Source organism: Camellia sinensis, chromosome 7 (assembly GCF_055761805.1).
Source record: "Camellia sinensis isolate YWXY chromosome 7, ASM5576180v1, whole genome shotgun sequence".
NCBI classification, from domain to species: Eukaryota; Viridiplantae; Streptophyta; class Magnoliopsida; order Ericales; family Theaceae; genus Camellia; species Camellia sinensis.
Genome location: NC_138967.1, coordinates 136333007 through 136405095, shown reverse-complemented (window position 1 = coordinate 136405095; position 72089 = coordinate 136333007). Strand labels below are relative to the sequence as shown.

The following is a 72089-nucleotide window of genomic DNA, read 5'->3' as shown; positions in this document are numbered from 1 at the left end:
TGCATGCTTTGTTTCTTAAATTTCAAGATAGAATGTGAGTTTTTTTCAAAACCTTGGGCCATGATTTTATGAAATGATCCTAAATTCTCCATGTTTTGCAAGTTTGCTATGTTATCTCAAGTTTTGGGGCCCAAGAGATGTGTTTTGGATGGTTGAATTCGAGTTTTGAGCTTGGTGATCAAATTTGGAAATTCCAGAATTTGCATCCACGTTCGAGCGTGGGAGTTCACGCTCGAGCGACCACTCTAAGTGCGTGCACTCCGCTCGAGCGACCACTCTAAGTGCGTGCACTCCGCTCGAGCGACTAAAAGTCCGCTCAAGTGTGAATTGCAAGCTCCCAGAAGTTTCATGTCGTTTACAGATCGCTCAAGCGAAGGAATGTACGCTCGAGCGACCCCTCTCATTTTGCATGTCCGCTCGAGCGAGGAAAGCTACGCTCGAGCAGGGACCTTATTTTCAGAAATTTTGCCTAAGTGTTCCAACTCATGTTTTGGCATCCTCATTGCATCTTAGGCATTCCTAAGCCTTAATTAAGCTTTGATAATGAGGTTATGGATTAGAAACACACTAAGAAAAGAATGTACCAGGTTCCGAGACTGCAAGTGTGTGTGTGTGTTTTAATCAATGTGCTAAGTATGAACAAGAACTAACGTAATGAAAGTTAAGCTGTGTTGGCCATGTGAATGTGTAATAATGAGATATATTGTGTTATGTACTTTTGTGATTGTATGTTGAAGATTGATTAACTGTTTATGAGAACCACTGTGAGTAACGTTATCGTAAAGATACGTTTATATAAATTATGTTCCAAATGAAATATGATAAGCTATAATTTCTGAAATGTTATCTATTTACGTGAACGAACATTCCAAGTTTGAAATCTATTATGGCATCCTTAGATAGTCCCAAGTCATGGGGGATGGCATGAAAATGTAAGTCCATGACATACAAGTAATTACGAGATCTCGTTAGCCACTTCATTGTGGTGATATGTGTTTAATTAGTATCCGGAACCGGTTACTCTAGTCAGAAGACGTTCTGTGATGTGTTCTATGGGCTGTACCATTATTATGTTCTGATATGAAGATGATTATGCTATGATATATTTTCCGCTTATGATATTGTAACAAGCCCGCGGGGGACCCTCGCTACAGCTCGGACTCGACTTTTGCAGTCACGGTTCTAAATCTGAACCAAAGAGTCCAAATCCGGCAAATCGTTTTAAGAAAACAGATTTTTGAAAGAAGTGCCAAACATGGACTGCTTTGCCAGATACAGAGTCGCCACCTAAATATTTTATTTTGGGAAATTTAGGAAACCCTGACTCGGTGCCAAAAGGCCACGTGTCCGTCATCACCAAAGTTGCCTCGGTTCGGGAACTTGGGTACGATTGGGGAAGGTCACTTCGTGAGCACCCCCGCTCGCCCGGTCATAGACCGGCCTCTACTAACCATGAAATCAATTTTTGAAAACATTGTATGCTCTTATTCCGGTTATTAGCCTAGGTTACTATGTGATGCTCGCAGCATATAAATATAGACTGGGTCGTCCGAATTGGAACAAAACATTTCATGCTTGTTTATTTGAAAATGGTTTGATGGTGCTACCCGCAAGTAGGCTAAGACGTGGATTTGCCACCCTCGGGTGGGCTTAGAAAACATGATTTTGCCACTATCTAGTGGGCTTAAAACACACATTTGATGAATTATTCCAATTCAAATAACCCAACCTTCACCCACAGGCATTCAGGCAGTTATATCACATTAGCAATTAGCCTCATGGTAAGCATGCTATTCATGGCAGTCACTCACACGCATGCAAGGATGCTAAAGCATAAAACTTACCGAGTACTCCAAGCCAAAAAAAGGAAGTTAATTAGAAATCATGCATGATCCTAAGTATACAAAAATGCCTAATGCAACACATGCAAAATGCAACTATAGCAGGCTCGGCTATTCTAAGATGGTATATGAAATGCTACAACTATCATGTATTCAATTTAGAATTGAAAGTACAATGCAGTTAGTATGATGTGCCGAGCCCGGTGCATGCAATACAGATGGATGATGCAAACATGCTGTCATACTGTATGCTAATTTAAATATGCCCTAATCTAACCATCATAAGCGGATAAATAAAAGGGAGAAAGACGTGGGGTTGGAAGACATACATCACACTCACGCACACTTATTACAGTTATGCCCTCACTCGGAGGGTCCAAATAAATATACAGTCCAAATATTACAGTCCCAAATAAAAGAATATTACAGTCTAAAATATTACAGAATTCTAATTAATTAATGAATTAACTAGAAAGCAAATAAAAAACTGGCGTGCAAGCCAGGGACTGCCTTGCTTCTGGTGGATGATGCATGTCCGGATTGTCTTGCGCGGAAATCCACCGGAATGCCCCAATTAGCCTCTGTTTACACCTGTTCTTGAAATGCGTGCCAAGTCCCAAGAAGTTGCTGATTCTGCGCTTTGCTGCAGCAGAGAGCAGGAAAGGGGCATAGCAATGTATTTGCACAGATATATGCATGTCTCGAACCTCGTGCCACCAATCACGCATACCGAGGCATGATGGCCGAGGAGTCGAAATGCACTACTCAATATAGGATGAATGCACATGAAACTACAGCTAAAACCTAACTCCATCATGGATAATCCGGAGTGTCGGTGACTGGGAATTGAGACACATTCCGTCACTCGAAGTACGAAATGTACTTCGTTTCCCGTGCCCGGGCTAACTCCTATTCTGGACACGATGCAATATGCATGATATGCATGAAATGCAACTAAGATATAACCCTAACATACACAATACTATGGAATGACATGCCTCGAAATGCGTGTACACGGGCACGCGAATCGAGAAAATGACGGAATGCTGAAAATGAGATGCCTCGAAGTGCGTGCACACGGGCACGCAAACTGAGGCGATGACAGATACAATGAAAATGAGATGCCTCGAAGTACGTGCACACGGGCACGCAAACCGAGGTGATGATAAATGCGGTGAAAATGAGATGCCTCGAAGTACGTACACACGGGCACGCAAACCGAGGCGATGATAAATGCAATGAAAATGAGATGCCTCGAAGTACGTGCACACAGGCACGTAAACCCAGGCGATGATAGATGAAATAAAAATGACATGCCTCGAAGTACGTGCACACGGGCACGCAAACCGAGGCGATGATATGTGTCTCGAAATACGTACACGCGGGCACGCCAACCGAGGCAATGATATGTGTCTCGAAATACGTGCACGCGGGCACGCAAACCGAGGTAATGATATGTGTCTCGAAATACGTGCACGCGGGCACGCAAACCGAGGCAATGATATGTGTCTCGAAATACGTGCACGCGGGCACGCAAACCGAGGCGATGATATGTGTCTCGAAATACGTGCACGCGGGCACGCAAACCGAGGCAATGATATGTGTCTCGAAATACGTGCATGCGGGCACGCAAACCGAGGCGATGATAGGATTTGATGAAATGATATGGAAATGACAAATGGGCTTATACCAACATGAGTGAGCCTCAGCCACACTCACATGGGATGCCGATCGGATAAAAATGAAGTGCCTCGAAATGCGTGCACACGGGCACGCAAACCGAGGCAGTGATAAAATACAATGAAATGGCATGGAAATGACAAGTGGGCTTATACCAACATGAGTGAGCCTCAGCCACACTCACATAGGATGCCGTCGGATAAAAATGAAGTGCCTCGAAATGCGTGCACACGGGCACGCAAACCGAGGCAGTGATAAAATGCAATGAAATGGCATGGAAATGACAAGTGGGCTTATACCAACATGAGTGAGCCTCAGCCACACTCACATAGGATGCCAGCGGATAAAAATGAAGTGCCTCGAAATGCGTGCACACGGGCACGCAAACCGAGGCAGTGATAAAATGCAATGAAATGGCATGGAAATGACAAGTGGGCTTATACCAACATGAGTGAGCCTCAACCACACTCACATCGGATGCCAGCGGATAAAAATGAAGTGCCTCGAAATGCGTGCACACGGGCACGCAAACCGAGGCAGTGATAAAATGCAATGAAACATGGCAAAAATGATATGCAAGCATGCCAATGGAATTTCAGCAACAAAATATGGGGGAAAACAGTCCCGAAATGAAGCGAAATGACATGAAATACAAGGAAATGTCCCGAAATGCAACATTAGGCACCCGAAATGGCCTATAGCTATGCTAAACATGCACAATATGGACATGCAATGCAAAGACAGAAGCTAGACAGTCCCAAAAGATGCACTTTCACAGTTATAAACATGGTCAAACTGCAAGTATAGGTAGGGGAAAAATAGCATGCAAGAATAGGGGCCAAAAGAGGGGTAATGAAGCAAGTGGTATAAGCAAAACCCAAACTGAAAAATTTCCTTCTACAACACTGAAGATGGACCAAAAATATGAACATTTACAGTATATGGCAGCCTCAAAATCAGTATAAAAACATGCTAAAAATATGATGCAAAATGAGGCTCAAAAGGTGCTAAAACATGAAGTATACAAAATAATCACCAAACAGAAAAAAAGTGTGAATGAAAAATGAAGTATAGGCCAAAATAAGGCCACTTTCAGTTCGGACCAAGGTCCAAAAACAGAAGCAAAGAGGGCTACCAATTTATGCAAAAATGGAGCCAAACAAGGGATATAACTACAAGTGATACATGGAGATACCAAACAATGTTGAGCCCTTCTCCAATGTTTAAGAGGGGCTCAAAATAAGCCTTATATCAGTTTATAACATGCTCAAAAACAGATTGCTCATGGGCCAAAAATAGCATGCAAAATCATGACATACAAGATGATCAATGAAGCAAGTATATTATGGAGGGCTCAAACAGGGTTGAGCCCTTAATGAGAAGTGAAGATGAGCTCAAAATATGGCCCTTTTCAGTTAGGGTCGGAGCTTGAAACCAAAAAGAAGTGGGGCTTAGAAATAGATCAAGGAAAAGGGTCAAAAGGATCAAAGTGTAACTTACCCTTGAAGATACAAGCTTTTGTTGCTTCTTGGGTTGATTTGCAGCTTCTTTAGCCTTCAAGAATCTTTTCTTGTTGCTGGAAATGAGATGGTGGTGGTAAAGCTTGGTGGTGTAGAAGGAATGAAGGTTATGGACTTAGGGTTTTTTGAAGAATTGAGGAGGAAGAAGATGGAGTTGGCTATGGAAGCTTGAAGAGCAATTTTTCTAACCCTTACAAAGGAGGCCACCAGCTGGTTATATGGACAAAAAGAGGGTGTAAAGGTGGGGCAAAAAGGAGGGTAAAACTCCCCCACAAAATATCCCCCGGACACAGAAAATATCTGGGGGATATTGCCCCACAGCTGTAAAGTGCACAGTGCAAGGAACACGGCCGGCCTATCACTTTTTCTGCAGGTGGCCGGCCAGCCACCCCTACTAGCCGGCCAGCTAGGGGTCAAAAGGGTCAAGTTGAATTAATGGCCGGCCACCACTTTTTAGTGGCCTCCCATGTGTGTACATCACAAATATGTGGTTCAAAGTTTAAGAAAAAAGGTCCAAGGGGTTCAACATTAGCCCGGAAGAAAGGGGTCAAAAGGGTCAGGTGACCTTAATGGCCGGCCACCAACTTTTAGTGGCCTCTCAGGTGTGTAGATCACAGATATGTGGTTGAAAGTTGGCAACACTAACCCTAGGGTGTTCAACATTAGCCCGGAAGTGCGAAAAACGGGCGCCGGGAGGCTCCGGAGGAGAGATAACTGGTTGCTGCAACAATTACTAGCCTCCCACCCTTCAGTGACCTTCCTGGTGATAAAACAGAGGTACCTGCCAAAAATGAACAAAAACCGATGCAAAACGAATGTTCGGGGGTCAAAACACGCAGTTCGGGGCCCCGGAAACTGCCCGTTAAACACCGAAAGTGGCGTTCGGCCACGAAGTGGGTTTCTCAGACCCCAGTGTCCCTCAAAAGGGAGAAAATAAGAAGTATGCCAAAAATCGGGGCAAACGGAGATGGTTAGGCGGTCCCGAACCGAGGCACACGGCCTGACGGCTCTGAAAACCGGAAACCGGACTCCGAAATGGGAAAAATGGCCTACGGCCACCAAATGTAGCCTACGGACATTGAGAGATGGTCTGCTGGACCTCTCCCTCCCCTCAGGAAAAGAAGCAGAGAAAACCGAGTCTGGTTCGCAAACCGAGACAGGGCACAGAAGAGGGTTCGGAAGTCCGGAGGCAGGGCTCACGGCCGCGACTCCGAGACTTCTGAACGAGCACATCATGCAACATCACCAAGCGCTCAATTGGTGACGTCTGAGTCTTAAGGTCGGTCAAAAATGGGGTGTCTACAGTTGCCCCTCTTTGACAGAACTCGGAAGTCACAAGTGACGGGAGTGAATGTCAAAGCCCAGAGACGACCCATTTTTGACAAGGCCGAAGACTTAGACAAACATACAGGATAAACAGAGATGCGCCCGCAGGCATGCCCGCAGGCAGGGGGCAAAATACAAAATGATACGCAGAAATATTTTGAAGATTGGACTTATACGCTACGCGAAGCCGATTTGAAAGTTGGACTTATACGCTACGCGAAGCCGATTTGAAAGTTGGACTTATACGCTAAGCGAAGCCGGTTTGACGAGTGGACTTATACGCTACGCGAAGCCAATTTGAAAGTTGAGGATTCATGCAATGCACTGTAATGTAATAACTGAAATGCAATGTAATAGCTAGGAAATGAAGGTACCTCACAGGGGCAATTGGTAATGACTTACCTCATGCTGCTGGGGATCTCTCGCTTATTCTTGGTTGAACCGCAGGTACTACTTTTCTCCCTGACTATGGTCGCAGCTTTCCCTATTCTCCAACAGGGTGACAGACTAGGTTGGATCAGTATCCAGAATTGAGGTGCATACAGATGCTATCTCAATCTATGGGGCTGCCATACAGATTTCAAGCCGAGGATATACCCCTGGGTATTTAAACCAGACTTTAGTCTCGGAAATCCCGAACCTTTGCGTTCTAGGCATAAGCCATTCGAACTCTAGTTTCCACCGTCTCAGTTGGTCTCCTAGGAACTCACCGCAAACACAGGCAGGTGGCTATACCAGACCATGACGAGTCGTTCGGGCACGACTAACACCAAAGGAATTGCACCTTTAGAGGATTTAAGGTCTCCTAGACCGAAAAGTGCACGAGGCGGCGCGAATAAATGCAAATGCGATGCGCAAAACAGCGCGAATGATGATGCAGGATTTAAGGTCTCCTTAGACCAGGGAGTGCACAAGACAGTGCGATGCAGAGTGAATGCACAAAACAGTGCGATACAAATAAGGTGCGCAAGACAGCGCGATACAATGCACCAACAAGTACAGGTGAGATGCGCAAGATAGCGCGATGGAAAGCATGCAAAATGCAAGTAAGGTGCACAAAACAGTGCAATGCGCAAGAAAGCGCGAGTGATTTGAAATGCACAGGACAGTGCGATACGCTAAACAGCGCGATTGAAATACACTAAACAGTGCGATGCGCTAAACAGCGCGATTGATTTGAAATGCACTAGACAGTGCGATGCGCTAAACAGCGCGATTGATATGCACTAAACAGTGCGATACGCTAAACAGCGCGATTGAAATGCACTAAACAGTGCGATACGCTAAACAGCGCGATTGAAATGCACTAAACAGTGCGATACGCTAAACAGCGCGATTGATTTGAAATGCACTAGACAGTGCGATGCGCTAAACAGCGCGATTGATTTGAAATGCACTAGACAGTGCGATGCGCTAAACAGCGCGATTGATTTGAAATGCACTAGACAGTGCGATGCGCTAAACAGCGCGATTGAAATGAAATGCACTAGACAGTGCGATGCGCTAAACAGCGCGATTGATTTGAAATGCACTAGACAGTGCGATGTGAGATACAACCACAAGATGCACAAGACAGTGCTAGTGAGATACAAAGTGTAAGTGCACAAGATAGTGCGAGTGAATGCATGTTCTATGCAAGTGAGGTGCATTTTCTATGCAAGTATGGAAGAGTGCATTTTCTATGCAAGTATGGAAGAGTGCATTTTCTATGCAAGTATGGAAGAGTGCATTTTCTATGCAAAAGATACGAGCATTTTCTATGCAAGAAACAGGAGCATATTCTATGCAATATTGAAAGCAAATTCTATGCAGAATCGAAAGTAGGCATATTCTATGCATGAATCATAACGATGTGCGGCACGCATGCAACAACAGTGTATATGAAAATTCACATTCTATGTAGTAGAGGAGCATCAAATATGTACTCTGGTGCCTCTGATTTACCTCTTAGAGGACTTTGCAACACACTCAGCTCAAAAAGGGCACACCCTGTTCATATTGGCAAGAGATAACATCTGCTGCTGCTGCTTTAATTGTCGTTCTGACTTGAAGCATGCTTAAGCTTGGAGTAGAGGCATACTCATTCTTCGGGGCACTGGCAAGGCCTGAAGAGGTACATATGGAATGCAATCTCAGAATTTTCTGAAGGTGAAACACACTCAGATGCTCGACATTTTCCCTATTTTCTTTTGCTTTGCAGTCCGGAACTTATATAGCTTCAGATAGGTCCTGGTTTTGCTGTTCTGACATGACCTGGGCTGAACCCTGCGGTTTTATGAAAGAATGAATCTTGTTTTGCACAGATGTGGAGAACGGCATGGCACTCGGAGTGCAAAACGATTTTATTTTGAAATTGATAAATGAGCTCTTGACCGGGTATCGAGCCTACGACTGAACACAGCAAGACAACTCAACACGGAAATAAAAGGCACACAACCTAGACACATCGAGTAACACTCAAAACGACTCAAAACAAGAATCGAGATAAAACAAAAAGACACGACACTCAAATGTGCACAGGGAGCCTGTTTCACCGGGTAGTGTTTCCCACCCCTTCTTATTTGTGGTTCTCACATCACTCGGCCCTCAAGCTCTGTTTTTTTCTGAAAAAGCCCCTTTCTCACTTTTTCTCTCATCGTACATCTCTCTATTCTTCAATCTCTCGTTTTTCATCCCTCCCCTAGGTGGTTGATGGATGAACAGGAAGTTGCGGGCTCACACCCAACATAATCAGCTCACGGCTATTTCCTTCGGTGACATCTGTCGATGCGCCGGATGAGGGAATGGAGCATCTTGATCCATTCCAATTCGTGCTTCGCACTCGGCTCGATACCTCGCTGCTTGGAGGATGAGAGAGTTTTCAGCCCTTTGTTGTTAACTTCAGTTGTGCCCTCTTCTGGCAGGTAGAATGCCCTTCTTGGCAAGTATGTTGACAATGGAAAAGACAGGAAGCCTGACTCAACTGTGCCCGTAGTTCATCATTTTGACCATTTTTTGTTTTAGTTTTCTCCTAAAAAAATTTGACCAAAATGAGAGTTAGATTAGTCATGCTTGTTCAATTTTCTGATTTAAAATCATGCAAGTCAGGCTATGAGCACTGAAAATTTTCCTCTTTTGGGTCCAAGAAATGGTCCAGTTTTGAAAATGGAATACTTTTCGAGAAGATTAGTCAACCTCAGTAAAAATTCTCAAAAACTATTTTCGTAAACGACCACTGCTCAACGAGCATGGGACCTACTCTTGAGATGCGCAACCTCGGATCCATGGCAATGGAAAATTGCCCCTTGTCTGAAGGACACTGCATGGCAACGGAATGTTGCCCCTTGTTTGAAATGGCACCGCGGCGTTCTGAATGGCAACGGAAAGTTGCCCCTTGTTTGGATAGCACCGTAGCGCATTGAATGGCAACGGAAAGTTGCCCCTTGTCTGAATGGCGCCACGGCGCATTATAATCAGTCCTCGAAGTGATGATTGCAACCGAACTCTCGGATACAGAGAAGGCAAAGATTATCAGAACCATTACATGGACATGATTGAGTTTGAAGTGTTTTACAGCTGGACTTCAGAATGAAGTTGCCTACGTATCCCAAAGATGGGAATCAAGCCTCACGTAGTTCGGGGTTAAGGTACACACGGGTACTAACCTCTCCTTTTTAGGCTCTAACTTTTGCCAAGGCGCCCGTTGCGGGTTTTCGACCTTGCGAGCTTTGTTCTTCTTTTCTTTTCAATTCTTTTTCCTTTTTTGATTTTTTCGTTCTTTTCTTTGCATCTTTCTTTTTGTTCTCTTTTTTTCTTTTTGCATTTTTTGCTTCTTCTTTTTTGTATTTTTTTTCTCTTGCTCTAACTTTTGCCTGGGTCGCCCTTCCAGGTTTTCGGCCCAGCGAGCCTCTCAAGGGTAAAAGTATAACAAGTCCATGCCAAATGGTTTTGAGATCCTGGAGTCATCTGAATCCAGGAGAATGGCTGCTGCTTTGCTTTGTAAGCTTCTTCTGATGAGATCTGATCTTCTTGACCTGTCTTTGGTGCCTCTTGTTCGAGGGCTACTTCAAATCTAGCCACACAGGCCTCACATCGTAGTTGACCGTCGAACCTTCTGATTTCAAGTTCAAGGTTTGAAAGCGAAGGGGTTGAGTCTCGAGGCTGAGAGCGATCCTAGGCTGCACAATCTCAAGAGCGATTCCACACAGGTCTTCGCAAGACCACGCAAAACATTTTGTTTTTGAAAGTTTTTAAGAAGGCGACAAATCGCTCGCGCTGAAGGTAGTGTGAAACCAGTCTGGATCAAGCCAGGGTCCTTCTCAGTACTCACGCTAACAAGCATGATTTCATTTATTAAGGGCTTAGCATGCCTCTCTTTTTCTCAAATGATCAAAGTTTTGCGAATCCCGAGGAATTCCTTCCTCTTCGTTTTCACCGCAGTGTTCAAAAAGTTTTGAAAAACTCAGGTCAATGCAATGATTTTGGGGTGCAGAAAAGACGGGCGAAGAGCACTGTCATTTCATTCAAACTTTCTAGCACAACTGGCACATGGCAGAAGCAAATATGAGAGTGTGGAAATCACTGCTGTTTCATTCAAAATCTGTTGGTACAACTGGCTCCCTGGCAGAAACAGACCCAAAACAAAACGAAAAGACAAACACAAAACAAAATGATGATGCCCGAGGTAACACCCCCCGGGACCACCTGACTCCTATACAACAGGACTGACTCGATACAACAAGACAGACCCGAAACAAAAAGAGACTGACTCAAAACAAAAAGACAGACTCAAAACAAAACAACAAGACTGACCCAATACCCGAGTCAGGAACTGGCATTCGCAAATGCTCAAAACAGTGCATGCCCTTCCCACATCTGAAGTAAATCGAGTGCTGCCCGCAGGTGGTTCATCCCTCCAATCACATCACATTATCCCCCCAAGTTCACTGATCAAGCGCCGATAGACTTTGTAGGGCCTGGTGCGGGGATGACCCTATTGTCGATCAGATCTTGTATTTCGTGGCGGAGACGAAAGCACATGTTAGTGTCATGGCCAGCTTGCTGATGGAAGGCACAGTAGTCGACTGGGTTGTGCGAGAGAGGGAGGTTCTTTGGTAATGGCTGCGGCTCCAGGGGCTTCAAATCCCCCTCTCTAATCAAGATCCTAAAGGCCGCTGATAGAGACATGTATAGTGGTGCGAACACCCTCTGGCCTCGAGGTGGGTATTTTGAGGTTTGTGGATTTTTACTAGACGCACCAGCAAAGGGATTGGCAGGTGCTGGCCTGGTTTTCCGATCTCTTCTGAGTAGAGGATTAGAGATAGCAGGATCGTCTCTGGTATGACAGTCCTTCTCCCGATGTTCCCTTTGATTCAGACCGCCCCCAACTTGAACAGCGAAAGTGTCATCCACAGCTTTTGCAACAACTGCGAGGACTTGCTCTTTGTTCAGTCCCTCGACTTTCAAAGCCTCAACAGCCAACAGAAGATGTTCATTGGGCTCCATGTCCGCCGCTATCTTGTTCCTCCCACTCACCTCCATTCCTCCAAGGGATTGGCTTTCCTCAAATGCAGCCCGTCCCAACATCGGGGAGTCTCTTGACATGAAGTTCTCGGTATGTGGTGTGGTCGATGATGGAGCCAATGTCCCGGAGGCCAAATCCGTCACAGTTTTTTGAAGATCTTTAATCATTCCTATCAACTCAGAAGTAGTGGGTTCACGGGTTTGAGATGGTTGAGGTTCGGGTGTACCCATCATGCATAAGTCCATGCTTTCTGGGATAAACACCTCAGGCTTGGGTAGATGGGCCGGGGTGATGTATATGCTGGGGTCAAAGGTGGATGGCAGTATGTGGATGTGATTGAGGTAGGCAGGAGATGTTTGGTCATTGGGGTCCGAATGTGGAGCTATCGTCCGGTTGTCGATGAGATTTTGGATCTCATGACGAAGGCGGTAGCAACGGTCGGTGCCATGACCGCGCTGCTGATGGTACACACAGTACTTGGCGAGGTTATGTCTGGCTGGGAGTGGGTTGGGAAGAGGTTGAGGATCAAGGGGTTTGAGATGCCCTTTTTCCATCAAGGCTTTTAGTGTGCTAGTCAGGCTCATATAGAGGGGGGTGAAAGTTCTACCCTGAGTTCGGGCTGGGCCAGCTGTTTGTAGGCTCGGTTTGGCAAAAGGGTTGGTTGTGGTGACTGTATTGATTTCGGTGGGTTTGGAAATAGCGCTACTACCAGCATTGGTACTCCCTGAAATCACCTTCCTTGTTAGTTCCCTTGTCCTGGGAAGGATCCCACTGTTGAACGCATTCTCGACTTGAACCCCCAGTTCATGCAAACTTTTGAAAGTGAATAGTGGAGCGACTATCAACTTTTGCAACATATCATGCTCGAGGTTTCGGACCATCATCTGCACTTGATCCTTCTCAGAGGGGCGACGATTTGTCATTTGTGCTGCCTTTGCTCTCCACCTTGCAACGAATTCCACAAAAGGCTCTGTTGGGTTCTGGCGGGTTGCTTCAAGCTCTTGGATGGTCATTTCAACTTGGGTATTGTAGGAATACTGATCAACAAAGGCCTCGGCCAGTTCTTCCCAGTTTTGCTTCACTGTATCCTCCAATTTGGTATACCAAGTGGCTGCTACACCCGACAGGGTTCTTCCATACAGAGAGAGTTTCTGTGGCTTAGTCAGGCCCATCGGCTTCAGGACATCTAAGAAAAGTCGGATATGCACCATTGGATCTCCAGACCCGTCGAAACGGTCGATATATGGCATTTTGAATCTGTCTGGGAGCCGGATGGAAGCCTCGGTGTGCCCATCCTCAATGCCAGGAATGGAATTAAGGCCCCGTGCCTTTTTGAATTGCTTCTCAAGGTTTGCAATTTTCACTGCAGTCGGATTGAACTCATCAACATGAAAGGGTTGAGTTTTCTCATTAGGCTGCACCAGAGGTCTGAGCACCTGAGCTTGAGCCAACCCTTCTCGAGGATTTAGACACTGCAAGTCTTCAACTGGCGGAATTGGGTCAAAGTTCGGCTGGGGTCCCAAAGCTGGATGTGAGGCAGATGCCCCAGATGGGCGCTGCGTTTCAATACTGGTCTCAGCCTGCATGGCAGTTCCCTGACTTAGCGCTGCTGTCATAGCTGCGAATTCTTCCGAACCTTGTGCCATCACGGTCTGCTGAGTCCGAACAAAGATGATGTGACTGGCGACTGACGGATTAGATGAACAGATGAGCCCTGACCGGCTTTTCTTTACCTTGCCTCAGCGAAAGAACACTGATTGCCCTTGAACTGAATCTCTGACCTAGCAAAGTCTATCAGCACAAGTTTGATGAACCTCAGGGGATATCGGAGCCTTCTGAAGCTATGGTTCCCAGACTACCTTGCAAAAGAGAAAACAGACAGCATCTCAGCCTGATTCCACCTGAATAGATATGAGCCTATTTGAATGAGTGTGCTCTCTACTGAATTCTGCCCCAAACTTCGGCCTCAAAATCTGAGTCTGATACCCACGGGTAAAGCTGACTCCCAAATACTGATAGTAATGCCCGCAGGCATGATGCCAAAATTCGCAAACTGGTGCCCGCAGGCCTGACGCCCAAACTCATATACTGATACATGCATTCCTGTAGAGACGCGCTCTAAAGCACATAACAGATAAGTGAGAGCCAAAACACCCCTATGTTAGGGTAAGGTTTCCCTGTCCTATTTTGTCAGGAGCTAGGGTTTCATTACGCACACAGCGGCTTCAAACAACCTATAAACGGGTAAGCAACCTGTCCTAATTTGGAATGGTCACTATGGATCCGAATATGCACTAGGTCGAATGGTCAAAGAGGGTGCCCCGGTAAAACCGGGGTTTGTGTTCCCATACTGGCAGAGCCCACAACCGGTCAGCCTTATGGTCATGCCTTGACAAGACAAGCCTCCGGAAAACCGTTCAGGAATAGCAGATGGCAAACACGGTGTCCTAGGCGCACCAATGCAAATGCAATGCAAAGAAACACACAAGTGTAGTCAAAAACAGATATCAAGAGTTCGAGTCAAGTTCTCTAAATCCCCAGCAGAGTCGCCAGAAACTGTAGACAAGCCCGCGGGGGACCCTCGCTACAGCTCGGACTCGACTTTTGCAGTCACGGTTCTAAATCTGAACCAAAGAGTCCAAATCCGGCAAATCGTTTTAAGAAAACAGATTTTTGAAAGAAGTGCCAAACATGGACTGCTTTGCCAGATACAGAGTCGCCACCTAAATATTTTATTTTGGGAAATTTAGGAAACCCTGACTCGGTGCCAAAAGGCCACGTGTCCGTCATCACCAAAGTTGCCTCGGTTCGGGAACTTGGGTACGATTGGGGAAGGTCACTTCGTGAGCACCCCCGCTCGCCCGGTCATAGACCGGCCTCTACTAACCATGAAATCAATTTTTGAAAACATTGTATGCTCTTATTCCGGTTATTAGCCTAGGTTACTATGTGATGCTCGCAGCATATAAATATAGACTGGGTCGTCCGAATTGGAACAAAACATTTCATGCTTGTTTATTTGAAAATGGTTTGATGGTGCTACCCGCAAGTAGGCTAAGACGTGGATTTGCCACCCTCGGGTGGGCTTAGAAAACATGATTTTGCCACTATCTAGTGGGCTTAAAACACACATTTGATGAATTATTCCAATTCAAATAACCCAACCTTCACCCACAGGCATTCAGGCAGTTATATCACATTAGCAATTAGCCTCATGGTAAGCATGCTATTCATGGCAGTCACTCACACGCATGCAAGGATGCTAAAGCATAAAACTTACCGAGTACTCCAAGCCAAAAAAAGGAAGTTAATTAGAAATCATGCATGATCCTAAGTATACAAAAATGCCTAATGCAACACATGCAAAATGCAACTATAGCAGGCTCGGCTATTCTAAGATGGTATATGAAATGCTACAACTATCATGTATTCAATTTAGAATTGAAAGTACAATGCAGTTAGTATGATGTGCCGAGCCCGGTGCATGCAATACAGATGGATGATGCAAACATGCTGTCATACTGTATGCTAATTTAAATATGCCCTAATCTAACCATCATAAGCGGATAAATAAAAGGGAGAAAGACGTGGGGTTGGAAGACATACATCACACTCACGCACACTTATTACAGTTATGCCCTCACTCGGAGGGTCCAAATAAATATACAGTCCAAATATTACAGTCCCAAATAAAAGAATATTACAGTCTAAAATATTACAGAATTCTAATTAATTAATGAATTAACTAGAAAGCAAATAAAAAACTGGCGTGCAAGCCAGGGACTGCCTTGCTTCTGGTGGATGATGCATGTCCGGATTGTCTTGCGCGGAAATCCACCGGAATGCCCCAATTAGCCTCTGTTTACACCTGTTCTTGAAATGCGTGCCAAGTCCCAAGAAGTTGCTGATTCTGCGCTTTGCTGCAGCAGAGAGCAGGAAAGGGGCATAGCAATGTATTTGCACAGATATATGCATGTCTCGAACCTCGTGCCACCAATCACGCATACCGAGGCATGATGGCCGAGGAGTCGAAATGCACTACTCAATATAGGATGAATGCACATGAAACTACAGCTAAAACCTAACTCCATCATGGATAATCCGGAGTGTCGGTGACTGGGAATTGAGACACATTCCGTCACTCGAAGTACGAAATGTACTTCGTTTCCCGTGCCCGGGCTAACTCCTATTCTGGACACGATGCAATATGCATGATATGCATGAAATGCAACTAAGATATAACCCTAACATACACAATACTATGGAATGACATGCCTCGAAATGCGTGTACACGGGCACGCGAATCGAGAAAATGACGGAATGCTGAAAATGAGATGCCTCGAAGTGCGTGCACACGGACACGCAAACCGAGGCGATGACAGATACAATGAAAATGAGATGCCTCGAAGTACGTGCACACGGGCACGCAAACCGAGGTGATGATAAATGCGGTGAAAATGAGATGCCTCGAAGTACGTGCACACGGGCACGCAAACCGAGGCGATGATAAATGCAATGAAAATGAGATGCCTCGAAGTACGTGCACACAGGCACGTAAACCCAGGCGATGATAGATGAAATAAAAATGACATGCCTCGAAGTACGTGCACACGGGCACGCAAACCGAGGCGATGATATGTGTCTCGAAATACGTGCACGCGGGCACGCCAACCGAAGCAATGATATGTGTCTCGAAATACGTGCACGCGGGCACGCAAACCGAGGTAATGATATGTGTCTCGAAATACGTGCACGCGGGCACGCAAACCGAGGCGATGATATGTGTCTCGAAATACGTGCACGCGGGCACGCAAACCGAGGCAATGATATGTGTCTCGAAATACATGCATGCGGGCACGCAAACCGAGGCGATGATAGGATTTGATGAAATGATATGGAAATGACAAATGGGCTTATACCAACATGAGTGAGCCTCAGCCACACTCACATGGGATGCCGATCGGATAAAAATGAAGTGCCTCGAAATGCGTGCACACGGGCACGCAAACCGAGGCAGTGATAAAATACAATGAAATGGCATGGAAATGACAAGTGGGCTTATACCAACATGAGTGAGCCTCAGCCACACTCACATAGGATGCCGTCGGATAAAAATGAAGTGCCTCGAAATGCGTGCACACGGGCACGCAAACCGAGGCAGTGATAAAATGCAATGAAATGGCATGGAAATGACAAGTGGGCTTATACCAACATGAGTGAGCCTCAGCCACACTCACATAGGATGCCAGCGGATAAAAATGAAGTGCCTCGAAATGCGTGCACACGGGCACGCAAACCGAGGCAGTGATAAAATGCAATGAAATGGCATGGAAATGACAAGTGGGCTTATACCAACATGAGTGAGCCTCAACCACACTCACATCGGATGCCAGCGGATAAAAATGAAGTGCCTCGAAATGCGTGCACACGGGCACGCAAACCGAGGCAGTGATAAAATGCAATGAAACATGGCAAAAATGATATGCAAGCATGCCAATGGAATTTCAGCAACAAAATATGGGGGAAAACAGTCCCGAAATGAAGCGAAATGACATGAAATACAAGGAAATGTCCCGAAATGCAACATTAGGCACCCGAAATGGCCTATAGCTATGCTAAACATGCACAATATGGACATGCAATGCAAAGACAGAAGCTAGACAGTCCCAAAAGATGCACTTTCACAGTTATAAACATGGTCAAACTGCAAGTATAGGTAGGGGAAAAATAGCATGCAAGAATAGGGGCCAAAAGAGGGGTAATGAAGCAAGTGGTATAAGCAAAACCCAAACTGAAAAATTTCCTTCTACAACACTGAAGATGGACCAAAAATATGAACATTTACAGTATATGGCAGCCTCAAAATCAGTATAAAAACATGCTAAAAATATGATGCAAAATGAGGCTCAAAAGGTGCTAAAACATGAAGTATACAAAATAATCACCAAACAGAAAAAAAGTGTGAATGAAAAATGAAGTATAGGCCAAAATAAGGCCACTTTCAGTTCGGACCAAGGTCCAAAAACAGAAGCAAAGAGGGCTACCAATTTATGCAAAAATGGAGCCAAACAAGGGATATAACTACAAGTGATACATGGAGATACCAAACAATGTTGAGCCCTTCTCCAATGTTTAAGAGGGGCTCAAAATAAGCCTTATATCAGTTTATAACATGCTCAAAAACAGATTGCTCATGGGCCAAAAATAGCATGCAAAATCATGACATACAAGATGATCAATGAAGCAAGTATATTATGGAGGGCTCAAACAGGGTTGAGCCCTTAATGAGAAGTGAAGATGAGCTCAAAATATGGCCCTTTTCAGTTAGGGTCGGAGCTTGAAACCAAAAAGAAGTGGGGCTTAGAAATAGATCAAGGAAAAGGGTCAAAAGGATCAAAGTGTAACTTACCCTTGAAGATACAAGCTTTTGTTGCTTCTTGGGTTGATTTGTAGCTTCTTTAGCCTTCAAGAATCTTTTCTTGTTGCTGGAAATGAGATGGTGGTGGTAAAGCTTGGTGGTGTAGAAGGAATGAAGGTTATGGACTTAGGGTTTTTTGAAGAATTGAGGAGGAAGAAGATGGAGTTGGCTATGGAAGCTTGAAGAGCAATTTTTCTAACCCTTACAAAGGAGGCCACCAGCTGGTTATATGGACAAAAAGAGGGTGTAAAGGTGGGGCAAAAAGGAGGGTAAAACTCCCCCACAAAATATCCCCCGGACACAGAAAATATCTGGGGGATATTGCCCCACAGCTGTAAAGTGCACAGTGCAAGGAACACGGCCGGCCTATCACTTTTTCTGCAGGTGGCCGGCCAGCCACCCCTACTAGCCGGCCAGCCACCCCTCCTAGCCGGCCAGCTAGGGGTCAAAAGGGTCAAGTTGAATTAATGGCCGGCCACCACTTTTTAGTGGCCTCCCATGTGTGTACATCACAAATATGTGGTTCAAAGTTTAAGAAAAAAGGTCCAAGGGGTTCAACATTAGCCCGGAAGAAAGGGGTCAAAAGGGTCAGGTGACCTTAATGGCCGGCCACCAACTTTTAGTGGCCTCTCAGGTGTGTAGATCACAGATATGTGGTTGAAAGTTGGCAACACTAACCCTAGGGTGTTCAACATTAGCCCGGAAGTGCGAAAAACGGGCGCCGGGAGACTCCGGAGGAGAGATAACTGGTTGCTGCAACAATTACTAGCCTCCCACCCTTCAGTGACCTTCCTGGTGATAAAACAGAGGTACCTGCCAAAAATGAACGAAAACCGATGCAAAACGAATGTTCGGGGGTCAAAACACGCAGTTCGGGGCCCCGGAAACTGCCCGTTAAACACCGAAAGTGGCGTTTGGCCACGAAGTGGGTTTCTCAGACCCCAGTGTCCCTCAAAAGGGAGAAAATAAGAAGTATGCCAAAAATCGGGGCAAACGGAGATGGTTAGGCGGTCCCGAACCGAGGCACACGGCCTGACGGCTCTGAAAACCGGAAACCGGACTCCGAAATGGGAAAAATGGCCTACGGCCACCAAATGTAGCCTACGGACATTGAGAGATGGTCTGCTGGACCTCTCCCTCCCCTCAGGAAAAGAAGCAGAGAAAACCGAGTCTGGTTCGCAAACCGAGACAGGGCACAGAAGAGGGTTCGGAAGTCCGGAGGCAGGGCTCACGGCCGCGACTCCGAGACTTCTGAACGAGCACATCATGCAACATCACCAAGCGCTCAATTGGTGACGTCTGAGTCTTAAGGTCGGTCAAAAATGGGGTGTCTACAGATATGTTCGGATTTCGTTCACTAACCTCTTTATCTTAATGTTATTCACTGGGCTTTAGCTCACTGTTCGTATATATATATATATATATGTATAGGTGAGCATTCTGGAGTTCAAGCCCGAAGGCTTTTGTCTAGATCTGTGATCCGTTGTCAGCCAACTGTTGTGCCTCACGTGGAGGTTCCCGAAGTGTCCTGTATTCAAGTTCTGTTGGTTTTATGTATATGTATGACTTGATTTAATTCTGCTGGCTGTACTTAAAATACTCTAATGTGTGTGGGTATAATGCATGGTTGACTTTTGGTTATTGTATATAAAGTTTTTAAATATTTTGTTTCATATAAGTCAGCACAGTTCATTGGACAACTACATTTATGTATTTGCTTCCGCTAGCCCCTATTATTTGCTAATCTGTTCAGAGGCCTTCGGTGATCCAAGGATTACTAGCCGGTTACGATGCTAAACCTATAAGGGCGGGTTTGGGTCATGACAGGGTCCATGATATATATGTGATTTTGAGATCTTGTTAGCCATTTGACAAAGTGGTAATGTGTTTAATTGGTATCCGAAACCGATTACTCTAGTCGGAAGACGATATGTTCTGTTCTATTGGATATACCATTATTATCTTTAGATATGAGAATAATTGTGATATGATTCGTTTTACAGATATGATGTATTTGGAATTCGTTCACTAACCCATTTACCTTAATGTTATTCGCTAAGTTTTAACTCACTGTGTGTGTATATATATATATATATATAGGTGGGCGACATGAAGATCAAGCTTAGATGAACACCATTAGTCGAGCCACTGCCTAAAGCTTTTGAGATCTTAGTGCCTCCAAGTTAAGGCTAGGTCCAGAGAACCGTACCGTTATCTAGTTTTGATCATGGTATTGAGATTTTGTTTTATGTATATATGTACATGAATGATGTATTTTTGTACAAGGTATTAAGCATGCAATATAGGGTGGGTAAATTAACGTTATGTGCATGTGTTATTTCATATAGAATTACAGCTCATTGGACCACTTGTTATATATAGTTTTATATTAAGCTTCCGCTAGCTCCGATTATTTTGATTTGTACAAAAAGACCTTTGGTAATCTCGGATTACTGGCCGATTATGACACTAAATCTATAGCGGCGAGTTTAGGTCGTGATAATAATTTTACCCTCTATCTTAATGACTAAGGAAAGTAGAAGACTAGTAAATATCTAGATATTTTTCTTAAGTCTTTTAGGTGGTTCCACACCAAATTTTTCCCAAAATAATATTTATAAATACCTATGTAAATATTCATGTTCAAACAAATAATAAATGAAAGAAAAAAGATAAAATGTATGGATTAATTTAGAAATTATGAGGTAAAATAAATAAAAACCAAGTGTTAGGGTATTTTCAATTATAAAATGATGTTTTAGGATTCAATTATAATAATATACAGGCAAATTATTTTTTATTGGACCGTTTTGCAAATTTTTACGAAATTAGGGGCTAAAATGCTATGAACCTAAGACTTAGGATTTCAAGTATAATTACTAAAAGTTAAGATCTTTACATAAAATAGTCTTTTGAGCATTTATCATTTCCCATTATATCTCAAACAAACATAAAATTTAATAAAATAATCCAATCCAGACATCTAATCTAATGATTAAACAAACATAGGATACAAATCTAATCTAACCAAATAGTTCGCGAATAATGTATCTAAGACCAACAGTTCAGTAGATTACAATCTCTCCTCATCTAGTCTGTCTAAACAAACATGCCGTTTGGATTGAGCAGCCCGGGTTTGGGCTCGGACATTCTGGTCTATGTCCACATGCTACATATATTGGCTTCGTTTGGGAAGTTGCTATTTTAGTAAGCTATTTTAGTTTTTGGCTATTTTAGTAGGCTAAAATTTTTATGTTTGGGAAAATGATTGGATTTTTTTATGGTTGGATGTAATATTTGTGAGAAAAAAAGTGAAATGATTATGGGTTTGATGTGATATTTTGTCTTATTAATTATTTTAGCCTATTTTATCTTTTTATAAATTTTAACCTAAACTAATATATTTTTTTTCTTTCCAAACACCCCCATTGTACGACACTGGGCTTCTTCACCAGGCTCGGCCCACTTCTTGATTCGAATAAAAAAAGGTCCCTCAAGAGCCGTCAAGCTCAGGTCATGAAATTAGGGTTTCAATTCAATCCCATCATTGTATATAAGCCCCCCTCACCCACCCTTCATCCTTGTACCGCATAGCATTGTATTGCCAAAGGGGTCTGCGTTAGGGTTTAGTCTGCGATTTCACTTCCAGAAAGTTCGAAGATTAGCTTTTCAAATTTGTTTTTCTTCTTGTTCTCTCTCTCTCTCTCTCTCTCTCTCTCTCTCTCTGTCTCTCTCTCCCTATGAGGAAGAATTCCCATTGATAGGAAGTGCCGTATGACACTCCAAACCACGGCGGTTCAGCGGCGACCGTACTTCCCATCCACCAATCGTCGTCCCTCTGATTGCATCTCAATCTCAGGGTCCGTTGGTCGGGATTTACGTGCCTTCGTTGTTCTGCCGTGTGTGTATGATTTGAAAAGGGACTCTGAGGGCTAAACATTAGATCTATATATATATGTGTGTGTGTGTGTGTGTGTGTGTGTGTATTAGGGCTAAACTATATGTGTATATTTTGTTTGAATTGTGGAGGTCCGATGCCACGTCGACGGTAGCCAACGAGCATTGACCGGCGATGCTATGATTGGACCAAAATCAAAAAAACTATTTTTGTTTCGCATTTAGATAGGAATCTGTGGATCGATTCAATGCTGTTCGTCCATGGTGCCGGTTTGTGCGATTACAGTTTCTATATTCTTTTATTTAATTTTTGATGAGGCCAATGAGGATTATTATCTTTTTAAGTTGGAATTACCGACTGAATCACCGTGATGACACAGATCGACTATCTGAGGCCTCGATCATATAAATATGTATTATGTATAAAATTAATTTTCTGATAATTGAAAATAGTAGTATTTTATTTGTAAAATACTAGTTTTGTTTTGTTTTTTTTGTCTTTTTTTAAATGAAAAATTATAATTGTTGTTAATCATCAAATTTATGTATTGAGGGTTACATTTTTTTTTTATAACAAATTGAGTAAAAGTTTTTTTTAATATCAACTGCTTCACAACGAATTTTAAGGTTTTATCAAATTATCGGTCCATCATTGGTTACGATCGGGTGGTCTGAGTGTAAATTTTTCACAATTTTCGGTTGGTTGAGGGTAAATTTTTATAATTTTTTTGTTTTGAGAAATTTTCGGTGGGAAAAATTTAAAGGTAATGAACAATGATTTCATTATATTTATTTTTAATTTGATGAAACGTTAAAAGTAAGCTTTTTTAATAAATTTAAATTTAATAATGGCTGTCATGGAATTTTTAAAATGCTCTCACCAATTGGACAATTGGTGAGAAAGTGGATTGATTGAAGTTTGTTTAACAAATTTTGGACCCAGAAATGGTGGATGAATGAACAAAATAAGAGTTTCGAGAATTTAAAAAGCTTGGGCTGATGAATAGCTTTTAATACAGAAAAAAATGGAAAATGAAGGAAGTGATTTGAATCATGTGATAAGAATTTTGGTCTGTTTTTAAAATTTAGTGGGAGTTTTGAAAGACAAGTTTAAAATAAAATAAGCTAATCTTTCTTTAAAAAAAAAGAAAAAAAAAAGAAAAAGGATGAGATTCATCTTGCTTGTTTTCACTTTTTAAAAAATATTTTTTTTAAAATTTTATTTTTTTATTTTTTGTTTTTTTTTATTTTTACTGAATATTTTTAATATTTTAAACAATTTTTTACTTTTTAGATGCACTTAATATAAATACACTTAAAAAGTAAAAAAATTATAAATTTTTTTTAAAAAATTTATTAAATACCAAAAATATAAAAAAATACAAGAATTTAATATATTTTTTTATATTTTTATGTATTTATTAATTTTTTAAAATATTTTTTCATAATTTTTTTTTAAAAATTTATCTAAGTAAAATACATTTAAAAAAGTAAAAAAATATTTAAAATTTAAAAAATATTTAATAAAAATAAAAAAACACAAAACCAAAAAAGAAAATTCAAATCAAATACACTGACTGTTTTTTATTCCCACCTTTCTAGATATATTGTGATTGGCATAATTTTTTTTATTGTTTTTTTCCTTTCTATTACTTATTGACATGTGGTTAGAGAGTTGTGGCTGTAGCGTGTTGTGGGGGTAAGAAAAAGAGGTGTTATGAGGGTCAAGAAGAAAGAGGTCTCTATCATTTCTGTAAAAAAGATCACATTTTTTTTTTATTTCCACAATCTTTACAAACATATGTCAATGAGTGATAGGAAGAAAAAAAAAATGAAAAACAAAAAGTTAGCCAATTTCAATACATACATATGTCAATGAGTGATAGAAAAAAAAAAAAAAAAACAAAAACAAAAAGTTAGCCAATTTCAATACATTGGGATGATGAAGGTCGAGAAAAAAGGGAGTCTCAATCTTTTTCCAAATTAGAAAGTTAAGAAAGGAAAAATATATGTTTGGTTGTATTTGTAGAGTAATTTTGGAAAAAAAAATTAAAAAAATTTGTTTGGTTTGTAAATTTTCCAAACCAATTTCTAAAATTATTTTCACTCTCTTACTTATCAATTAATCATTTTTTTTTTTACCTACCAATTTCTATCACACACATCTTCTCAATTATAACAAATATCAAATCATTCTAAACTCTTAAATTCCAAAATTACTTTCAAAATACACAACCAAACAAATTCAAAAAATTTCTAAACTCTCTTTCCAAAATAATTTTTAAAAACTACTCTCCCAAAACCAAATTAAACATACCCACAATTTTTCTTATTTACTATGAAATTCTTAGCCATTTTATATTGGTTAATAAAAAATTATTAAGCCTTTTCATTTTTTGATCAAGTTATCGCACTGGTTGGTTCAAACCTTCGTTAGTGACCATTTTTTCATGAATACTATTTACATATTTACTCAATTTAATGACTTTAATAATTTATATAATTATAAATTTTTAAGGGTTAATTTTATTTTTAACTCATATTTTGACTTAAATTTAAGTTGAACAATTTCAATTTCAACTTATTTTTTTGTTAATTTTTAAGATATTGTTAATTTGTATCATAATCATAAAATCATTAATGTTGCTAACTAACTTAATGAAAGGATGCAATTGACTATAATTTTATAAAGTAAAATTTATATTAAATTGTTAAAAACGTAAAATTTGAATCAAATTGTAAGAGTAAAAAGTGGAATTATATAAATCAATTCCCATAATATATGATAGAATGGATGTGAATTACAACCAGAGGCTTTGTATACCCTCTTAAGAACGTGAAACTAGGTGCAAAAGCCATTTTCATTCATTGTTCAAATAAGGTTAATCTTTATGTTAGGACATAATTATTTCTCAATTTTCCGGAATTCTAAGATAAACATTAACAACCACAAAAAAGTGCAACATTGCATTAACTAGAACTTAAAAAAAAATAAGAGTCTGCTACTCAAACCAATAAGATTAGAATGAAAATTATAAGATTACAATATTAGAATGACAATGCTAAGGTTTGAGAATTATATGAAATAAAAATAACAAACATGTACAAACGAGACAAAATTTCATAACTTTCTTCATTTCTTCTTCTGTACAAAAGTCCATTTCATTCACCAAAATGTAATTAGACCCAATCCTGTTCATTTAGTATGATAGAAAAACAAAAATCAACAAAAATTTTCTTTAAAATTAACCAAAAATGAGATAATTTGGATAGGAAATGTTTCTGACCTTCTAAAGGGCTAAAAAGGTTTTTCCAAAACTAGTAAGATAGACTAGTCTCACTATTAGAACCACCACTATCACAACTACAACCATTAACACTGCCACCCACATCACCACCACCGCTGCCACAATCATCTCCGTCTCCTCATCCATCACCACAAAACCCAAGCAGCAGCACCGACAACGAGCATATGCCACCTTGTTCAAAGCTCAAACTTTACTCATTTAATAAACGAGCTTGGAAATACAGCTTGAGCTCAAATGAGCTCTAAATAAGCTGAGCTCGAGCTTTTCACGAATAACTTTAGTTTGTTTGCAGCCTGAACCACTACCACACCACCACCGCCAGCACTTCAACCATCACTACACTACACCACTACTGTCACACAACCAGCACCATTGTTGACGCCACTACCACCACACTACCGCCAGTGTCACTGTCCACATTTTTAGATCACAACCGAACACAATAAAGCATTTTTCCATCAAAACAAACAAAGCTTCAGAGAGAGAAAGAGAGTCCTTAGGAAGACTTAATGCCAATTCTTATTATACTAATGTTTAGAACCTAGAAATACATGAATCAAAAATTCTACCAATCTATTGGGACCTGGCTACACATGGGCCCCCCAAAAAAATGGAGACATGTTGCAGAGCTGGGATATCCAGCTCCAAGGAAAACACTAATCACAATGTTAATTGAATTGTGGGTACAAAAAAAGGACATTGTTGCTTTGATGATTTGGATAAAAAAAACCTTGTTATGTTGGTGGAAAGAACCTATTGAGATTGAATGGCAGTGTGTAGAACTCTTCATTCCGGTTATCTCCTCTGAATGTTCTGAACTTCAACCACCATGGCATTCCTCGATCTTTCTTCGATTTCTCTACCTCTATTGTGTTGTCGAGAAACACTGCAACTATCAATCCCACTGTCGGTGGGGAAGAGAATATGGTATTCAGGAATGCATTGAACTGCAAAAGAAACCGGTTTAATATGTCAAGAGTAAATCTGTCTTATTGTACTATAGTGTGTATTATAGTTGCACTATGACACACATACCCAAAAGGGCAACCACGAAGGAGGTCCAATCACTCTCTAAAAAGGAGACAACCGTTAAGTGCATTAAAACAAGTATGTAGAGGCTCCCTTGATTGTATTTTTTGTTTTTTGCTTTCATTTTTAGGAAAACACATATTAGGTGCTACATTCCAAGACACGCCTCATTATTTTCCATGTTACATGTAACAAGGTTTCAAATTTAGAATTCACTCAAGCTTTTTGTCAGTTTAAGATAAACCAAACCAAACCAAATCATTTCAATCTATTCTCTCTCACCTTATCTTTTTGTCAATTTGATATCTATCAAATAATTTCAACCTGGTCTGATTCAAAAATATCCTAATTCTAAAGCTATTAAAATTAAAAAAAAAAAAACTTGAGTCAATATTTAAAATCATCACAAGACTGAAATTGCACCCGGTTTCTGGCTTTGTTTTCTCATACAGTTCCACTACATCAAAACAACATTGAATTTTGAGAATCAAGACAGATGTCCGAACCAGAGTTTTTATTTTTTATTTTATGTATGGACTTTTCAGTTGAATTGTTATGATAACATGGGTTCAATTATCAGGGTTTGTTCAGATTATACTCACCCATCCAGCGTTGGTGTGAACAAGACCTCTGTGAAAAGTCTGGTATTCATTGAAAAACTGAGGAATAGATATCCCAAGGAAGAATGAGAGCCCTATTATAGTGAGATTTCTTATAGAATTCATGTTAGTGAATTGAAGAAATGAGAGGCCGACTGAACCTGCACACACAAAGAAATCTTGTGAAGCGCAGAAAAACAAAATATGAGCGAGATAAATCTTCTCAATGCTAATAGCGTACCCACAAGGCCAAAGAGAACACAGTACAATGCAGCATATATAGGGAAAGGTATTGAAGCGAAAACAGCTCCAAATTTTCCTGCAAACACACCAAAGCATGATGAACTTACTATGTAAAGTTTTTCAGCACTCAATTGAAGCATTTTAGTAGTTGGGGATTATTTTGTTTTTTGGTTTGTTGTGGGGAGGTTGGATCTATCTTTTGTATATTTTTCCTTTTCTTTTTTCAGATTGTACAAGGATTGTAACCCCTTGGTAAGTTCTCTAATACAAATCTTTGTTGCTTATTAAGAAAATAAATAAATAAATAAATAAAATTTACTTCAGTTCAAATTGCCAAAGTTGTATTTGCTTACCAACGTTGTCAAAATCAAAATCCTAAATTGGACTGTTGGAGAAGTTTATTGGATCAGATCAAAAATCATAAGACCTTACTGTAAGTTTTCTGAACAAAACTGTATATTAGTCTTGAAAATTAATTTGAACAAAGAATACATACATCATTTATATAGAGTACCACTAATTCCTAACCCTACATGAATACATTACTGAGATATATAGAAGTCTAATAGACATAGGACACTTATTCCTAATCCGAGAAGAACACATATTCTCACACCCCCGCTCAAACTCAAGGTGTTTTAGCAGAAAACACTGAGAGTTTGTCAAGAAAAAACCGAAACCGAAACCGAGCAGTGGTGTGAGTCTTAGTGAAGAAGTCAGCAAGTTGCAGAGCCGAAGAGACAAAAGGAAGCGAGATAAAGCCAGACTGCAGATGCTGACGGACGAAGTGACAATCAATCTCAATATGTTTTGTCCGTTCATGGAAGACTGTGTTATGAGCAATTTGAATAGCACTTCGGTTGTCACAATAGAGAGAGGTTGGGGAAGATTGAGGGACGCCCAACTCAGATAAGAGCTGACGAAGCCAGACAATTTCAGCAGTAGCATGAGCCATAGCACGATACTCAGCTTCGGCAGTAGAACGGGCAACAACAGGCTGTTTCTTGCTTTTCCAAGAAATTAGGGAATCGCCAAGAAACATACAGAAACCAGAAGTAGATTTACGATCATTAACATCACCAGCCCAATCAGCATCAGCATAAGCCACCAAGTCTAAGGAAGAAGTAGAAGAGAACAGCAAGCCCTGAAAGATAGTACTGCGAAGATAACGAAGAATCCGAAGCAAAGCAGCCCAATGTGTAGAGCGAGGGGCAGAAACAAACTGACTAATTACATGGACAGCATAGGCAAGATCAGGGCGAGTAACTGTCAGATAGACTAAGCAACCCACAAGCTCGCGATACAACGTAGGATCATCTAGAGGAACCCCATCAGTAGTGTTAAGCTTTACATTAAGTTCAATGGGGGTATCAGACAGCTTAGTGTCAGTAAGTCTGGCACGATGGATAACCTCGTTAGCATACTTAGCCTGGGACAGAAAGTAACCCTTAGGAGAAGAAGCCACCTCAATGCCAAGAAAATACCGCAATGGTCCCAGATCCTTCATTTCGAAGGTGCGAAAGAGATGCTGCTTGACCTCAGAGATAGCAGAAGAGTCAGAGCCAGTGATGATCATATCATCTACATATAGTAAGAGGGCAACAAAACCAGCCGAGGTATGTCTTAGAAATAAAGCAGAGTCGGAAGTAGAAGGATGAAACCCAAGCTCGGTAACAGCAGTCTGAAAGCGATCATACCAAGCACGAGGAGACTGCTTCAGACCATATAGAGCACGCCGAAGACGACAGACTTGGCCAGAGGAATGGTGAAGACCAGGGGGAGGACGCATGTAAACCTCCTCAGTGAGAGTACCATTAAGAAAAGCATTCTTAACATCCATCTGATAAAGGGGCCAAGAACGAACAGCAGCGACAGAAATCAAAGTACGGACAGTAGTCATCTTGGCAACAGGAGCAAATGTTTCCTCATAATCAATACCATACTCCTGGGAGAAACCTTTGGCCACCAGACGAGCTTTGTAGCGCTCAAGAGAACCATCAGAATGAGTCTTGACTTTGTAGACCCATTTGCAACCAACTAGATTCTTACCAACAGGTAAAGGAACCAACTCCTAAGTACTCGTTTTCTGTAGAGCAAACAACTCATCCTCCATAGCTTGAACCCAATGAGGATCCTGACAGGCCTCCTTGTAAGACTGAGGTTCTGCAAAAGAGTGAATAGCAGACAAAAAGGTATGATAGGAAGTAGAAAAACAAGTATTAGACCAACCCAACCTTTTTGGAGGATGACGCGCTCGAGGAGGATATCGGTGTGCAGCAGGATCAGAGTCGTCAGAAGCAGGAGGATCAGCAGCAGGGGTAGAGACAACTAGTAGAGGAGGAGCCTTACGACGAGAATAAACTAACAACGGAGGAGAAGAAGAAAGAGAAGGAGAAGGCGAAGGAGGAGACGAAGGAGGAGGCGAAGGAGGAGAAGTAGTCAGAGGTGAAGCAGAAGGAGAAGATGGAATAAGCTCAGGAGGAACTATGGAGATGTACTCATCAGATGGGACCTCAGAAGGAAATGGATCAATATGAACCAAATCCTCTTTGGAAACTGGGGCGGTGAGAGGAGGAAGCTGAAAGTAAGATAGACGTTCGAGAAAGGCAACATGGCGGGAGACATAAAGGCGACGAGAAACAGGGTCATAACAACGATAACCTTTCTGAGTGAGACTATATCCCAAAAAAACACATAGGACAGATCGGGCACTAAGTTTAGTCCTATCTTTACGGGGTAAAAGGACAAAACACGCAGACCCAAATACACGAAGGAGGGAGTAATTAGGAGGTTGAGAAAAGAGAGCCTCATAAGGAGATCGACCCGAAAGAAGGGGGGTAGGCATACGATTGAGAAGAAAAGCAGCAGTAAGAACTGCCTCACCCCAAAACGGAGCTGGAACGGAGGCAGAGAGAAGAAGAGATCTAGCTGTCTCAAGAAGATGACGGTGTTTACGCTCAGCTCGGCCATTTTGGGCAGGTGTATCAATACAAGAAGTTTGGTGAATGGTACCCAAGTTGGCCAAATATTCACAGAATTCAGTTTTAAAGTATTCCCCACCCAAGTCAGACCGCAAAATTTAATAGTAGATCCAAACTGTGTAGTGACCATAGACTGGAAAGTACGATATATTTGGTAGAAGTCAGACTTATGAGTCATAAGATAAACCCACGTGTAACGGGTGCAATCATCTACAAAAGACACATAATATACTGAACCCCCTTTAGTAAGAACAGGAGAGGGTCCCCAGACATCAGTATGCACAAGAGAGAAAGGAGAAACAGAAATAGACGTACTTTATTAAAAGGTAAAGCTGACATTTTAGCAAGTTTACACCCCCGACATTCATCAATTTGACTAGGAGAAACTTTACCCAATAATCCTGACTGAGCTAACGACCGTAAGCGGTCAACAGACAAATGACCAAGACGAGAATGCCATAAGTAAAACTGACTCGACTGAGAATCTAATTGAAACGAGGAAAGTGCAGCTGGAGAGGTAGATAAGGGGAGATGCAAGCTTTCAACCACATAGAGATCTCCAATTCTACGACCGATCCCAATCTGCTTCTTGGACACCCGATCCTGCACACAACAGACAGAAGAGGAAAAGATAACATCAAAACCAGACGCATCAAGTTGACTGATAGATAACAAACTGACAGATAACTGAGGAACATAAAAGACAGAAGGAATAGTAACAGCAGACATGGCAGAGGGTAAGACAGACCCAACAGATAAAACAGACATACCAGATCCATTAGCAGTATTAATAGTAATAGGAACGGGTGGGGGAATACAATTTTGAAGTAAGGAAAGGTGAGGAGTCATATGATGTGAGGCACCAGAATCAAAAATCCAAACAGAAGAAGGGATACCTGAAGAAGACCCAAGCAAACCTGAATGAAGAGAGGTAAGAGCGGAGGCAGATGGGGATGACTGAGAGGTGGACAAGATATGCTGAAGTTGTGCAACCTGAGCACTCAGGGAAGCCAAGTCAGGATCGGGAGCCGGAGTAGATGCAGTGTAAGCAGCAGGAGGTCGGAAAGTACTCGAAGTAGTACCGTGGAACTGTGTCTGAGAAGACGGAGCAGGCTGACGTCCCTTTTTAGGACAATTGTTCTTCCAATGACCCCTCTGATGGCAGAAAGCACACTCATCTAGCCCTAATGGTCCTCTCTTGGGTTTTGCAGTGGCCTGAAGTTGATGAGAAGGAGGGGTCGATAACAAGGGCGGCTTGGCAGGAGCCAAGAATACAGAAGGAGGCAAAGTCTGACTGGCCGTCTTAAGACGAGTTTCCTCGGAGAGGAGTTCACGAACAATAGCATCCACAGAGGGAAGAGGAGATCGGTGAAGGATGCCACCTCGAATAGCCTCATACTGAGGGGAGAGAGCTGTTAAGAACTGGACTAAACGACCCTGTTCCCGAAACTCAATATAAGCGTCTAGTATCTTGAGACTAGGTGGTTCCATAAGAGCCAACTGATCCTAGAGACCTGTCATCTCAATATAAAAGTCCTGAATAGTTTGATCCCGCTGACGAGCACCCTGAATAGTTGTTTCCAACTCATACCGCTTGGCAAAATTGGACTGCTGATAAACATCGAGTAAATAATCCCATACTTCCTTGGCAGTACTGTACTTGGAAAACATCATTCCAATACGGTCATCCACAGAGTTATGAAACCAGGTAAGAACTTGGGCATTATCACAATCCCAAGTGTCACAGGAAGACAGATACCCTTCTACTTTTGGGTCCGATGGACGAGGAGCAGAACCAGAAACATAGCCCCATTTTTTTTGACCAAGAAGAAAATTTTTCATAACACTGGCCCAATAGGCATAATTGCCACCATTGAGTTTACATTTAATAGCTTGAATTTTAGGGTCCATTATTGTAATAAACTAAAGACAAATGGGTCAAAGAGGAATAAGGGTTTTAATACTGTTGATAACAAATCACGGAGACAGAGATAGAGAGATGAGAACCAGGGTTGCGAGAGAGAGTCGCAATGATGAACCGGCAATGATGAACCGAGATGAAGCCACAGAGAGAGAGAGAACCAAAGTCAGAAAATCGCGAGAGGGAGTTGCGATGATGAACCGAGATGAAGCCGACGAGGACTGAGAGAGATACGATGATGCAAGGGCGATAATTGATCGTGATTTACAGCCGATGGGTTGCGACTGAACAGAGAGGCTACGGCTGTTAGGGTTTCGACTCTGCAAGAAGGCACGGAAGAGGCAGAAACAGACAACCAGCAGGTTGTGACGATGGGTCTTGACCTGAACCCAGATGGATCGCGATGGACAGACGAATCACGATGGTTGGGTTGATTTCGAACCAGACGAAAACGAACAGAGATGGTTGCTAGGGTTTCGAATCCTTCAGATTAGGGTTTCGAACCAAGCTCTGATACCATGTAAGTTTTCTGAACAAAACTGTATATTAGTCTTGAAAATTAATTTGAACAAATAATACATACATCATTTATATAGAGTACCACTAATTCCTAACCCTACATGAATACATTACTGAGATATATAGAAGTCTAATAGACATAGGACACTTATTCCTAATCCGAGAAGAACACATATTCTCACACTTACAACAAAAGAAAAATTACATAATAATTTAATTTAAATAGACATTTCTTAAAAGTATACACAATAAGCCAAAAGTATACTAAAGAGGAGGAAAGATATTGTGAAAAATCAACTGCTCCATGTAATATGTAAATATAATGTTACACAATTAGAAACTCAAAACTAATAGTTTTACATTTCATCCACACAAAAAAAAAAAAAAGGTGAAAGATAAGAGTTTTATAACAAAACACTTGCACACTACGACAATGCATAAAAAGGAAAAGAAAGTATTTAACAAAGTTGGAATTGAATATAAATGGAAAACTCAAAAGAGCAGCTTGGCCCAATGATAAGACTTGTTGTTAGCATCCTAGTGGCACGGGTTTGATTTATGACAATAGTCTCTAAAAATTTGGGTAAAAGTTGTACTTCTTGCCCTCCTCAGACCTTGCTAAGGTTGAGTTTCTTCTTTCGACTAGTTTTTTATTTATTTTTTTTTTTTTTGACAATCGGTAGGCGATAAATTACAAATATGAGAATAATTACAACAAACTGGACAATTATAGTTTAACAATGCATATCCGGAAGCCTAAAAACCACCAAGCCCGACAATCACCACAAAGAATAGCCCATGGGTATAAATAAACTCAATACAACCCTCATAATGAGGGAGCAATAATCAACCTTTGCCTTCGGCAAGAATTGACCCTTGAACTCCTAGACAGGAGTGTACAAGAGAGGCTAACTGAACTAGTTCAAATGGTTTTTTCAGCTATTTAGTTTTCTTAAAATATTGCAACTTGTGAATGTCTATTTTCCTAGTTTGTTTTTCTTATTCTATTTGATTTAATAAGGTTTATTATCTATTTATTTGGACCACGTAAAATTGGTATTTAGGAAACAAACCTAATTTTTTTTATAATAAAATAAGTCATACAATACAAAACAAAACTTACATATTGGATCTAGTGCGATTGGGATTCCACAATCCTTTACGTTGTGTTTGGTTCATGGATTTGGGAAGGGATTTAGAAAGATGTGGGTGAGAGGTGTGGTTAGAGGTAGTCTGGGAAGATGGCGGGCACTTCAATGGTCTGAGATCACCGGAGGTAGAGAGGAGGAGGTCAAAGCAAGCTTGGAGAGGGAGAGGTTGGCAGTGATAAACCTTGAACATTAATGTAGAGGGTGAGAGGGGGTGTTTAAGCGTGAGACTTAGTTGTATTGTTGTTGTGTCTTGTTGCATATACGATACGTTATATAGGCCACAGGAGTATTGGAGCCCAAGCAAACTGTTGGATAGGTAGCTCATTCTCCTTAACTCTGCCAGAAGTGATATAAGCCCTTCTGCCGTCTGTAACTTGACGGCAGGCGAAGAGCAATGTTTCATGACAGACAGAAAGTAACATTTCATATATGTATCGGATGACATGAACGTAAGGTCATTGTTGCCTCTTCTTCAAGCTTGGTTGAGATGGAGTTGTCTTAGCAAGAAGACAACCATCTCAACGATCCCATGACTTCAGCCGCCAGTCCAGTATCCTCTGATGATCCCGAGCAGTCGTGCATGGGTCCTGCTCCTAACTCAGGCATCCAAGTAGATGGATGGGCCAAGGCCCACCTCAGTGTTCAGGAGAGCGAGGGGCTCGCTTCCAAGCGACCAAGTAGGAGAATGGGCCATGGACGTATCTCAATGTTTCCAAGTGACCAAGTAAGAGAATGGACCGAAAGCTTACCTTAATACTTAGGAGAAGGGCTCGCTTCCAAGTGAGTAAGTAGGAGAATGGGCTGCGGGCCTATCTCAATGTTTAGGAGAGCCAGTGTTTATCAGTCCAGTCCAAGTCTAGTGAACTGAGGACTGATTATATTGTTGTTTGGTCTTGGAGCGAGGTATGAAGGACCATGGGCCCTGTGGGCCATGGTGCTACCTGTTGCAGGGCTCTTCATATTTAGATATATTTAGGCTTATATGTATGCTCCCTCTTAGGCTAAGCATATAGTTTTGGTTTTGCGTGGTGCCTTGTGTCACGCCCTGAGAATTTCTGTGGCACAAAGAGCAGCGTTTAAGTGTGCCGAAGGCGCTAGAAGGTTCCGGAAGGTGTGAGAACGGACTAGTATGTTGGAAGGCTCTAGAACCTGGTGGAAGGGTCCGGAGTGGCCTAAAAGATTCCAGAATATGGTGAAAGAACCTTGGAGGGTCCAGAAGAGTCTGGATGGGTCTGGAACATCCTAGAATATCATGGAGAAGCCTACCATGTACTACACTAGAATAGAGAATTCTAGAAGGTAGTAAAAGGGTAGTTGTCCTAGATATTTCTATGGAGGGTTCTAGAGGAGGGCTTGTAGCCCTTGGATCAAAATGATACTAGCCATCCATTGAGGAGGTGGATGGCCATATAAAGGGAGGAGTCTCATTGGTAGGAGATCCAAGAGAGGAGATCCAAGAGAGCTGTAAGAGTAAAGCACTTGTGAGAGTGAGAGCCTTGTAAAGCTTTGTACACAACTATACTTATATAGTGAATACATTCTTCCACCTAAACTTTGTGTTTTAGTTAGTGTAGTCGAATGGGGAAGGCTAACTTAGGTGCAACCAAGTGGGTTGATAAGCATCTAAGGCCGCACGGTTGGCTTGGATAATCCAAGGCCGTGACACTTGGCACATGGGAAATTTCCAAACGAACAATTTCAACGAAATCTTTCAATTTCTTATTTTACGCCCATAGGGCTCGCCATGTATCAAACATATGACATGCCCATGAAATGCCCTATTGGTCTGCCACGTGGGTGGAGTTTTGGTGATATGGCACCCGTAAGACTTGCTACGTATTGGGCTTGATATAACTACATGTAGAAATTTAATGTATAAAGAGAAATAAAGAATTGTATTATTGATTCATGTATTGATGTATATTACAATGATTCATGATTCCTATATATAGAAGAGGGTGAGTGTGTAGTAGGTAAGGAGTAAGTGAAGTGGAGGTGGTAGTGGTGTAGTGGGTTAGGTTTAGTGGAGTAGGTGAGGTGGTAGTGGTGTAGTGGGTTAGGTTTAGTGGAGTAGGTGAGGTGGTAGTGGTGTAGTGGGTTAGGTTTAGTGGAGTAGGTTTAAGTGGGTGAAGTAGGTGGAGAGTAGGTGGATTTTAACAGCCCCCCGCAAACTCAAGGGGGATAGGAACTAACCAACTTGAGTTTGGAGAGAATAACAAGAAAATACATAAAAATAAAAGAGGATAAGAGACACTGTTATGGTCGTGTCAGACCATTGGTGAAGACACTGGATGGTGGTGTCATAACGTTGTAGAGGACACTGTATGGGGGTGTCATAACCATGTAGAGGACATTGTATGGTGGTGTCATAACGGTGTAGAGGACACTGGATGGCGGTGTCAGACCGATGTAGAAGACAGTTTATGGGGTCTTGTCGGACCGTTGTAGCAGACAATGTTGTGACAGTTTACGGAGTCTTGCTGGACCCTTGTAGAAACTAACCGGAATCAATGTCGGGACAGTTTACCGAGTCTTGTCGGACCCTTGTAGAAACTAACCGGAATCTATGTCGGGACAGTTTACAGAGTCTTGTCGGACCCTTGTAGAAACTAACCGGAATCTATGTCGGGACAGTTTACAGAGTCTTGTCGGACCCTTGTAGAAACTAACCGGAATCAATGTCGGGACAGTTTACAGAGTCTTGTCGGACCCACAAAGGAGCTAACCGGAATCAATGTCGGGACAGTTTACAGAGTCTTGTCGGACCCATAAAGGAGCTAACCGGAATCAATGTCGGGACAGTTTACAGAGTCTTGTCGGACCCCTTAAAAAATCGCATCCTCAAAAGGTGCGCCCAATTCATAAAAAGGCGTGCCATCAAAAGACGTGCCATCAAAAGGCGTGTCCACTTTATCAAAAGATGTGCCATGAAAAGGCGTGCCAGTTTGTCGGGCGTCAAGAGGCGCGCGATGCGCGTGGCAGCCTCGGCTATTTAACCAAGACGAAGGCAGAGGCTGAGGCAGAGAAAAAACTGAGAGAAACCTCTGAAAAATCCTTCGTGTTGCTGAGAAAGATAGTTCCGTTTGCGGAGAGAGATAGTCTGTAATACTCTGTTGCCCAGAAAATAGTCTGTAACACTTTGTTGCCCAGAAAATGGCCTCGTCTTCCCGGAGTCTGCTCACCCTCTTTCCCGACCTCAACGAGTCAACAAGAGAGAGAACTGGAGCGGTAGCACTGGAACCTCAACCGAGTGCCCCGGAGTTTACTCCGCTGAACTTTCCGATGCGGTCTGTGGAGCAAAGAATGGCAGTGCAGTCGGATGTGGAAGCAAATCAGTATACTCTGAAGGCATGTGTGGAAAGCATGACGGCGGTCACAAATTTGTCGAACCGGCTGCAGAGTAGGACAAATGAGGTGCAGCATTTAAACTCCCAGCTGGCTCTGCTCCAACGCATGTATAAGGATGCGCGAGCAGAGATAAGCGTGCTAAGGGCAGAAAACAAGGAGCTGAAGCGGAAGGCCACCGTGATGTTCCGATTTGGAGGGACGCCATATGCTGTAGTGGAAGAGCAGGGAGGAGGCAACTTGCTTGGTGGTCTAGGAAGCATGGAGGCTGGGCAGTCACGGGACAATCAAGAGAAAAGCAAGAAGAAGAGACCCGCAGTAGAGTAGAGAAGAAAAATCCCACTGTGGGTGCGGTTGTTTTGTTTTTTGTTTGTTTGTTTGTTTGTTTTTTTTTTTTTTTGTTTTTTTTTTTTGTTTTTTTTTTTTTTGGATGTAAAATGGTGATCGGGGTGAGTCCCGATATGAATAAAGCAAGTGTGTTTGGAAAACTCGAATGGTAGGTGTGGTAATGCAGAAAAATTAACTGGAATGAAATTTTTTTTTTTTTGTTTTTTTTTGATATTGGTATCATGGAGTGGGCGGTGGTACAAAAATATTGTGTAGAAAAAGAGGGAGATGGTGGAAAATTATTGTTTAGACAGAGAGAAGGCATGTGAGGTGTAAAGTGGAGGACAAAATAAAAGAAAAAAAGGTGAGAAATGTGATGATTTCTGTCCCTTCGCACAAAAACAGTACCACTAAAAGATGTTGTGGCTGCAAAGCCTGAAAAACTCAATGCATCAGTGGTTGATGGCGGAGACAATTGGAGTGTGGGACAGAGACAGCTTCTGTGCTTGGGGAGAGTCATGCTAAAACACAGCAAGATTCTGTTTATGGACGAAGCAACGGCTTCTGTCGACTCCCAGACCGATGCTGTCATTCAGAAAACCATTCGCGAGGACTTTGTGTCGTTTACAATAATCAGCATAGCTCACAGAATACCCACAGTTATGGACTGTGACAAAGTGATGGTTATGGATGCTGGATGGGCAAGGGAATATGAAGCCCCATCTCAGTTGCTCGAGAGGCCTTCGTTATTAGCCCAACAATACTCAGATTACTATGCATTTAGAGGCCATGAGGTGTACCAAACACCATTCAAGGAGGGGAAGAAAAGAGGGTCTGAGAAGCTTGATCAGAAGCAGGTTGTCCATAGGAAGTCCATTGATGCATTTGGACAGAGGACTTCACAGTATAGAGGTGTCACAAGGCATAGATGGACCGGTAGATATGAAGCCCATCTATGGGACAACAGTTGTAAGAAAGTTGGAAGAGGCAGGAAAGTGAAGGTATGTGTACAAAATTCCAGCGGGCAGCGAAGGCAAGGTTGCCGGCCGGCTGCCCGCCGGTGAGAAAACAAAATACGGGCCTAAATCTTATGGCTCTGATACCATGTATAAATTTAATGTATAAAGAGAAATAAAGAATTGTATTATTGATTCATGTATTGATGTATATTACAATGATTCATGATTCCTATATATAGAAGAGGGTGAGTGTGTAGTAGGTAAGGAGTAGGTGAAGTGGAGGTGGTAGTGGTGTAGTGGGTTAGGTTTAGTGGAGTAGGTTTAAGTGGGTGAAGTAGGTGGAGAGTAGGTGGATTTTAACACTACACACAAAAGACAAAAAGAAAATGTAGGTGAAATGTGAATGGAATATAATTACATTTCATACACCTTTTTCCTTTCCATTTCCCTTTCCAAATCCCAATCCAAATCTATGAACCAAACACAGGCTTAAGATCGAACTATCAAGATCAAAAGGTCCTACCTATAAGGAATTTTCTACATGATTTGGATCAATTATGCCCAAATGGATTATCTTAATCGGTATTCTGATAACCATGTCGTTTAAGTAATAAATAAATAAATCCAAAACACAATGGACTTGATTTCTACCGATCAAACCATCAATTTTTGATACTCAAAAGACAAAGGCTTATGCATTTCAATATATGGATATGGGCTGTGATAATTGAAACTCTTAACACCTGAATTCAGTGTTTTCATAATTTGCATGTACCAACCTAAGGTGGAGAAGAATATCATGAAGCCAGCAGAAATTTGAACGACCCTGCGACTTCCAACTCGGGTGAGTCCAAGGAGTCCCACATTTTCCCTGGAAACATAGCCCAGTTATCTGTCAAAAGTTTGTATCTTTTACCGAAAGAAACGTGACAGAACATTATACTTGCAATCATAATTTACTTACACTGATATGGTAGAACCAGTGCATGTTCCATACAGACCATCAAGCAAAACACCAATACCCTGCAAAGTGATAATGGAAGGTTTTTTAAATATACACCAATTGGTACATAAACACAGTGATTATTAGCTGCATAAAAGAAACAACATTGGTTAGTGGCAATTATCGACAAAACAAGAGTAGTTGTGCAAGCACGCATTAAGTAGAGAGTCACAATTCATAGGAATGAAATCTGAGAACATTTTTGCTGTTATGCGAAAGGTGCATAAGATGTCCTCTTACTGTATTTGAGCTGAAAAATAGATATACTCAAAGATAATATTGTGAATTTGAGACTACCAATGAATTACACGTCAAAATAGAATACTGTTCAAACATGATATTACTAGGGGTACCACACAAAAAAAATAATAATAATTATATTTCAATTTGGTCATATTTTCCAGGATGTTTATGAGATTCTTGACAAGAAAATGTGTCAAATGAGCTCACCTGCCAGCCAATTCCCCGGCTCAAAACATAGGCGGGAGGTGGAGTGGCAATTGCCAGCCGAGATGCTGCCATGTATGCGCCAGTGGACTGCATCATAAAAATATAAGGAGAATATGAACTTTTGGCCAGTCAGATACTATATCCAAAAGTCATAAGTATGTTATAGAGAAATAGAATGTCATAGATACTTCCACTAGTAAGGCGGCTTATCACCTGAGAATTTCCATCAAGTTGATCTAATGTAGCCAACAATGAAGTCATTTATTTGCAGTTAGCTCTAAGAATAGAATATTTTTTTCATAAAAGAAAAACTGACAATTAGTAGCATACATAAAGGCCAAATAGAGTAAAGTATGAGAAATAAATGTTTATGGTTATTACCACCAGAAGTTCATGGAATCCAGTTATTGTCCCATGGCCACTTATTTTTGAATTAATTTTTTAATCGACCCTAAGTATGCTGGTGATTGAAAAAGGAACTTTTTGATGTTGTGGATGGTTTATGGCGAGCTGGCTGAGGGATGCTCTCTGGGAAGATGCTAAGCACTGAGTTGGCTAGAGTCTAGAGATCACCGAGGTGGAGAAAGAGAGACCAAGGCAGCCTTGATGTGAACCAAATGGTTTAGATTAAAAAAGGTTCTAAACCAAAAGAAAGAGAAGTATATGTACCTAGGGCATTAAGAATTCAATTTCAAGTACAACTTTGGTAGTTGCTTTGATGCATGAACAATGGACATCTTATTCTTGTTATAAATCAATTCAATGGACCAGTTACTGTGTGGTATCAAGCTGTCTGGTTTAGTTCCCAGGCCACAAAGAACAATTTTGAATGTATTACTTCTATATTAGGCAAGTTAGGATTTTGGCAGTGGCGGCTCCAACAATTTTTGAAAAGGTAGACATTTTTTTGTCAATCAATAGAAGGTAAATTACAGATATTATGAGAATTACATCAAAATGAACATTCAATTATGAAATTCAACACACAACCACAAATATATGACAAACCCAACAAAACAGAAGGCAGACAAGGGATGCGTAGGTAGACAAAATCGAATCTCAAACCTCCTAGTGAGATGCATGGACTCTTGGTAAAAGGGCTAACTTTGTAGACATTCAAAAATATTTTAAAATAAAATGTTAGGTTTGGAAGTTGGTAAGAAAGCAAAACTTCATTTTGGCTAAAGATAGTTGTTCACAATTTTGATGAATTTGCTCAAACCAACAACTCAGGGTGTTCAATTTTTATTTTTATTTTTTCAAGGGTTCATAGGGTATACAATTTTTTTTTTTACAAAAGTGACAAATGATCCAAAATATAACTTTGTAGACATTCAAAAATATTTTTAAATAAAATGTTAGGTTTGGAAGTTGGTAAGAAAGCAAAACTTCTTTTGGCTAAAGATAGTTGTTCAAAATTTTGATGAATGTGCTCAAATCAACACTTCATGGTGTTCAATTTTTATTTTTATTTTTTCAAGGGTTCATAGGGTATACAATTTTTTTTACAAAAGTGACAAATGTATCCAAAATATATATTACTAGTATTATTTCTTTATTAGATTATTCAAATGAATACCATCATGGCATAGTGACACCACCCCTGATTGGTGCTTAGGAAGGAGGCTCCAAACTTGAACTATAATATATGAACCCATTATGAGGTAACAATATTGTGTAGAATCAAGTGCTCAAAGATTTAAAAGTGTGCAACTTAAGGAATCTAATTAATACCTCAACCATGGACACGAGAACCGCTGACATCATGGCAAAGGAATGTCCCGCTGAAAAAGTAGGTGGGCCCCACTGCAGAGGATATGGGAACATGAACCTGAATTAGCATGTCAAATGTATTATTAGAACCAGCAGAAACACGTCATAAATTAAAGAGAATAAAAATTACCCACGAACCATGGGGCAGTCGTTATGAGATAAGCTTTGTCTGTACGGCAACTGACTTGAGTCATTGGAGGTTTGTTGCGGTAGGCCCCACATGCAGTCAGTATAACCGCATAGATCCAGATGATTGTAATACAAATCAAGATAGGAAACCGTTCAAAAATGGGTAAATCCTTCAGTGGTCTCACATGCTTCAAATACTGCAATTACATCTCTTATTTATGTTAAAGGAAAGATTTAATTATAATGAAAGAGGCTGAAGACTAACTGTAAAATTTTATAAAAGCACTTACCTGTGACAATCCAATGACCAACAATAGCATGGGTATCCCGATTTCTACACAATTACCTAGCTGAAGTTCAGAAATTGCAACAAATAAATTTGCAGAAATCATTATAGAAAGGCTTGTGATGCAAATTAAGACAATAGAAAGCATACTATATACTTAATTCCAACATAACTTCATTGGCTAATGAACACTTATTAGCATGTAAAAATACCTACCGCAGGAAATCCTCGTTGAAACAACCCAAAACCAACCAATCCAACCACAGGTGCCATACCAAGAGGACTGAAAAAACTGTAAAGAAAACCGCCAATAGCAATAAACACTGTCATTCTGAACACAGTTGTATTATACCATCAAATTCTAGATGCTATAACCATACCGCGAAAAGAGACCCCAAACTTGGCTGTAACCTAGGATGATTTGTATGCTTGCTGCTACAATTAAAGCCCCCTGGATAGCTCGCATTGTTTGTGTAAATCTCTGCAAACCAAATTAGATGTGAAGACCTCTTTCAATACCCCCTTAACAAATGTTATTTTGTACAATTTCTGCAAGAGAATGGAAAAACCTAGAAATCTGTAATTGAAAGTCAGCTTGATGCTGACCATGGATTGTAACCTCACGATCATTACTTGTAAAAGCGTTTCAGATCAATAATGTGAGGGACACTAACAAACATACCAAGTAGACACAATATTAGGTGGGCTCTACATCAAGTGGTGGAACCCACATACAAGGCTTCTATTTTAGTTGATATGTTTGTTGGTGCATTTGTTAGTGTTTCTAGCATTACTGGTATCAGATACCATATGGAGATGGAGTCATTGAATTTTGTCTTTCATAGTTTTACAGATAAGTCCACTGGTATATCGTATAATCTCAAAGACCATCATTTGTATTCATAAACACTTTGCAAAAGAAATCATCTTGACATATTAATAGATAATCTCATGTTACTCTTCTTACCCTCATTTTTTATGAATTAAACAAGTTTGCAACAGAATAGAATTTAAATTATTTATGACCAAGTAGATCTCAATCACTAAAAAATAAATAAAAAATGAAAAGGGGAAGGGGAAGAGGTGCAGCAAGATGGAAACTTACAGCATGGGGTTCACTAATTTGTTGCAGGGATGAGTCATTTATTATGTAAAGTATAGAAATGGCATAAGCATAGGAACCTCCAACAACAGCTGGCAGCCTGGTTCCAAAAAGCGCTTGGAGAAGTGTGTTAATGCCAGCTACAAATAGAAGAGTTTGTATCACCTGTGCCTTATCACCCTGGTATAAGAGAAACAAAACAGTCAAAATAAATTTGAAAAGACAAAGATAGGGTTGAATTATGTGAGGAGGTCCACTTTAGACCTACCATAGTAACAAATCCCACAAACAAGATCTAGGCCAAAATTTTCCTTATATACAATTACCACAAAAATCCCATGTTCTTTGATCTGGAGAGTGTGATAGCAAATGACTGGTCAAGGGAATAACATACATCTGAAATGGCAGCATCTAGACCAAGGATGTCACCTAGGTGGGATCCTACTATGAATAGGTTAAAATTTATTGCATATCTTAAGAAGATGGTTCGTGAAGAAGTCCATAAAATGAAAATCAAGACTTCCTGTAATCACATAATGACAGTTGAACAAAGAGAGACGAAAACTAAACAAAAACAGCTTACATTAGTTCCACCCATTAATGGGACAAGAAATGCAGGGATCATTACAGTTGTGCCCAGCATCAATATGTAGTTCTGAAATGCTAACAGAACAGTTTCAGCTGCAACATAAAACATAAATGAACATGTGAAAAGAAAAAGAATTCAGTATGAAGGCAAACAGTCTCTGATGCCTAATGAGAAAATGATCAAGGTTTCTTATTTCAAATTCAACATCAATGTTTGTATTAGTCCCAAAATTGGTGAATTCTGTTGAGCTTCTAACAATTAAATTTTTTATAAATAAAGGAAGAAGAATAAGAAGAAGATAGTATAGTAAGACTTCCAGTTCATGGAAAAATGGAAATCTTAACTTATACTCAATATACAGAGGTACAAATATATAAACATATAGATAGCAAAACCCCAAGGTATATTTCTTCATCGACCAAAATCTAGTCACTTAAAACAACATAAGTGAGCATACCACTTCATTGCTCAATATGCTTCTATTTGGAAGATCTACTTTCACTATCTATTCCAATGATCCAATCGACACTTTTTGTATCTCTTTGCAAGGTATATATATGTATCTTACGCTTTATACAGAGGATGACAAAACCGTATGTAGTTGCATTTAAGTTCACCACCCCTAACTAAAGAAGCAAACAGTTAACTGATGAAAATAACATCCTTTTTGTGTGCCCTAAGTGGAATTCTAGCTGGCCAATTATGGCAGCCAAATTATGTCACCAAACAATCAATATCACATCATCCCTAATTGTTTTTCTTCTTTTTGAAAACAATGCAAGTAGTCCTAACCCTCTTAGTCTATATGCCAAGTTTTGAACTCGCCTTTCTCAACTGATATTTCCCATGGTTCACTGAATAACCATTAGATGAATAGCTCATTGATCATCCCAAAGGTTAAGACCATGAATCCTGCTTTGACTTTGGCACCATCAAGAGTCATGTCTTTGATTCAACTGTAAAATCCATGTCTTCAACCACGATGCATTGCATTTTAATCTACATTTTTTGCATTTGAGTTCATTCAGATGACGGCCTATCTCAGAGCTTCTACTTGTTGATGCCACTGTTTTCATTGAACATGTTTTGATCATATCAATCAAGACACCGTTAATATAATCTCAACACGGGTCACTAAAGTTCTCCACACTTTAGATTGTCAATAATTAGATTATCCAAGGTGATTCTCCTCATCTCTCCTTAATTGAAACTTCTAGTGTTAACCATATCTAGCTGGCTCATAAGCTGACCCAAAATCAAAGCGATCAAGCCAGAGCAAATGTGCATGCCAAAAGTATTTGGGATGAGCGCATCTCTAAATTCTACACCACATGAAGAGTGACAACTTTTTAAAGTAAGTTGACCTATTAGGGAAACAATTAACCCTAGTATAAAATTGTATCTCTTACTTTAATCAAAGAACATGAAGGATTAGGATAAGCAAAGAAGACAACAAGATCAGAGCTCTCCAATCAGTGATCAAAGTTTAAACCCTTAATTCAAAAGGATCCATTTATCAATACACTAGGGATTATATACCCCCTCTTGGCAGATCCTCGACCACAAGAGTCACTGATGATCACACTCTGAATCCCAAGCTAAGCATTGCAGACAGCCTTCAATTATTCACTATATGATTAAATAACCCTTTCCTCATGACGGATTTTTCTTTCTGTCTTTTTAATTATCCTTCTTGTACCTGTATATATCTTGAACTCTAGAGGTCTTTTCCAAATTTAATGCATCATTCTTCTCATTCACCATTAATTTCAAATTCCATGTTGACCAGATCAAACCCTCATGTTGGAAAGTGATGAAATCATCAGATCATTTCTGAAACAATATCAATCAGATAAACCATATCCCAAAGCAGTAATCAATCCATAATTTATTTCGCATAGTTAGGGGCTAACATGATACACAGACCCATCAGAGGCATAGGAAGTTGTGAAGATGTTTTCTTAGAGAGACAAAATTAATGTTGCAATATTTTCTTAGCAAAGATATAATGTGTGCCTAATACAAATTAAGTAGAAGACAACTCCAATGAATAAAAAGACGACAAAAATACAAAAATACCCTTAACCCAAAAATAAAATAACAATAATACGAAATGAAGAATACATCTTCACAACATTAGTATCTATAGAAATGGTATAAAAACAAGAAATTTTATACAAAAACTCCATCCATTCATGATGATGTGGCAATTGTATTTTTAAAATTATGAGCCATAATGGAGGTTGTTTTTAGGTTCGAAATGAAAGGGCTACCAGCAGCCACATCATTTTGTACATTAGTCATGTACAATCAACCACCGGAATAAAAATTAAAGCTTGAGTAAATAAAGAAAACCAATTAGTAAACATTGTATATTATTTAAAGCACATTATCCGAGCTGCTTCGGGTATACTAGAACACCATATAACTAGGGTCCCCATTTTTTAAAGCAGCATATTAAATATTCTTCAACAAAAGATCTCTCAAATATTCTCCACATAAATATTTAAATCAGTCATAGCATGCTTGTAGACTCCATGACATCTACTAAAGCGCGCCGGGGGGGGGGGGATTTACTATTCTGGGATTTGTCAGCAGTGGAGCATAATTTCTTCCATCAATAACGCCCTGTTTGGATGCAGAGAAAATTCTGGGACACGGAAGAAAGAAAACTAGGAATACCCAAAACAAGATTCCACGTATAGCATCTTTTCCAACAATTTCTTAGAGAATAATAGGAGCCCAAATGAATAAAATGTACAGACTCCATTGTTCTATAAAGAAAAACCAGTCAAGTCACAGCATTATCATCCATTTTCCCTGTCACCCACTACGAACCAAACACCAAACAAGAAAATAGCTTGAAAAAAAAAATGATTTTGGAGTGAAAAATAGAAACAAAAGAGACGCTTCTGTGAAGTTTCACAATGCCGTAATGCCTCAGGCTTCTATCGGGCAAATGGCATTCAAAAAACAGAGACTACTCTGCAACTTCAAAAACCCACAAACCCCACAAACCCACTTCACATTCAGAATGTTTTCAGATGCTATGCATAGATTCTAGTAATCTGCAAGTGTGAATATATATATATATATATATATAGAGAGAGAGAGAGAGAGAGAGAGAGGTGGGGGTTGAGGGGACACATACCCCATGGAGGATTAGAATCTATGCAGTATTCAAGGTCTTGGAGCTGTTCCATGGGAGGATGGGTTATGTCTGCCATTGTTGAAACTTCGCGAGCTTTCTTTCTTTCTTCTTTCACACAGAATCAAAATAAAGAGAAAGAGAAAGAGGCAGAGAATAATAAGAAGAGAAGAGGAATGAGCGAAAGAAGGGAAATACTATGCTACACACTCATCAGCATGTGTGTACAGTATATATTGTATAATTAAAAATATATATATAATTTTATATTTTTTTAGTTATAATTAAAAAATAATTATAATCAAATATTATATAAAAATTATGAGTTATAATTAAAAAAAAATTATAATTATAAAAAAAAAATGATTATAACTAAAAAAAATTATCATAACTTAAAAGGTGTATAAATTATAATAACTTAAAAGGTGTATAACATAGGATGTGCATAGTAAAATTTCCCGCGAACAAAAGGACAAAGTAAAAGCACACTGGCACACACAGATAGGAAGTGAGAGAAAAGTTGAAAGAGAGAAGGCAAGGCTTTCATTTATATTTTTATCGGAAAATGTTAGGCGGTCTGAATTTTTGTAATTTAAATGATTTGAATATGTTTAAATGATGTTATTTTATATTTAAAATGATGTTGTTTTAGGTATTTTAAATCATTTAAATTATGATTTTTCAGATTACTTATCATTATTGATTTTTATATATCTGGATTCATGTTATTCGTCTCACATTTCAATTCCCCAATAAATTTACATTTAAATAATTTAAATTTATTGAACTTTTGGTTGGCATTCCAATCTTTGACTAAAATAATTATAAAATGATAAAATCAATTAAAAAGCTAATAAAATAAAAATATTATATTTAAATTATAATTATTTTATTTTTTCTTTTATAAAAGTCAAAAAAATTAAAAAAATTATTTCAAATAAAACTTTTTAACTCAAATTGAAATACTCAAAAAATTAACTCGCATCTCAAAAGGCACCTTAAAAAATTAATTAGCTCTTTCAGCAATACACAGATTATAAAATTAGACGTAATTTTTTTATATAAATGTGAAAAGAGTTTATAAAAAGTGGGACTTATCCATGGTTCCATTGTTATGTTGGGAAATATTATGATACCCATTTTTAAAAGGTATGTATCATATATATTAGTTGTGTTCGCGGATCGGTTTTGTGCGGTTTGCGGTTCGATTTTGACCCGTCCGCATGTATGCGGTTTGGGAAAAAGTCAACCCGCAACCGCCCGCAGTGCGATTTGCGGTTTGTGCGGATAGGGTTTGTAAATGTGCGGGCGGTTTGCGGTTTACACTTTTTTCTTTAAAAATTAATTTTTGAGGTTTTTTTTCCCAGCGAATTTAGGCATCATATTCATTTTATATATTTGTGATAACAATTTTTTGATGAGTTTACAAATAAAAATTGAATATCAATGCATTAAATGAAAGTACCCAAAACAAAGAGACCCTACACTAGCATTTTTGCCATGAAAAAAATGTATATCAATGCATTAAAGGTTGTACTCAATTAGAATTGCCAGTTCAGTAATCAATAATCAAACTATAAGTTCTATCGACCATTAGAAGGAAAATTTTATTAGGAAAAAGTGGATGAATCACCAATGAAAATCATATAAGAAACCAAGTTTAGAACTTGATAATTCTACGACATTAAGAAAGTTAAGAAATACTTAAAAATAAGGATCCTAGTGTCATAGAGAATATAATGGTGCTCCTGTAAAAGTTACAAAGTTGGTATATAAAAAAAAAAAATAATAATAATAATTAGAGTGCGGGCGGTTTTTGCGGGTTGCGGGTTTAAACCGCGACCCGCCCGCAACCCGCAAATTTGTCATATTTCAAACCGCATCCGCCAGCATTATGTTTGCGAAACCGCCCATTTATATGCGGGTTGGGCGGTTTGAGCGGTTCGGATAAACCGTTGCCCACCCCTAATATATATCCTATAATTAAAAAATATATATCATAATTTTATATTTTGTAAGTCATAATTAAAAAAAATTGTCATAACTAAATATAATATGAGGTATAACTAAAGATTTCATGAGTCACAACTAAATAAAAAAATTAGTCATAATTAAAAAAATGGCATGGCTTCTGTCCAGTTCTTAATCGGACTGAACCGTGTTGTTGGGCCCGTGGGGGCCACTACGGGTCCCGTTTTGATAATTTGAACCGTTCAATGTGTAGAACTCGTCGAGTACTATATGCCTGCAAAAAATTACGTTAATCGGATATCAATAACTATGTGATCAAATCAGTTTTGTATAAAAAAAATAGACGGTGAATAAATTAACGGTTGACAAAAATCTGTTTTGATCACATAACTATCGATATCCGATCAACATGATTTTTAACAGGCATATAGTACTCGACGAGTTATACACATTGAGCGGTTCAGATTATCAAAATGTGACCTGTGGTGGGCCTCCATGGGCCCAACAGCACGGACTGGATAGAAGCCATTCCCTTAAAAAAAAATAACAAATTTGGGAAGATGGTTTGTGACTAAAATAGCCACAAAAGACAAAATAGGCTATTTTAGCCACAACAAACAAAACATCACATTCAACCCATAATTATTACACTCTTCTCTCACAAAAAAAGTTAAATAAGCCAAAAAGTCAAAAAACTCTTCCCAAACCAAGCTTTTTAACTCAGGCCAAAATAGCTAAAAAAGTCAAAAAGTCAAAAAACCAACTCACTTCCCAAACCAACCCACTATTTTTCAAGGAGTGTATATTAGAATTTCCCTTTAGGTTTTATTTCATATAGGAAAATGTCTCGTAACTCAAATTTTGTGGCTCAAAAGTGGCTCAAATGGATTGTTCTGTACTCAAAACGACGTCGTTTTTGCCATTTAAGCCACTTTTGAGCCACAAAATTTGAGCTACGTAGCATTGTCGTTTCATATATTTGAAAAAATTATAAAATTAATCAGCTTGCTTGGTTCTAATTTTTAGAAAACAGTTTTCAGAAAATTCTACTTTTTTATTTTTTGTATTTTAATGTTTTCAATGATTTTTTTTAATATTTTAAGCATTGTTTTTACTTTTTAAGCACACCTAACATAAATATACTTAAAAAGTATAATGTTTATAAAAAAAAAAAAAAAAACTTTAAAAAATACACTAAATACCAAAAAATATAAAAAAATACAAAAATTCAGTACATTTTCATATTTTTGTGTATTTATTAATTTTTTAAAATATTTTTTTACAAATATTTTACTATTTTAGATACATCTAAATAAGTTGCATCTAAAAAGTAAAAAAATTAATTAAAATTTTAAAAATATTTACTAAAAACAAAAAAATACGAAAAATAAAAAACTTAATTTTCAGAAAACTGAAACCAAACACACTGAATAATATCTAAAATAAGGAGGAGGATTCCTCCAGTCTAGAGTGTTTGGGTCTGTGGGTTCCATTACGGGTTTCGTTTCGATAATCTGAATTATTTATTTTATCAGGTACTTTATATATTTTATTCAAAAAATAATTAAGTTGATTTAATAAATATAACTTGTTCAATTTATTACTTTTGTCATAGAAAAAAGTATAGTTTTTTTTAAAAAAATACAAATTGTCGTTCAATTTTTTAGTAAAAAAATATTAAAATTGAACAAATTACAGTTATCGAATTGACTTAAGTTTTTTTTGAATAAATTATATAAAATATTCAATAAAATAAATAATTTAAATTATCAAAACAAAACCCATAATAACCCAGTCCCAAATAATCCCTCCCATCTAAATATTTGACCGGAGGGAATCTCCTCCCTAAAATAAATAGTGTGAATTGAAATATATAGAAATTGCAATAAGCAAATGTGGAAAGTGAATTCCTCTTTTTGGCTTTATTTTCTATTCAATAGTTTAGCACCTGCCATACGGCATGGACCCGCCCGATGAGCAAAAATTTGGATTGATTTTTGATAATCTAAATAAATGTATTTTTTAATTTTTTATAAAATAGAAATTGAATTTGAAATGATGTGATAAAGAAGTGGTGTAATTTAAATAGGATAGTGACTTTTTTTGCTTTTTTTATTATGACAAACAAGGAATATAACAATAACATCTCCTTTGGCAATTATATATTTTGATTAAAAAATTAAAATATTAGTATAAATTATTATATCACTTTTTTTTTTGTATATTTTTTTATAAAAAATCAACAAATTATTAAAATAATTTATTCCCAAACTATGGCTAAAATTGATAATGCACAACCACCCACATATAAGACCATCTCCAATAACTACTTGAATCTATCGTCAAATTTGAATTCAACTCCGCTACGTAGCTCGAACGGGGGAGAGCTCGAATCCCCCAAAATCCCAAAATGACGTCGCTTTGGAATTTTCTTTATTTTTTTTCTTTTTCTTTTTTCCTTCTCTTTTGTTTGAAGAAGAAGAAGAGTCTAATCACCCACAGATCAGAGCCAAAACAAAAAAAAAAAGGGCAAACTCAATCAACAACAACAAAATAAAACCCAAAATCTGATCACCCACAGAATTGAACACAAAATCAAAATCAAACCCACCTATCCAAAAATCAAACCCAATCAACAACAACAACAACAGATCTGATCACCCACGAATCAGAACCAGAAAAAAAAAAAAGAAAAAAAAGCAACAACAACAGATCTGATCACCCACAGATCTGGATCATCAACAACAACAACAACATCTTCATCTTCAGAGCCAGAAAACCACCGTCGCACCCTCCATCACCGTTGCCCCGCCCAGCCATCATCGTCGCACCACCCCGCCATCACCGTCGCCTCTCTCTCTCTCTGTTTCCGTCTGTCTTCCCTCCTCTCTCTATCTCTCTCTCTCTCTCTTTCCCTCCCCTTGTTCAGATATAAACGAGGAAGAAAAAGAAAAAAAAATAAAAAAATAATTTTCCAAAACGATATCGTTTCGACAATTCGAGCCATTCAGGGAAAAAAATTTGGAGCTATAAAACATTTCTCATTCGAATTTAGTGAAAAATGAATCATTTTCATCAAATTCAATATTTTACTTTTCTTTCATTAAACTGAAAATCAATGTGTATTTCATTAAATCACTGTTCAAAACTGTTTGATTTTTACCACCGAATGTGCCCCGAATGATCACCTCAAGCTAAAAATTTATAAAAAAATTACACTGATCGATCGACCCCTTAGATGACCACCTCAAGGTAAAAATTTATGAAAAATTTACACTGGCCAGTCAACCGGCCAAATATCCACCCAATCATTCGCCCGGTCAATCAATATTCTGAGGAAGCTTTAAAAACTTCATTTGAACACTTGATATCAAATGAAATTTTTATTCAAATTTTTATTTAAATTTGATAAAAAATTTGCTATATCATTAAAGATTGTCTAATACAATTACATGTTTTGGAGAGTCACCCAAAATATATAAAGAATAAAAAATAAAAAATAATTAAACAATAATAATATTAATAACATAATATCACCATTATATTAAATTTTTCTTTTCCGTTGTGAAGCACCTGACGAACCGATAGGCTTCTATCTCTTTTTGAATCGGCACTGCTGATTGTGTACTTGCCCCTTCTTCATCATATATCTAGATAATTACCATCCGGCCCCACAGCCCTCTCCTCCTCGCATACATAAATTATTACTTTTGACACAAATTCTGTTTTTCAGTATAAGAAATCTCTGGCTTGTTTGGTTTGTTTTTTAAAAAAAAATTTAAGAAATTTTTTTTACAAATAAATTTTTAGGAGTAATTAAATTAAATAATTTTTTTTAAAAAAAAAATTTAAAATTTTGTTTGGTTACCTACTTTTCAAAATTACACTCTCTCTCATACACATCAAATCAATTATTTTTTTTAAAACTCTCTCTCTAAAATAATTTTCCAAAATCATTTTTGAAAAAAACAAACCAAACAAGTTTTCGTACTTTTTATCTCAAAAATTATTCTACAAACACAAACCAAATACACCCTTAAATCTAATGCCTAATTAATTATCAATTGTGATAAAGACTCTCGCATATACATACATGATCTCTACAATTTTCACTCTCATTTCAATCACTCATAATGTAAGACCTATATATACATGAGTGACTTCATACATACATCAAAGACCAAGACCAAGTTAGGGGTCATGAAACCCCAAAAAAACAAAAAGAGGATCCAAACATTTTTGATTAATTATAGCATTAATTAGTTGATCATTGCGTTGGCAAGTGATACTCACAATTTGTGGGCATGTTATCTTTTGTTTTAAAACTCTGTTTGATTTTAGAGATTTGAAAAATAATTTATTGATAACACAGTATGTGGCCTATTTGATTGATTGATTTAGGAGCGTTCATTAGTGGAGGATTTGATTAAAATTGGAACAAAGTTTAGTATGAACAAATTCATAAAAATTGTCTGCACCAAGAAATTGATTTTAAAAATAAATCTTTAATTTTCAATTCATTTTTTTTTTTTAATATTTTTTTATGATTTTAATCATTAGTTTTTACTCTTTAGATTCATTTAATCTACTTACACATAAAAAGTACAACAATGCTAGAAGGCCACAATTTTTGTGGCCACAATGGCTCAAAACTGTCAAATTTTGCATCCAAAATGACGTCGTTTTGACAGTTTTAAGCCATTGTGACCACAAAATTGTAGCCCTCAAACATTTCTCTAAAAAGTATACAATTTGTAAAAGAAACTTTAAAATATTTACTGAATACTACAAATATAAAAATTCAATACATTTTCATATCTTTTTATTTATTGAATTTTTTTTTTAAATCTCTTCACAAATATTTTATTTTTTAAATATATATCTAAATTAGGTGCATCTAAAAGATTAATAAAATTAGACTAAACTATTAAAAAGTTTACTAAAAACAAAATATAAATATGGATTGAAAATTTAAAAATTATTTTTGAAAACTCAAAATCAAACAAAATATTTTTTTCTATCAATACAAAAATAATTGTAAATATGAAAAATATGAAACAAATAAGTAAGAGAGAGAGAGAGAGGGAGAGAGAGAGAGAGAGTACAAAGTATTAAACTCATCTTTATAGGAATTAAATCCACAATCTTACACTATAAATGATATTACACAATCATTAACACTTTGTTTCGATTGAGGGGTTTGGTTAGAAAATACCCCTTTCACTTGTTTGGATGATTACTAGGTGAAAAATGATGAGAAATGGTGAAAGATGGCGAGAAAATAACTTTCACCAAAACTATATTTTGTTTCTCACTAAAAGTGAGGAGATTTGGTGAGAAAAGAAATAAGTTTGATGAAACTTTTCTAAAATACTAAAATTACACTATGGTGGTAGAAGCTGGAAAAATAGCTTATTAATATAAAATAAAATATTTTTTTCTTCTTATTTACTTTATCCAAATAACAAAGTTGAGAAATCACATTAACTTCTATTTTATTCATCCAAACACAATAGTGAGAATCCATAATCATTTCTTTCTATTTCTCACCTCACGATCCAAGTGGAGTATAAGTTAAATACCCTCCTTAACATTGCTAAGTTCACACAAATAAAGTATAGAAAATATATTATATGATTGAAATTTAATTTAAGTATAACCCACATCATACTCTCTGTTTGGCAAGTTGGTTCTTGGGCTTTTTTGGCTATTTTAGCCACAAAAGACAAAATAGGCTATTTTAGCCATAACAAACAAAATATCACATCCAACCCATAATCATTACATTCTTCTCTCACAAAAAAAACTCAAAAAAGCCAAAAAGCCAAAAAGCCCTTCCCAAACCAAGCTTTTAAGCCCAGGCTAAAATAGCCAAAAAAGCCAAAAAGCCAAAAAGCCAACCCACTTCCCAAACGGAGGCTAAATAAATTTAGCACAACTTATGTTTTGTGCCGTTAGCATTATTGTTTTAGAATTTTTGTTCAACTGTACTATAATGGTATGAAATTTTTGTATGAGTATTATTATAAAAATATATATATATTTTTTTTATAAAAAAAAATTGAGTAATGATACAAATAAAAAATTTACGCAATATTTCTATACATAGTAATGTAACTCAATATAAATCATTTATTTTAAAATAAAATATTCATAAAAATTATAATTGAGACATATAATATCCATTTTTTTAATGTGTGTATTATTGAATTTATCTTCATTTTATTTAGTGTGTATTTAGCAGTGGAGGTGGATGGAAATTTAATGCAATTTAGAGGGACCAATCACTGAGTTTGGTTTGAGTTTTTTGGATTAAATTTTTTAAAAATTGAGTTTTTTAATTTTTGTGTTTTTTTGTTTTAGTGAATATTTTTAAAATTTTAAACATTTTTTTTTATTTTTTTAGATGCACCTTACTTAGATGTGTCTAAAAAGTAAAAAAATTGTGAAAAAATATTTTAAAAAATTAAGAAATACATAAAAATACAAAAAATGTACTAAATTCTTGTATTTTTTTATATTTTTGGTATTTAGTGAATTTTTAAAAGATTTTTTTTAAAATTTTTTTATTTTTTAGGTGTATTTATGTTAGGTGTGTCTAAAAAGTAAAAAATTTACATAAAATATTTAAAAAATTCAGTAAAAACAAAAAAACACGGAAAATAAGAGTGTTGAATTTTCTAAAAACTGTTTTTAAAAAATAGAAACAAGCAAAATGAATAGTTTTGTTGTCATGTGTCTCTGTAATGCGATTGCTTTAGGGTTTGTTGGTAAGTGAGGGACGTAAAGAATATATGCTTGCTGTCCAAAGTGAAAGTGGAAGCATTTAAGCTGTGTTTGGTTACAATATTTAGAAAAATAAAATGAAAAAAGTGTTTGAAATTAAGTGAAATATAAATATATTTTATTCACATCTCACTTACATTCTTTATTTTCCTTTTCAAATCACTTTTTAAATCCTTCAACCAAATACAATATTATAGAATGTGTGTACGTGAGGGAAGACAGTCAAAGTGGTAAAATCTGGATAACTTGAGGACCAGAAGTCTGGGAGTTTCTAAAAAGCCCTCACACAATAATTTTAGGCGGTCCTTAGATTATAAATTTCGGTAAAATTTATGTAAAAATAAAATAAAATATAACTATATTTTATTTATATTTCACACATATTTTCTTCTTCTTTTTTTTAAATTCAAAAACCAGACACAATATTAAACTCCCTATTGAAAATTTTACACACTATTTGCATTTAGATATAAACTTTAGAGCAAAAATCATATGTTTAAACATAAACTTTTGAATAAAAATAAAGATGTACATTCGGTTCAACTGTTTATACCCATACAACTATTTTTTGTTTAAAAGTTTATATCTAAACATTTAATTTTTTTAAAAAAATTTATATCTGAACATTATAAATAGTGTGCATTTAAATTTTATGTGGTGTACAAATAAAATTAGAGTGCTGCTATTAGCACCTGTCAAAATTCTTTGAACCCTCATTTTACAATTTTTTTTATTACAATTATACCCTAAAGTAAAATTACATTAAAAGACATTATTAAATGGAACACCCACCTATCAATAAGAACTAATACTCTATAATATTAGACCCCCACCCCCACCCCCACCCCCACCCCTACCCCCACCTCCACCTCCAACTACAACTCCAACTATACGTATTCTATGTTTGTATATCCTAAACCTATTACTTTTCATAATCAACTAACATAAACCCTAAATTTATTATTTTTCATAATTATCTTAAATCTTGAATGTGTCATCTTTATTACCATCATCAACGCTATTGAACTTGAAAGTTTTGCTTCAAGTATAACGTATACTCCATCATCTTATAAGTTTATCTGTCTTGCATTAACATTCTCGGTCGTTTTCGGTCGTTCTTGTTTCGTTCGAGCTGTTCGGTACTGATTTGCTGACTGTTAGAATTATGTTCGGTAATATAGTTGATGTAGGCCGAAAGGTACCACATTGAGGCCACTTAAGTTACATTTTTTGTCTTTTAATTCTATTTATTTGGTGGAGATGATGTGTTTCGTGCACTTGTACAGATTTGACAAAAAATATGAAAATTCAATCAAAAGAGGGCGCGAAATCAGATTCTCCGAGCGAGACGTGAAAAATCCAAGTCCACCAGGCCACTGCACGTGCGGCCCACACCACCGCACGAGCGACCCACCTAGGGATGCGTGCACGAACTTTTTGGTCTATTTTGCTCCGAATAAAAGACAAAAAATCAGTCACAGTTAGGGTTCAAAAATTGAATACAGAAACGAGGGAGGCTAGGGTTTCAAAGGAGGAGACACTACCAAAGCTTGGAAAACACTTCCATGGGGCCTTATTCTTCATCTTCTTCCTCTTTCCACTCCTCCATGAGTGACTAGTCGTCTTTTCTAGGATTTTAATGAAACCCTAGCCATGTAATGGAATTTTTCACGAGCTTTCATTGTAACTTGGTTTGAATGAATGTATGGATGTTTTAGAAGTTTATAAATAATTGTTTCGTTCTTCTCTTCAAGCATTTTACTCTCTGTGATTGTTTAATGTTTTCCATACATTAGTATTCTTTGTGTTTGTATTCAAAGTACGAGACGAGTCATGCTATGAGAGACGGGTCGTTTTGCTAACATAGTTTAGAGCAAACGACTCGTACTACTCGGGATGATTCGTGCATGTACATTGAATGCAACAACCTTCTTGATCAATATTTCAAACTTGTAGTTGTGAAATATTGGATAATTCAAACTGAATTGCGATTGATGGTTGATGTTAAGTCTCATTCATGTGGTTAGTGGTGAATTCTCTACCCTAGAATTTTTTTTTCCCGAAAATTAATATCTCAAACCCTAGATTTTAATTGTCAATATAATTCTTCAATTTTATTTATTTGCTGTTTAGGTATAGAATCAATCTTATCTTTTTAATCAAAATTAATTCAGGAATTTTGTGATTGAATTAATTTAATTTCACAATAGTCCCTATGGATCGATACCTGGACTTGCCATTATTCTGATTGAATTTGGTATAGTTTAGTATTTAATTTTGGTATGTTCAACGACCCATCAAAATTTGGCGCCGTTGCCGGGGACTTCTGGCGAAATTAGTTAATTTAAAGTTACATTCTTACTTTAATTTTTAGTTTAGGATTTTATGCTTTTGGTGTTGCTAAGTGTGCAGAGCGTTTGAAATTGGAGCTATCATTGAAGTGCAAGCGGAGCGCAGCCGAGCTTAAATAAAAACCACAGCACTAAAGTGAGTAGCCAGAAGCAAACACTCACAAGCAAAGCACCAAAGTGCTAAAACGAAAGTCAAAGCTCAAACAGAGGTTGGAAACAACGTCTACACGTCAAGCATCCGCAAGACGAGTAAATCGTTTTCGTTAAACCGCTGTGAGTATTTCTTCCTTTGGTATTTTGCTTTCATTCTTAGTGCACAGAGTCGGAACTTGTGTGTATGTTTGGGTAGTGTATGCACGGGTGTTGTTCTTGTCGCCCTGAATTGTGGAGTTTGGACTTTGAACTAGAAAGAACCCTTAGGAGACTTAGGACCTCTGCCCGTATTCCTAGGCTTGAATATTCATACATTGAGCCATTATAGATGGCAGATCCTAATGTCCCGAATGTGCCCAACCGGACACTTAAGGATTATTTTACACCCACTGCATATACATCACCATCATGCATCCAATTACCCAATACCACTGCTGCTCATTATGAGATTAAGTCCAGCACCATACAAATGCTCCCATCATTCTATGGACTAACTCATGATGATCCTTATAAGCATTTGAATGAATTTTTGAAAATTTGCTCGACAGTGAGGATCCAGAAGTTCACAAATGAAGTCTTAATGTTGCGATTGTTTCCATTCTCGTTAAAGGATAAAGCCAAACACTGGCTAAATTCTTTACCTGCTAATTCAATCACAACTTGGGACCAATTACAACAACGGTTTTTGAAGAAGTACTTTCCCATAGGTAAAACCAACCAACTTAGGCGAGCCATCACAAACTTTGCTCAAATGGATGGCGAGCAATTCCATGAGACGTGGGAAAGACTTAGAGACCTTCTCCAACAGTGTCCCCACCACCAAGTGCCTGATTGGCAACTTGTTCAAACATTTTATTATGGCTTAACTGAGCCACACCGCCAAATGGTGGATTCGTCCTGTGGTGGGACATTTATGTCTAAAAATGATACCGAGGCATGGCAATTGTTTGAGAACTTAAGTGATAATTCCCTTCACCATGCCTCCGCAGCCCGACAAGTCCGGCAACTCGTAGTTGGAGCCCCGAAAAGAGGGGGCATTTATGAGGTCGGGCAAAACCTAGAGTTAGCCCAACAAGTAGAGGCACTGTCCCGCAAGATAGACCAATTATTAGCTACGGGACATGCCCTTACCTAAAAAGTTCAGCCTCAATTTCACGAGGCATGTGTTATTTGTGCGAGCCCTGCTCCTGACTTGAGTGAGTGCCCTTCAGCATCACAATTTTCGGAGTTAGTCCAAGAGCATATAAATGCAGCTCAAGGATTCTCCAACCCGGGTAATGATCCATACTCCAACACATACAATCCGGGATGGAAGAATCACCCTAATTTCTCATGGAGACCCCCTTCACAAGGCACTTCTTACAATCCTCCACCACCAAGGCAGAATTTCAATAATTTTGCCAACCAATCATCTTACCGACCACCGCAACCTTATAGACCCCCACAACCATACCGGCAACCACAACCACAACCCCCGCCTGTTCCTCAGGGCAACTCTGCCTTTGAGACTCACGTGTTGGAAGTTCTCTCAAAACTTAAGGGGTTAGCACCAATAGTTCAATCCCACACTCACTCTATTACCAAGACAGAGACCCAATTGGGTCAAATGGCTAACAACATGAATCGGAGATAGGAGGGAAAATTACCAAGTCAAACTGTGGCCAACCGTAAGGGACAATACGGGGCAGAGAGTAAGAGTGGGAATGGTAAGCAACATGAGCAAGTGCAGGCGGTGGTTGCTTTGAGAAATGATAGGGAGTTAGAGCCTCAGTCAGTTGCGTCTAATGCAACTAGAGTTAGGAAGGGTGACCACGGTGGTTCACCTAGTGAGAGTAAGGGTGAGGGGGAAACACTTAAGAGGGATGACTTAGTCCCTAGCACTTCATTTGAGCCGAAGGCACCATATGTGCCTAAGGCACCCTTTCCCCAGTGCCTTGATACACCGTCCCCTTTTAATAAGAAGGCAGCATCTATGGAGGCAATGATGAAGGTTTTTAAACAAGTAAAAATCAACCTCTCCCTATTGGAGGCGATTAAGCAAGTACCACCATATGCCAAATTTCTGAAGGACCTTTGTACGCAAAAGCGTAAATCTAGGACACATGTGTCCCAAAAGGTCCTACTCACGGAGCAAGTAAGCTCCATTTTGTTGAATGACACATCTCCTAAGCTTAAGGACCCAGGTGCCCCAACCATTGCATGCATTATAGGGGACCACTTCATTGATAGGGCCTTATTGGATTTAGGGCTAGTGTTAATTTGTTGCCGTACTCTGTGTACGAGGAATTTGGGCTTGGCGAGTTGAAGCCCACTACTGTTACTCTTCAGTTGGCTGACCGGTCCCTCAAAGTGCCATGAGGCATGATTGAGGATGTGCTAGTTAAGGTTGATAGGTTCTACTTCCCTGTTGACTTTTTGGTTTTAGATATGGAACCGGTAGCCAGTTCAAGGAAACAAATCCCGGTGATTTTGGGTCGACCTTTCTTGGCTACGGCCAATGCATGCATTAATTGTCGGACCGGGGTAATGGAAGTTTCATTTGGTAACATGCAAGTGAAACTTAATGTTTAGCAAGCATCACAACAACCTCATGAGAGAGAGGAGTACTTATTAGTGGATGTTGTGGATGAGATTGTTAAGGAGGCTTTGCCCTCCATTCTTGTAGAGGACCCTTTAGAGGCTTGTCTAGCTCATTTTGGGTATGAAAATTTTGATATAGATGGGTCAGTTGAGGAGGTGAATGTCTTGCTTAATTCTTCTTCTACACCGAATTTTCCTCCATGGAAAGCCCGGTTTGAGTCACTTCCTCCTCTGTCGAGAGAGCCTACCGCACCATCTTTGGTCACACCACCTACACTTAAGTTGAAGCCACTTCCGGCCACACTCAAGTATGCATTTTTAGGGCCCCAGGAGACTTTACTAGTTATCATTGCATCTGACTTGACTGCGGAGCAGGAGAGTCAGTTAATGAGTGTTCTCATGGCACATCGGAGTGCTATAGGGTGGTCAGTGGCTGATTTGAAAGGGATAGATCCCTCCGTGTGCATGCATTATATACACCTAGAGAAGGACACCAAACCTTCTCGCGAAATGCAACGGAGACTGAATCCTAACATGAAAGAGGTGGTGAAGAAGGAGGTTTTGAAATTGTTGGATGCGGGTATCAAATACCCCATCTTAGATAGCAAGTGGGTGAGTCCTACACAAGTGGTGCCCAAGAAATCGGGCATCATTGTTGTTGAGAATGAGGGAGGAGAGTTAGTCCCCAAACGAACCACTACTGGGTGGCGAGTGTGCATTGATTATAGGAGACTAAATTCCTCGACTAGGAAGGACCATTTTCCCTTACCTTTCATTGACCAAATCCTAGAGCGGTTAGCGGGGTAGGGGTTTTATTGTTTTCTTGATGACTACTCGGGGTATAATCAAGTCCCGGTGTACCCCGCTGACCAGGAAAAGACCACATTCACATGCCCTTTTGGCACTTTTGCTTACAGGCGCATGCCCTTCGGGCTATGTAATGCACCAGCGACCTTTCAACGGTGTATGATGGGCATTTTCTCTGACATGGTAGAGAAATTCTTAGAGGTTTTTATGGATGACTTTTCGGTGTTTGGACCGTCTTTTGAGGAATGCCTTAGGAACTTGACTAGAGTGTTAGAACGATGTACTGAGGCAAACCTAATCTTGAGTTGGGAAAAGAGCCATTTTATGGTTCGTGAGAGTATAGTGTTGGGACACATTGTGTCCCCTCGAGGTATAGAGGTTGACAAGACTAAGGTTGACCTCATTGCAGGCCTTTCTCCACCCAATTCCGTGCGTCAAATTAGGTCTTTCTTAGGAAATGCAGGTTTTTACCGTAGGTTCATCAAAGACTTTAGTAAGATATCACGTCCTTTGTGCAATCTACTGGTTAAGGACGCGCCTTTTATCTTTGATGAGGCATGCTTAAAGGCATTTGAAACACTAATAATGGCCTTGACCACCGCCCCAATCATGAAATCACCAGATTGGTCGCTTCCCTTTGAAATCATGTGTGATGCCTCTGATTATGCTGTCGAGGCTGTGTTGGACCAAAGGGTCAATAAGGCACCATTTGCTATATACTATGCTAGTCGCACTCTCTCGGATGCACAATTGAATTACACTACCACCGAGAAAGAGTTGCTAGCTGTGGTCTTCGCCTTAGACAAATTCCGGTCATATCTCATAGGTTCCAAGGTCATAGTCTTCACTGATCACGCCGTTTTGCGGTATTTATTATCAAAGAAAGAGACCAAACCTAGATTGATTAGATGGATTTTGTTGCTTCAAGAATTTGACTTAGAGATCCGTGATAAGAAAGGATCCGAGAATGTCGTGGCGGATTATCTCTCCCGAATCCTTGTTGAGTATGATAGCGACCCGCTTATTTTGCATGATTCGTTTTCGGACGAACAACTCTTTGAGCTGTCACAAGCGAGCCCCCCGTGGTTTACACATATTGTGAATTACTTGGCCATTGGGCAAATTCCACAGAATTGGTCTAAGCAAGACAAAGATCGATTCTTTTCGCAGGTCAGGTATTACTTTTGGGAAGATCCGGAGTTGTTTAAATATTGCTCCGACCAAGTGATCCGACGGTGTATGCCGGAGAGTGAGGTGCATAGCATTCTTACATTTTGTCATTCTTCTGCATGTGGCGGTCATTTTAGTGGGCATAAAACGGCCGCCAAGATTTTACAGAGTGGGTTTTATTGGCCCACAATTTTCAAAGATGCCCATCAATTTTGTAGAACTTGTTTGCGCTGTCAGCAAATGGGTTCGATGTCTCGGCGTGACATGATGCCACTGTCCCCTATTCTTGTGGTAGAAATATTTGATGTATGGGGGATTGATTTTATGGGCCCTTTCCCGTTGTCGTTCGGGTTTGAGTACATTATTTTGGCAGTAGATTACGTGTCTAAGTGGGTGGAGGCAATAGCTACCCGAACAAACGATCATAGAGTGGTAATCAAGTTTTTGCATGAAAACATCTTTAGTCGTTTTGGGTTTCCTAGAGCCATAATAAGTGATCAGGGTACACATTTTTGTAACTGGTTCTTTGAGTCGGTAGTTAAGAAATACTCTATCACTCATAAAGTTGGCACTCCATATCATCCTCAAACTAGTGGCCAAGTGGAAGTCTCAAATAGGGAGGGAAAGCACATAATTGAGAAAACGGTGAGACCGGATAGGAAAGATTGGTCACAACGGTTAATTGATGCATTATGGGCTTACCGCACTGCTTATAAGACACCCATTGGGATGTCACCATATAGAGCGGTGTTCAGCAAAGCTTGCCATCTCCCAGTTGAACTTGAGCACCGAGCATTGTGGGCCATAAAGAAGTTTAACTTCGATATGGCCGCGACTGGGCTCAACCGGAAATTACAACTCAATGAGCTGGAGGAAATCCGGAATGATGCATATGAGAGTTCGAGTGTTTTTAAAGCTCGAACTAAAGAATTCCATGACAAGCACATTAATAGAAAATCCTTTGAACCCAACCAAAAGTGTGGCTTTTTAATTCAAAATTGAGACTCTTTCCAGGTAAGCTAAGATCAAGATGGGATAGCCCCTTTGAGGTTGTTGAGGCATTTAGTCATGGCGCCATTGAGGTGCGAGATCCAAAAACTGGCCACACTTTCAAAGTGAATGGCCAAAGATTGAAACCATATATAGAGGGGATTGGGAATGGGGATATGATTGAGTCCATTGCTTTGATGGACCCATTTTACTATGATTGATAGATTGATTTCTTGTTCTCTTTTCTTTCCCTTCTTTGCTATTATGTTTTTCTTTGTTCTCGTTATGCTTTACTTGCGTCTAGGAGACTTTGAATCCTCTAAAGGTGTAACTCCTTTGGTGTTAGCCGTGCCCGAACGGCATCTGACGGTCTGGTATAGCCACCTAACCGTGTTTGTAGTGATTTCCTAGGAGACCAACTGAGACGGTGAAAACTAGAGTTCGAATGGCAAAGCCTAGAACACAAAGGTTTGGGATTTCCGAGACTAGTCTGGTTTAAATACCCAGGGGTGTGGAGATTGCTTCAAAACTACCTCGGCTTGAACTCTGTATGGCAACCCCATAGGTTGAGGTAGCTTTATGCGCCTTGATTCTGGATACTGAATCAACCTAGTCTGTCACCCTGTTAGAGAATAGGGAAAGTTACAAACATAGTTAAGGAGAAAAATAGTACCCGTGGTTTTCGCGTGAAGATTATACCTTTAGTGGGCGTTCCGTTATTTTCTTATGTGCTATATTTATTTCGGATGTCAGTTGAAGGTAGAGATGGTTAAGTAAACTTTGGGTTGTACTAGCTCGAAGGCTATAAACTACGCTGGGTTTTATTACCTGGGGGATTCTGAAGTGGCAACTTTATGCCATAACTTTGGTACCTTTTGTTAGGTGTTGAGAGTTAGTTTTCCATTTTCTTGAAGCATGTACGCTTGCAAGTGCTTCGTGTTTTTGTTAAACTATGCTGTTGCAATGTAGCAGAAAAAGGTCATTGCATGCGTGTGGGTAGAAGGGACCCTCCGTAGCCTGCGTAAGGCATTGATGTGTGTTTTTATTTTTAGTTTGTGACACATCTCTTATTAACTAATTTCTGAGATGCTTAGCTCTTTGTGGTCTCAGTCATATTTAAGAGCAATTTTAGATGATTAGAACTTTGTGATTTTTGTCAAAAAGCATGCTTCTTAGTTTAATTTCTTTGTGCTTAGATAAAAATAAATAAATAAATAAAAAAGGGGGGGTTGTTATACTTGTTCATTTAATAATAATAATAATAATAATAATAATAATAATAATGGGGTGTTATACTTGTCTTTTTTTTAAAAAAAAAAATGGAGCCTAGACCGCTCGAGCGGTTGGGCTCGCCGCACGAGTGGCCCAGCTCGAGATGTATACTGCTTAGCGCCGCAGGAGCGGCCCAAAATCACTACTCGAGCGGCTCACTCGACGCAAGAGCGGCCCAGGCCCAAGCCAAGCAAAAAAAAAAAAAAAAAAAACAGCCTAGATCGGTCGAGCAATTGGGCTCGCCGCACGAGCGGCCCATACCAATTTGGCTACTGTCTACGGCCGCTGGAGGGGCCCACTCTTAAAAAAAGAAAAAGAAAAAAAAAAAGAAAAAAAGTTTTGTTTTGTTTATAATTTATAATACATAAATAATTAAATACATAAATACATACAATTCATTTTTTTTAAAAAATAAATACATAAATAAATTTTAAAAATAAATAAATAAATATACAATTTTTTTAATTACATATAATAAATAAATAAATAAATAAGTAATTTAAATAAAATAATTGTTTATTATTTATTTATTTATATATATAATTAAATAATAATAATAATAATAAGATCTCTGTAAAACTGGTTGATTCAACCAAAACAATGAATCGATTATTTAGAAGTAACTCCTCAGTAAGTTCTAGGTCAACTACCTTGCCTTCCATACCTAATCCAGGCATCATAATTAATGAAGAAGATGTTGAAATACAAAATGATCAAATTAATTCTGGATGGAATATTCCCAAACTACCTATTAAAGAGATTTATAAAACTTCGTTTATACAGGATGTTTTTAAAGTTACTCTCCATGTTAAAACTATTGAACAAGTTTATGCTTTAGAAAAACCAAGAGAAACTTGTCAGTTATTTGATAAAAAATTAATCAAACGACATTTAGATCGTGGTTACAATTTTATGCATATTGGTTTAATTCAAATTGGTGTCAATCCATTAACCATGATAGGACAAAATACTTCTGTTTTATTATGCTTAAGAGATGCTCGCTTTCTTAATTACAATGCTAGTTTAATGGGCATGATGGAAACTGGTCTTAATAAAGGTCCCGTCCATTTTAACTGTTTTCCTGATTTTACATTAAGTTTAAGAGATCCACATATTCTCAAGGCATTAACACTGAACATTCAATTACATGGTGAATATACTGAAATGTTAGATTCTTCTCATAATATTGCTTTAATTTATCGTGTTCATTATAAATGTATGCAAACTAATTTAAATGTTCATGCTCTACATAAAAGTCCCAAAGATAAAACTTTACTAATCCAAAGCAGTAGTACTAATGAATCAAACATTAATATTCCTCACATGATTGAATGGAAAGATATTAATTTACCTGATCAATGGGTTACTGTCAATGAAAATTACAAACATAATCAACAACAATCTTCAATCCAAGACATTCAACATATCCAGCAAAACAATGATGGATCAGTTAACATTAAATTTAATCGAAGTCAATCTTCTCGGCATAGTACATCTAGTGTCCCTTCAGAAATATCAACTGAAGATGAAATATTTAACACTCCTCTATTTCGAAAAAACAGTCAAATCCATCTTGGTCCAACTAATCCAACTTCAAAAAATAAATTAAAAGGAATTGATAATTCTACCACTTCCCAAATTAGTAAACCTGTTTACACTACTAATACACAGTTACCCGAAGAAGACATTGCTTCAAATAATTCCCCCACTCAAACTGATTTCGAAGAATTTATACAACCTGTAAATCCCCAGCTAATGACAATCAAAAAAGATTTTACTCCTGATTTAGATAAATTACTTATTGAATTCAGATCCAAAGAAAATAAAACTAAACGACATGCTTATAGTGCTAAATATAATTCTGTTCAACAATCCAGAATAACTAGAGAATGGTATAATTTTATGGTTCAATATGGTTTTGAATTATCTTTCTTTGATTATATGGATCAATATTACAAAAAGATTAATACAATCACAAAACATAAATGGAAAACTTCTCCAAATACTTCTGTCAGTCCTAATCATCCTCCATTAGAAAATATAATTATTGATCACCAAGGTTCTGAAGTTCCAACCTCTCCTTTTAAATTACCTGGTAATGATGCTGAAATCAAGAAGGTTATTGAACAAAATAATTATACTAATCAATGTTTAAAAACAATTGGTAAACAATTAGATAAATTAGAAACTAATCTCGAAGAACAATCTACAAAACCTACTAAACCCTTAGATCCACCGTTACTTAATCTCCCTAGTCATCGTTCTAAACGAACTAGTTTAGTAACTAATGACCAATCTACTGTCAAAGCTATTGAACAATTATTCACTAAATTAACTCCTAATGATACTTCTACATCTAAAGATAAAGGTCTTACTGTTTTGAATCAACAACCCATTACTAATACCACTGTTTCTGATCAATCTGATAATGACACTACTGATAATGAAATAAATCAATTAGCTCAACAATTTCAATCTTCTCATCTAAATAAAATCCACTATCCCAAAGTTAATCCTCACAATACCAAAAACTGGTATTCTAAACCAACTCCTGTCGACCTCCAATTTGAAGAGACAAATATTAGTAATCAATTTTCTGTTTCTGCTAAAAGACTATACGAATGGAATATTGATGGTCTTAGCGAAGATCAAATCCTTCAAAAATTAAATCATTTATCTATGGTCGCAAATAGTTATCTTAGTAATTATCCCCAATATTCTCAACCTGAAATTGTTTCTTTACTCACCTCTGGTTTTACTGGTATGCTCAAATCTTGGTGGGAAAAATATCTCACTGAAACAGATCGTGACTCTGTTATTTATGCCAATCAAACTGATGAAAATGGTCTCCCTCTTTTTGATGAATCTCTAGGATGCTCTCACCCTGATGGGATTAATCAACTCATATATACAATAGTTCGCCATTTTATTGGTACCCCTACAAATATATATTCTCGCATACATGATCAACTTAGTAATCTTAACTGTCCAACCTTAAGTGATTTTCGATGGTATAAAGATGTTTTTACCTCTCGCGTCATGTTAAGAGAAGACTGTACTAAATCCTTTTGGAAAGAAAAATTTATTAATGGATTACCTAGCTTATTTGCCCATAAAATCAGAGATGTTCTTAGTCAACCCACTGGTGTTATTGAATATGATAACCTCACTTATGGTGATATAATTAGCACTATCCAAAAAGAAGGTTTAAAAATGTGTATTGATCTCAAACTTACTCAAAAAGCTAATAAAGATAAACATAAAGCTAAGTATGAATTAGGAAATTTCTGCGAACAATATGGTTTACCTCCTGTTGCACCCTCTCGTAGGAAATCACACAAATACTCCAAACATAAATCTTCATACAAACATTCCAATAAATATAAATATAAGAAGAATTATTCACCTTCCAAATCCAATGATAAATTTTATACCAAACCTAAAAAGAAATATTATAAATCTAAATCACATCCAAAATCTAAATCTACCAAAGATGTTACTTGTTATAACTGTGGTAAAAAAGGTCATTATTCTAATAAATGTAAAGAAAAACAAAAATTAAAAGATAGAGTCAATCAACTCCAAATTGATGATAACTCCAAAAATCAGTTATATGAAATTTTCCAATTAAATCACTTTGTTAATAGTTCTTCCTCTTCTGATCAAACTGACACTTCATTCGATTACCATTCACCTAGTAGTAATTCTGACAACAATATTAATCTAGGTTGTAATGATGTTTGTTGTAAACCAGTTAAACAAATTACTGTTCTCACCAAAACTACTCAAGAAGAATCTGCTCTAATCGATCTCATTAGTAAATTAGATGATCCCAAGCTAAAACAAAAATATACTGATAAATTAAAATCCTTATTAATCCATTCAGATACCAAACCAAAGTTTGACAAACCAATAATCAGTCTATCCAAAACTCTAGAAAGATTTAAAAATAAACAAAAAGAAGTTACTTTACAAGATTTACAACAAGAGATCAATCAGATTAAACAGACACTCAAAGACTTGCAATGTAAAGATAAAACACTTGAAGTTGAGATTATTGTTCTCAAAATTGATAAAAGTTTAGATAATTTCCAAACTAATGAGCACGAATCCCCACATGAATCTGACCATGAATCTGATCCTACTAATCCTGATAATTTGATATTTGATAACCGATCACACCACTCTCAATCCCATAATCCTGAAGAAAAACGATTAAGTTTAATCAACAAACTTTACATTCAAAAGTGGTATTCTAAAATTAAAATAATTGTTAATAATGTTGAATTAGAATTAATTGCTTTAATTGATACTGGTGCTGATTTAAACTGTATTCAAGAAGGTCTACTTCCTACTACATATTATGAAAAATGTCAAGAGAAATTAACTTCTGCTAATGGTACTAGAATGCATATCAAATATAAATTACCAAAAGTACATGTTTGTCAGGATAATGTCTGTTTTAAAACCTCTTTCGTCTTAGTCAAAAACATGACTGATAAAATTATTTTAGGTTCCCCATTTATATATTTATTATATCCATTTACTACATCTAGTACAGGAATAACTACACATGTTTTAGGACAACCCGTTACGTTCAAATTTTTATCTTCTCCTGAACTATTACACTTAAACCAATTAAAAGACTGTTCCATTTCTCACCAAATCAGCCGCCTGACTCGACATTTAAAATTTCTTAAAGAGGAAGTAAATCATAAACGTATTGACCAACAATTGACTGATCCAATTCTTATTTCCCAAATCCATGATTTTCAATTAAAACTTGAATCAACTGTTTGCTCTACTTTACCTACTGCTTTCTGGCATAGGAAAAAACATGTTGTTACCCTACCATATATTAAGAATTTTAATGAATCACAAATTCCTACTGTAACAACCCCCATACTGTTTACTGATTAATGACTGATTGATTACCGATAATCACCGATTTCTGTTAAACGAAACGGATAATGACTGATAACTGACTGATAATTGAACTGATTAAAAGTACTGAACTGACTGACTGAAATTGGAAACCGAATTGATTGAGTATATGTTAGTTAAAATTGCATTTTATCTGTTGACAGTATGATTATCTGTTCATGTTCGTATGTTTAAACTGCTAATTGAAGGCCTTATCGGCGGCCGAATCTGAAACCGATTAGTGTTCTGTGACCCTCGTAATTTATGTGATTTTATTGTACAATTATCTGAAAATTGATTAGGTATGATTAAATTAGATTAAATAAGCTAATTAAAGAGTTGGATTTATTTACAACCTTGCCCTTGAGTGGGCCACTACCTATACACCTTTGAGAGCCTTACACTTGAATCAAACATATTTTGCTCAGCCATTCTCCTTGTTTTGCCGACTAGAGAGAGAGAGTAAGAGGAGTAGAGTGATTCGACTTGATTCATCTTAGAATTAGAGGAATTGAGAGGAGTTCTTGCTAGATTGAACCTCTAGACTTGCATTCAAGGAGCCTAGGTATGAATTTCATCTTTTTGATTTTTGTCCTTGAGTTGTTCTTGCATGATTCATGCTTCATTGTAGAACTAAGTCTTGTTTGGGTTCATTGTTGTTGAATTGAAGCTTGATTGTTGCATGCATGTACATATATTGGAGTTTTGAGGTTGTAGTTCATAATACCTCACATGCATGTCCATCTTTTGGTCATACTCCACGAGTTCATCTTGTTTTTGAAGGCTTGAGTTCTTTTGAAACAGCATTAAAGCTTTGAAAATGATTTAAAGATCATGCATGCCATGTTTGAGGATTGTCCTTGGAAAATGGTTTGAAATTGGGTTTGAATAAAACACCCTTGGGCTTTGATTTCTCAAATTGAGTTTTGAATCATGTTTAACTATGAGTTTACAGGTGTTTTCTGGAAATTTAGCCCAAGAGGTCGAGTTTTGATGCTTTTGAACTTGGTTTTGGAGCTTGGAGGTGCAATCTGGGTTTTCCAGATTTCGCACTTCCGCTCGAGCGGGGGAAGTGCCGCTCGAGCGTGGAATCCGAGCATCCAGCATCTCTCTGCACTGTTTTACAGTCCGCTCGAGCTGAGGATTGGGCGCTCGAGCGGAGTCTTGTCTTAAGCTCGAGCGGGCGTCGAGCGGAGATTTCACCCATCCAGTACTTTTACAGTACGCTCGAGCGGGGAGGTTTACGCTCGAGCGTGTACCTTTGTTGCATGACCGCTCGAGCGGGGAAACGTGCGCTCGAGCGGGACTCTGTTTTTCTGAAAATGCTTTTAAATGTGCATTTTTGCATCCTTATCCCATCCTAGGCATTCTTAGGCCTAGTTTAAGACATTTAGATGAGGATATCGTTGTAGAACACACCAAGGCAAATTAGGGATTAAGTTATGATATTTCCCAACTGTGTAGCTTAGTGTGTGTTCAACCTGTGAACTGTGTAGGGTTGGCGACTGGGGGACACGCTCTAGCATACTGTAGCCCAAACTCTGTGAGTAACAATTGTGTAAAGATATGTTCAATTGATATCTTTTGAATACTGAACTGAACTGTTTACTGAACTGGTACTACTGAATGAATGTATGTCCTTTATTTCTAAACTGTACTGTGGCATCCTTAGTACCTACTGTTTACTGTTACTGTTACTGTTACAGAGATCTCTGTCGGTTCCCTCGTGGAACCACTACTGTTTACTGACTGATGGCCATCATTACTGTTCGGTCTTTCAAGACCTACTGTTACTGTTATGCTAATGGATGTACCACATATGACTGTTTATTGTACTGAACAACTGAAATACTGATTGAATTGAACTGTTTTCATTACCGTAAGGACATTCATTCTAAACCTCTTTACGCATTATGTTATTCACTGGGCTTTAGCTCACTGCTCATATATATATGTAGGTGTACAGGCACCAGACCGCGGCTAGGAGCGTCAGAGTAACTCCAGTTTTGTCAAGCCAGCCTATGTGCCTCACTGCGAGG

General features: G+C 38.5%; 1 protein-coding gene and 3 non-coding genes across 4 annotated transcripts; 3 read left to right on the top strand and 1 right to left on the bottom strand.

Annotated features, from left to right (window-relative positions):
* Positions 1-22023: 22023 nt before the first annotated feature.
* Positions 22024-22088, top strand: LOC114270724 (small nucleolar RNA U49). The gene has a single exon (XR_003632020.2). It is a non-coding gene; the product is annotated as a small nucleolar RNA U49 (small nucleolar RNA).
* Positions 22089-22316: 228 nt separating this feature from the next.
* Positions 22317-22473, top strand: LOC114270728 (small nucleolar RNA snoR2/U65). Its single transcript, XR_003632023.1, has one exon. It is a non-coding gene; the product is annotated as a small nucleolar RNA snoR2/U65 (small nucleolar RNA).
* A 28-nt stretch (positions 22474-22501) lies between these two features.
* On the top strand, positions 22502-22586 carry LOC114291276 (small nucleolar RNA snoR77Y). Its single transcript, XR_003639335.2, has one exon. It is a non-coding gene; the product is annotated as a small nucleolar RNA snoR77Y (small nucleolar RNA).
* Positions 22587-25989: 3403 nt separating this feature from the next.
* On the bottom strand, positions 25990-47253 carry LOC114270626 (nucleobase-ascorbate transporter 1). The gene is made up of 14 exons (XM_082879445.1): positions 47051-47253; positions 43894-43991; positions 43314-43490; positions 42589-42689; positions 42425-42500; positions 42213-42272; positions 41932-42119; positions 41755-41851; positions 40021-40107; positions 39532-39590; positions 39347-39438; positions 27363-27440; positions 27125-27282; positions 25990-26440 (listed from the first exon to the last, which is right to left on the bottom strand). Exons 1-14 carry the CDS (start codon positions 47124-47126, stop codon positions 26228-26230), a joined length of 1560 nt encoding a protein of 519 aa, XP_082735571.1. The 5' UTR covers positions 47127-47253; the 3' UTR covers positions 25990-26227.
* Positions 47254-72089: the final 24836 nt, after the last annotated feature.

What these genes read in the sequence shown, in the direction of transcription:
- LOC114270626 (XM_082879445.1), bottom strand. Translation starts at nt 47,126, where the DNA reads ATGGCAGACATAACCCATCCTCCCATGGAACAGCTCCAAGACCTTGAA. An exon ending in AAATTAGTGAACCCCATGCT is followed by an intron (nt 42,690 to 43,313) that starts GTAAGTTTCCAT and finishes TTTGGTTTGCAG; the next exon opens with AGATTTACACAAACAATGCG. An exon ending in TTCACACCAACGCTGGATGG is followed by an intron (nt 26,441 to 27,124) that starts GTGAGTATAATC and finishes TTTCTTTTGCAG; the next exon opens with TTCAATGCATTCCTGAATAC.